At 41.4% G+C, this 71,697-nt stretch overlaps 3 protein-coding genes and 1 long non-coding RNA gene across 8 annotated transcripts; 3 read left to right on the top strand and 1 right to left on the bottom strand.

Annotated features, from left to right (window-relative positions):
- Positions 1–30,426: 30,426 nt before the first annotated feature.
- On the top strand, positions 30,427–32,624 carry LOC139832668 (uncharacterized). The gene is made up of 8 exons (XM_071822479.1): positions 30,427–30,555; positions 30,639–30,683; positions 30,791–30,850; positions 31,077–31,178; positions 31,267–31,318; positions 31,396–31,448; positions 31,567–31,631; positions 31,923–32,624. The coding sequence occupies exons 1-8, from the start codon at positions 30,427–30,429 to the stop codon at positions 31,942–31,944; spliced, it is 528 nt and encodes a 175-aa protein (XP_071678580.1). The 3' UTR covers positions 31,945–32,624.
- Positions 32,625–33,237: 613 nt separating this feature from the next.
- LOC127303509 (uncharacterized) lies at positions 33,238–37,268 on the top strand. 3 transcript variants are annotated; one of them, XR_007853320.2, is made up of 8 exons: positions 33,238–33,406; positions 33,661–33,817; positions 34,276–34,423; positions 34,638–34,812; positions 34,909–35,008; positions 35,095–35,163; positions 36,127–36,230; positions 36,949–37,268. It is a non-coding gene; the product is annotated as an uncharacterized lncRNA (long non-coding RNA). The 3 variants fall into 3 exon arrangements; XR_007853327.2 differs by lacking the exons at positions 33,238–33,406; positions 33,661–33,817 and having other exon boundaries at positions 33,880–34,396; XR_007853328.2 differs by lacking the exons at positions 33,238–33,406; positions 33,661–33,817 and having other exon boundaries at positions 33,880–34,423.
- Positions 37,269–37,637: 369 nt separating this feature from the next.
- On the top strand, positions 37,638–52,868 carry LOC127303492 (protein MICRORCHIDIA 2). 3 transcript variants are annotated; one of them, XM_051334219.2, is made up of 20 exons: positions 37,639–37,829; positions 37,918–38,007; positions 38,697–38,731; positions 38,866–38,944; positions 39,057–39,146; positions 40,879–40,954; positions 41,059–41,137; positions 41,217–41,345; positions 42,792–42,890; positions 43,298–43,402; positions 43,489–43,638; positions 45,819–45,911; positions 46,864–46,915; positions 46,988–47,099; positions 47,777–47,985; positions 49,551–49,615; positions 50,010–50,095; positions 50,797–50,839; positions 50,920–51,026; positions 52,390–52,868. In XM_051334219.2, the coding sequence occupies exons 1-19, from the start codon at positions 37,700–37,702 to the stop codon at positions 51,022–51,024; spliced, it is 1,827 nt and encodes a 608-aa protein (XP_051190179.1). In that variant the 5' UTR covers positions 37,639–37,699; the 3' UTR covers positions 51,025–51,026; positions 52,390–52,868. The 3 variants fall into 3 exon arrangements, with proteins under 3 accessions (XP_071684533.1, XP_051190179.1, XP_051190184.1); XM_071828432.1 differs by lacking the exons at positions 50,797–50,839; positions 50,920–51,026; positions 52,390–52,868 and adding an exon at positions 50,388–50,790 and having other exon boundaries at positions 37,638–37,829; XM_051334224.2 differs by lacking the exons at positions 37,639–37,829; positions 37,918–38,007 and having other exon boundaries at positions 38,724–38,745.
- Positions 52,869–52,952: 84 nt separating this feature from the next.
- LOC127303502 (uncharacterized) lies at positions 52,953–55,456 on the bottom strand. The gene is made up of 8 exons (XM_051334230.2): positions 55,108–55,456; positions 54,904–55,016; positions 54,669–54,718; positions 54,227–54,463; positions 53,937–54,086; positions 53,532–53,627; positions 53,421–53,441; positions 52,953–53,344 (listed from the first exon to the last, which is right to left on the bottom strand). Exons 1-8 carry the CDS (start codon positions 55,365–55,367, stop codon positions 53,177–53,179), a joined length of 1,095 nt encoding a protein of 364 aa, XP_051190190.1. The 5' UTR covers positions 55,368–55,456; the 3' UTR covers positions 52,953–53,176.
- Positions 55,457–71,697: the final 16,241 nt, after the last annotated feature.

Raw genomic sequence — 71,697 nt, 5'->3', positions numbered from 1 at the left:
TATGTGCATTGTCATGGCATCTTTATTTGTCAATTGCCCAACTGTAATTTGTTCACCCAACATGCTATTTCTTATGGGAGAGACACCACTAGTGAACTGTGGACCCCGGTCCATTCTTTACATCGAATACAATCTACTGCAATTCTCGCTCTACTGTTTTCTGCAAACATCATCATCCACACTATACGTCTAATCCTTTGTTACAGCAAGCCGGTGAGATTGACAACCTCACTGTCACGTTGGGGCAAAGTATCTTGGTTGTGTTGTGCAGGTTCCACGTGAAGGAGATATGCCCTAGAGGCAATAATAAAGTGGTTACTATTTATATCTTTATGTTTATGATAAATGTTTATATATCATGCTATAATTGTATTAACCGAAACATTAGTACATGTGTGATATGTGGACAACAAGAAGTCCCTAGTATGCCTCTTAAACTAGCTTGTTGATTAATGGATGATTAGTTTCATAATCATGAACATTGGATGTTATTAATAACAAGGTTATATCATTATATGAATGATGTAATGGACACACCCAATTAAGCGTAGCATAAGATCTCGTCATTAAGTTATTTGCTATAAGCTTTCGATACATAGTTACCTAGTCCTTATGACCATGAGATCATGTAAATCACTTATACCGGAAAGGTACTTTGATTACACCAAACACCACTGCGTAAATGGGTGGCTATAAAGGTGGGATTAAGTATCCGGAAAGTATGAGTTGAGGCATATGGATCAACAGTGGGATTTGTCCATCCCGATGACGGATAGATATACTCTGGGCCCTCTCGGTGGAATGTCGTCTAATGTCTTGCAAGCATATGAATGAGTTCATAAGAGACCACATACCACGGTACGAGTAAAGAGTACTTGTCAGGAGACGAGGTTGAACAAGGTATAGAGTGATACCGAAGATCAAACCTCGGACAAGTAAAATATCGCGTGACAAAGGGAATTGGTATTGTATGTGAATGGTTCATTCGATCACTAAAGTCATCGTTGAATATGTGGGAGCCATTATGGATCTCCAGATCCCGCTATTGGTTATTGGTCGGAGTGAGTACTCAACCATGTCCGCATAGTTCACGAACCGTAGGGTGACACACTTAAAGTTGGATGTTGAAATGGTAGTACTTGAATATGGAATGGAGTTCGAATATTTGTTCGGAGTCCCGGATGAGATCCCGGACATCACGAGGAGTTCCGGAATGGTCCGGAGAATAAGATTCATATATAGGATGTCATTTTATGTGAATTAAAATGTCGCGGAAGGTTCTATGGAAGGTTCTAGAAGGTTCTAGAAAAGTCCGGAAGAAACCACCAAGGAAGGTGGAGTCCACATGGGACTCCACCTCCATGGCCGGCCAACCCTAGTGGGGGAGGAGTCCCAAGTGGACTCCCCCTTAGGGGGCCGCCACCCCCATATGGGAGGTGGAACTCCCACCTCTAGTGGGAGTCCTAGCTTGGCTAGGTTTCCCCTCCATATGGAAGGTTTTTGGTTCGGGTCTTATTCGAAGACTTGGAGACCAACTCTTGGGGTTCCACCTATATAATGAGGGGCCAAGGGAGGGGGCCGGCCACCCCAAGACCACAAGCTGGCCGCCCCCCTTGAAGTGGCCGGCCACCCCCTCCCAAACCCTAGCCGCCCCCATCTCCTCCATATCTCCCGCGTAGCTTTAGCGAAGCTCCGCCGGAGTTCTCCACCGCCACCAACACCACGCCGTCGTGCTATCGGATTCAAGAGGAGCTACTACTTCCGCTGCCCGCTGGAACGGGAGGTGGACGTCGTCTTCATCAACAACCGAACGTGTGACCGAGTACGGAGGTGCTACCCGTTCGTGGCGCCGGAACCGATCGTGATCAAGATCTTCTACGCGCTTTTGCAAGCCGCAAGTGAACGTCTACCGCAGCAACAAGAGCCTCATCTTGTAGGCTTTGGAATCTCTTCAAGGGTGAGACTCGATACCCCCTCGTTGCTACCGTCTTCTAGATTGCATCTTGGCTTGGATTGCGTGTTCGCGGTAGGAAATTTTTTGTTTTCTATGCAACGTTTTCCTACAGTGGTATCAGAGCCGTGTCTATGCATAGATGGTTGCACGAGTAGAACACAATGGTTTTGTGGGCGTTGATGCTCTTGTTATCTTTAGTTTGAGTACTTTGCATCTTTGTGGCATAGTGGGATGAAGCGGCTCGGACTAACTTTACATGACCGCGTTCATGAGACTTGTTCCTCGTTCGACATGCAACTTGTATTGCATAAGAGGCTTTGCGGGTGTCTGTCTCTCCTACTATAGTGAAGATTCAATTTACTCTTCTATTGAAAACATTAGTATCAATGTTGTGGGTCATGTTCGTAGGTAGATTAGATCTCTCTCGAAAACCCTAAACCACGTAAAATATGCAAACCAAATTAGAGACGTCTAACTTGTTTTTGCAGGGTTTGGTGATGTGATATGGCCATAATGTGATGATGAATATGTATGAGATGATCATTATTGTATTGTGGCAACCGGCAGGAGCCTTATGGTTGTCTTTAAATTTCATGTTGAGTAGTATTTCAAAGTAGTTGTAATAGTTGCTACATGGAGGACAATCATGAAGACGGCGCCATTGACCTTGACGCTACGCCGACGATGATGGAGATCATGCCCGAAGATGATGGAGATCATGTCCGTGCTTTGGAGATGAAGATCAAAGGCGCAAAGACAAAAGGGCCATATCATATCACATATGAACTGCATGTGATGTTAATCCTTTTATGCATCTTATTTTGCTTAGATCGCGACGGTAGCATTATAAGATGATCCCTCACTAAAATCTCAAGATAATGAAGTGTTCATCCTTAGTAGCACCGTTGCCAAGACTTGTCGTTTCGAAGCATCTCGTGATGATCAGGTGTGATAGAATCAACAAGTGCATACAACGGGTGCAAGACAGTTTTGCACATGCGGATACTAAGGTGGCCTTGACGAGCCTAGCATGTACAGACATGGTCTCGGAACACGTGATACCGAAAGGTAGAGCATGAATCATATGGTTGATATGATGAACACTTTGAGTGTTCGCCATTGAAATCACACCTTGTCTCGTGATGATCGGACATAGGTGCGGTGGATTTGGTTCGTGTGATCACTAAGACAATGCGAGGGATATTGTTTTGAGTGGGAGTTCACCTAGTTTTTTAATTATGTTGAATTAAAATTTGAACTCAATTTGTCATAAACTTAGTCTAAACTTTTGCAAATATATGTTGTAGAGATGGCGTCCCCAATCAATTTTAACCAGTTCCTAGAGAAAGAAAAACTTAAGAGCAATGGTAGCAACTTCACCGACTGGTTCCGTCATGTGAGGATCTTCCTCTCTGGCGGAAATCTGCAATATGTGCTTGATGCACCGCTAGGTGACCCTCCTGCAGAAACTGAAACCGATGAAGTAAAAGCTGTTTACGAGACTCGGAAAATACGGTACTCTCAAGTTCAATGTGCCATCCTATGCAGTTTGGAATCCGATCTTCAAAAACGTTTTGAGCACCACGATCCTCATGAGTTGATGAAAGAGCTGAAAGCTATTTTTGAGACTCAAGCGGCCGTGGAATGCTATGAAGCATCGAAACAATTCTTCAGCTGCATGATGGAAGAAGGCAGCTCCGTTAGTGAGCACATGCTCGCCATGACCGGGCATGCGAAGAAACTCAGTGACTTGGGAATAGTGATTCCTAACAGACTGGGGATTAATCGTGTCCTTCAATCACTGCCACCAAGTTACAAGAACTTTGTGATGAACTACAATATGCAGAACATGAACAAGGAGTTACCTGAACTCTTTGGCATGCTAAAAGCTGCTGAGATTGAGATCAAGAAAGAGCACCAAGTGTTGATGGTCAACAAGACCACCAGTTTCAAGAAACAGGGCAAGTCTAAGGGAAAATTCAAGAAGGGTGGCAAGAAAGCTGCCACGCCTCCTATGAAACCTAAGAACGGCCCTAAGCCTGATGCTGAGTGATATTACTGCAAGGAGAAGGGACACTGGAAGCGTAATTGCTCCAAGTATCTGGCTGATCTGAAGAGCGGCCTTGTCAAGAAGAAGAAAGAAGGTATATCTGATATACATGTTATAGATGTTTATCTCACTGGTTCTCGTTCTAGTACCTGGGTATTTGATACTGGTTCGGTTGCTCATATCTGTAACTCGAAACAGGAACTAAGGAATAAACGAAGACTACTGAAAGATGAAGTGACGATGCGCGTTGGAAATGGATCCAAAGTCGATGTGATCGCTGTCGGCACACTTCCTTTACATCTACCTTCGGGATTAGTTTTAAGCCTAAATAATTGTTATTTTGTACCCGCATTGAGCATGAACATTATATCTGGATCTTGTTTAATGCAAGACGGTTATTCATTCAAGTCTGAGAATAATGGTTGTTCTATTTTTATGAATAATATCTTTTATGATCGAGCACCACAAAAGAATGGCTTATTTCTGTTAGATCTCGATAGTAGTGATACGCATATACATAACATTGATGCTAAGCGAATTAAATTAAATGATAATTCTACTTATATGTGGCACTGTCGTCTTGGTCATATTGGAGTGAAACGCATGAAGAAACTCCATACTGATGGATTACTTGAATCACTTGACTTTGAGTCACTTGATAGATGCGAAGCATGTCTAATGGGAAAAATGACAAAGACTCCATTTTCTGGTATAATGGAGCGAGCTACTGACTTATTGGAAATCATACATACCGATGTATGTGGACCAATGAGCGTAGCATCGCGCGGTGGTTATCGTTATGTTCTAACCTTCACAGATGATCTGAGTAGATATGGGTATATCTATTTCATGAAACATAAATCCGAAACTTTCGAGAAGTTTAAGGAATTTCAAAGTGAAGTAGAAAATCAACGTAACAAGAAGATTAAATTTCTACGATCTGATCGTGGAGGTGAATATCTGAGTTATGAGTTTGGCATGCATTTAAAGAAATGCGGAATACTTTCACAATTGACACCGCCGGGAACACCTCAACGAAACGGTGTGTCCGAACGTCGTAATCGAACTCTCTTAGATATGGTTCGTTCTATGACGTCTCTTACTGATTTGCCGTTATCATTTTGGAGTTATGCATTAGAGACAGCCGCATTCACTTTAAATACAGCACCATCAAAATCCGTAGAAACGACACCGTATGAATTATGGTTTAATAAGAAACCTAAGCTGTCGTTCCTGAAAGTTTGGGGTTGCGAAGCCTATGTAAAGAAGTTACAACCGGACAAGCTAGAACCCAAAGCGGAGAAATGCATCTTCATAGGATACCCTAAGGAAACTATAGGGTATACTTTCTATCACAAATCCGAAGGCAAAATCTTTGTTGCTAAGAACGGAACCTTTCTTGAGAAAGAATTTCTCACTAAAGAAGTGACTGGAAGAAAAGTAGAACTCGATGAGATTGATGAATCTATACTCGTTGATCGTAGTAGCGCGATCACCGGAAGTTGTACCAGTACCACCTACACCGACAACAGAGGAAGCTAATGATAATGATCATGAAACTTCGAACGAGGAAACTATTGAACCTCGCAGATCGACAAGGGAACGTACCACTCCTGATTGGTATGATCCTTGTCTAAATGTCATGATTGTGGATAACAATGATGAGGACCCTGCGACGTATGAAGAAGCAATGATGAGCCCAGATTCCAACAAATGGCAAGAAGCCATGAAATCCGAAATGGGATCCATGTATGATAACAAAGTATGGACTTTGGTAGACTTACCTGGTAGCCGAAAGGCTGTCGAGAATAAATGGATCTTCAAGAGAAAAATAGATGCAGATGGTAATATTACTGTCTATAAAGCTCGACTTGTCGCAAAGGGTTTCCGACAAATTCAAGGAGTTGACTACGATGAGACTTTCTCACCTGTAGCGAAGCTAAAATCTGTGAGGATTTTGTTAGCAATAGCTGCATTTTTCGATTATGAGATTTGGCAGATGGATGTCAAAACGGCGTTCCTTAATGGAGACATCGAGGCAGAGTTGTATATGGTACAACCCAAAGGTTTTGTCGATCCTAAAAATGCTGACAAAGTATGCAAACTTCAGCGTTCAATCTATGGACTGAAGCAAGCATCAAGAAGTTGGAACCGACGCTTTGATAAGGTGATCAAATACTTCGGGTTTATACAGTGTCATGGAGAGGTCTGTATTTACAAGAAAGTGAGTGGGAGCTCTGTAGCATTCCTGATATTATATGTAGATGACATATTATTGATCGGGAATGATATAGAACTATTAAGCAGTGTTAAAGGTTATTTGAATAATAGTTTTTCAATGAAAGACCTTGGTGAAGCATCGTATATATTAGGCATCAAGATTTATAGAGATAGATCAAGACGCCTAATAGGGCTATCACAGAGTACATATCTGGACAAGATTCTAAAGAAGTTTAGAATGGACAAAAGTAAGAAAGGGTTCTTACCTATGTTACCAGGCAAAGTCTTGAGTAAGACTCAAGGACCGGCTACGGCAGAAGAAAGAGAAAGGATGAGTAATATCCCCTATGCCTCGCGATAGGATCTATCATGTATGCCATGCTATGTACTAGACCGGATATAGCACATGTTGTTAGTTTGACTAGCAGATATCAAAGTGATCCAGAATGGAACATCGGACAGCGGTCAAGAATATCCTGAAGTACTTGAAAAGAACTAAGGATATGTTTCTTTGTTATGGAGGTGACCAAGAGCTCGTTGTAAACGGTTACACCGATGCAAGTTGGAACACCGATCCCGATGACTCTAAGTCACGGTCCTGGGTACGTGTTTATATTGAATGGTGCTGCAGTAGCTGGGCAAGCTCGAAGCGGTGCACGGTGGCGAAGTCTTCAACAGTAATCGAGTACATAGCGGCTTCCGCAGGCTTCATCGAAGCGGTATGGATGAAGAGGTTCATTGTAGAGCTCGGTGTGGTTCCTAGTGCATTGGACCCATTAATCATTTACTGTGATAACATGGGTGCCATCGCCAATGCACAAGAGCCAAGGTCACACAAGAGGCTGAAGCATATCAAGCTGCGTTACCACTCGATTCGCGAGTACATCGAAGATGGAGAAGTAAAGATTTGCAAAGTACACACCGATCCGAATGTAGCAGATCCGTTGACTAAAGCTCTCCCTAGGGCAAAGCATGACCAACACCAGAATGCCATGGGTGTTAGGTATATTATAATGTAATCTAGATTATTGACTCTAGTGCAAGTGGGAGACTGAAGGAGATATGCCCTAGAGGCAATAATAAAGTGGTTATTATTTATATCTTTATGTTTATGATAAATGTTTATATATCATGCTATAATTGTATTAACCGAAACATTAGTACATGTGTGATATGTGGACAACAAGAAGTCCCTAGTATGCCTCTTAAACTAGCTTGTTGATTAATGGATGATTAGTTTCATAATCATGAACATTGGATGTTATTAATAACAAGGTTATATCATTATATGAATGATGTAATGGACACACCCAATTAAGCGTAGCATAAGATCTCGTCATTAAGTTATTTGCTATAAGCTTTCGATACATAGTTACCTAGTCCTTATGACCATGAGATCATGTAAATCACTTATACCGGAAAGGTACTTTGATTACACCAAACACCACTGCGTAAATGGGTGGCTATAAAGGTGAGATTAAGTATCCTAAAGTATGAGTTGAGGCATATGGATCAACGGTGGGATTTGTCCATCCCGATGACGGATAGATATACTCTGGGCCCTCTCGGTGGACTGTCTTCTAATGTCTTGCAAGCATCTGAATGAGTTCATCGGAGACCACATACCACGGCATGAGTAAAGTGTACTTGTCAGGAGACGAGGTTGAACAAGGTATAGAGTGATACCGAAGATCAAACCTCGGACAAGTAAAATATCGCGTGACAAAGGGAATTGGTATTGTATGTGAATGGTTCATTCGATCACTAAAGTCATCGTTGAATATGTGGGAGCCATTATGGATCTCCAGATCCCGCTATTGGTTATTGGTCGGAGTGAGTACTCAACCATGTCCGCATAGTTCACGAACCGTAGGGTGACACACTTAAAGTTGGATGTTGAAATGGTAGTACTTGAATATGGAATGGAGTTCAAATATTTGTTCGGAGTCCCGGATGAGATCCCGGATATCACGAGGAGTTCCGGAATGGTCCGGAGAATAAGATTCATATATAGGATGTCATTTTATGTGAATTAAAATGTCGCGGAAGGTTCTATGGAAGGTTCTAGAAGGTTCTAGAAAATTCCGGAAGAAACCACCAAGGAAGGTGGAGTCCACATGGGACTCCACCTCCATGGCCGGCCAACCCTAGTGGGGGAGGAGTCCCAAGTGGACTCCCCCTTAGGGGGCCGGCCACCCCCCCATATGGGAGGTGGAACTCCCACCTCTAGTGGGAGTCCTAGCTTGGCTAGGTTTCCCCTCCATATGGAAGGTTTTTGGTTCGGGTCTTATTCGAAGACTTGGAGACCAACTCTTGGGGTTCCACCTATATAATGAGGTGCCAAGGGAGGGGCCCGGCCACCCCAAGACCACAAGCTGGCCGCCCCCCTTGAAGTGGCCGGCCACCCCCTCCCAAACCCTAGCCGCCCCCATCTCCTCCATATCTCCCGCGTAGCTTTAGCGAAGCTCCGCCGGAGTTCTCCACCGCCACCGACACCACGCCGTCGTGCTGTCGGATTCAAGAGGAGCTACTACTTCCACTGCCCGCTGGAACGGGAGGTGGATGTCGTCTTCATCAACAACCGAACGTGTGACCGAGTACGGAGGTGCTGCCCGTTCGTGGCGCCGGAACCGATCGTGATCAAGATCTTCTACGCGCTTTTGCAAGCGGCAAGTGAAAGTCTACCGCAGCAACAAGAGCCTCATCTTGTAGGCTTTGGAATCTCTTCAAGGGTGAGACTCGATACCCCCTCGTTGCTACCGTCTTCTAGATTGCATCTTGGCTTGGATTGTGTGTTCGCGGTAGGAAATTTTTTGTTTTCTATGCAACGTTATCCTACACCACGTTGGCACCGGAATCCCTGGTGTTGCGCCGCACTACACTCCGCCGCCATCAACCTTCAACGTGCTTCTTGGCTCCTACTGGTTCGATAAACCTTGGTTTCTTTCTGAGGGAAAACTTGCTGCTGTGCACATCACACCTTCCTCTTGGGGTTCCCAACGGACACGTGCTGTACGCGTATCAAGCACATTTTTCTGGCGCCGTTGCCGGGGAGATCAAGACAGGCTGCAAGGGGAGTCTTTACTTCCAATCTCTTTACTTTGTTTTTGTCTTGCTTTATTTTATTTACTAGTTTGTTTGCTGCATTATATCAAAACACAAAAAAATTAGTTGCTAGCTTTACTTTATTTACTATCTTGTTTGCGTTCTCCATATTAAAAACACAAAAAAAATAGTTACTTGCATTTACTTTATCTAGTTTGCTTTATTTACTATTGCTAAAATGGGTACTCCTGAAAATACTAAGTTGTTTGACTTCACAACCACTAATAATAATGATTTCTTATGCACACCTATTGCTCCACCTGCTACTACAGCAGAATTCAAACCTGCTTTACTGAATCTTGTAATGAGAGAGCAATTTTCTGGTGTTAGTTCTGATGATGCTGCTGCCCATCTTAATAATTTTGTTGAACTTTGTGAAATGCAAAAGTATAAGGATGTAGATGGTGACATTATAAAATTAAAATTGTTTCCTTTCTCATTAAGAGGAAGAGCTAAAGATTGGTTGCTATCTCTGCCTAAGAATAGTATTGATTCATGGACTAAATGTAAGGATGCTTTCATTGGTAGATATTATCCTCCTGCTAAAATTATATCTTTGAGAAGTAGCATAATGAATTTTAAGCAATTGGATAATGAGCATGTTGCTCAAGCATGGGAAAGAATGAAATCTTTGGTTAAAAATTGCCCAACCCATGGACTGACTACTTGGATGATCATCCAAACCTTTTATGCAGGACTGAATTTTTCTTCGCGGAACCTATTGGATTCAGCTGCTAGAGGTACCTTTATGTCCATCACTCTAGGCGCCGCAACAAAGCTTCTTGATAATATGATGATTAATTACTCTGAATGGCACAGAGAAAGAGCTCCACAAGGTAAGAAGGTAAATTCTATTGAAGAAACCTCCTCCTGGAGTTATAAGATTGATGCTATTATGCCTATGCTTGTGAATGGTAGGACTAATGTTGATCCCAATAATGTTCCGTTAGCTTCATTGTTCGCTCAATAAGAACATGTTGATGTGAACTTCATTAAAAATAATAATTTCAACAACAATGCTTATCGGAATAATTCTAGTAACAACTATAGGCTATATCCTTATAATAATGGTAACGGTTATGGTAATTCTTATGGGAATTATTACAAAAATAATAGGAATGTGTCCCCTGGACTTGAAGCCATGCTTAAGGAATTTATTAGTACACAAACCGCTTTTAACAAAATTGTTGAAGAAAAGCTTGATAAAATTGATATACTTGCTTCTAAAGTTGATAGTCTTGCTGCTGATGTTGATCTTTTAAAATTTAAAGTTATGCCTAATGAAGATAAAGATATTAAGTCATTTGCTACAGCAAACGCCATCCAAGTTAGAATTAATGAGAATATAAGATTGATGGCCGAATTGCGTGCTAGGTGGGAAAAAGAAGAAAATGCTAAAGAGAATAATATAGCTAAAGTTTGGACTATTACCACCACTAGCAATGAAAATGCTTCACATGTTGACACACCTCCTACTATCAATAGTAAAATAATTGGTGTTGGCAATGTTTCCACTCCTAATGTAAAGCTTGCAAAACTGCCTGAAACTGCTAAAACTGCTGAAACTGCTTGTGATAAAACTGCTGAAATTTTTTCTAATGTTGGGGACAATGATCCCATTGCTTTAGATTATAATGGTTTAGATTTTGATGATTGCCACATCTCTGAAGTTATAAAGTTCTTACAAAAACTTGCTAAAAGTCCTAATGCTAGTGCTATAAATTTGGCCTTTCCAAACATATTACAAATGCTCTCATAAAAGCTAGAGAAGAGAAATTAAATCGTGAAGCTTCTATTCCTAGGAAGTTAGAGGATGGTTGGGAGCCCATCATTAAGATGAAGGTCAATGATTTTGATTGTAATGCTTTATGTGATCTTGGTGCAAGTATTTCCGTTATGCCTAGGAAAATCTATAATATGCTTAACTTGCCACCATTGAAAAATTGTTATTTGGATGTTAATCTTGCTGATAATTCTACAAAGAAACCTTTGGGGAGGATTGATAATGTTCGCATTACGGTTAACAATAACCTTGTCCCCGTTGACTTTGTTGTGTTGGATATTGAATGCAATGCATCTTTCCCCATTATATTGGGAAGACCTTTTCTTCGAACTGTTGGTGCTATTATTGATATGAAGGAAGGTAATATTAAATATCAATTTCCTCTCAAGAAAGGTATGGAACACTTCCCTAGGAAGAGAATGAAGTTACCTTTTGATTCTATTATTAGAACAAATTATGATGTTGATGCTTCATCTCTTGATAATACTTGATATACACTTTTTGCGCCTAGCTGAAAGGCATTAAAGAAAAGCGCTTATTGGAGACAACCCATGATTTTACTTCAGTACTTTTGTTTTATATTTGAGTCTTGGAAGTTGTTACTGCTGTATCAACCTCTCCTTATCTTTATTTTATTGCATTGTTGTGCCAAGTAAAGTCTTTGATAGTAAGGTTCATACTAGATTTGGATTACTGCGCAGAAACATATTTCTTGCTTTCACGAATTTGAGCAGTATTCTCTGTAGGTACCTCAGAAAAATCTGCCAATTTACGTGAGTGATCCTCAGATATGTACGCAACTTTCATTAAATTTGAGCATTTTCATTTGAGCAAGTCTAGTGCACCTAAAAAATTCGTCTTTACGGACTGTTCTGTTTTGACAGATTCTGCCTTTTATTTCGCATTGCCTGTTTTGCTATGTTTGATGGATTTCTTCATTCCATTAACTTTCAGTAGCTATGTGCAATGTCCAGAAGTGTTAAGAATGATTATGTCACCTCTGAACATGTGAATTTTAATTATGCACTAACCCTCTAATGAGTTGTTTTGAGTTTGGTGTGGAGGAAGTTTTCAAGGATCAAGAGAGGAGGACGATACAATATGATCAAGGAGAGTGAAAGCTCTAAGCTTGGGCATGCCCCGGTGGTTCATCCCTGCATATTTCAAGAAGACTCAAGCATCTAAGCTTGGGGATGCCTGATGTCTACGTTCCCCCTCCTTTCCTGTAGACAGTGTTGGGCCTCCAAGAGCAGAGGTTTGTAGAACAGCAGCAAGTTTTCCCTTAAGTGGATCACCCAAGGTTTATCGAACTCAGGGAGGAAGAGGTCAAAGATATCCCTCTCATGCAACCCTGCAACCACAAAGCAAGAAGTCTCTTGTGTCCCCAACACACCTAATAGGTGCACTAGTTCGGCGAAGAGATAGTGAAATACAGGTGGTATGAATATATATGAGCAAGAGTAACGGTGCCGAGAAAATAGCTTGCTGGTGTGTAGTTGATGGTGGTAGTATTGCAGCAATAGTAACGCAAAGAAAAACAAGAAACAAGCAAAGGATAGCAGTATTTAGGAACAAGGCCTAGGGATTACACTTTCACTAGTGGACACTCTCAACATTGATCACGTAACAGAATAGATAAATGCATACTCTACACTCTTGTTGGATGATGAACACATTGCGTAGGATTACACGAACCCTCAATGCCGGAGTTAACAAGCTCCACAATACTGTTCATGTTTTAGTAACCTTATAGTGTAAGATAGATCAAAAGACTAAACCAAGTACTAACATAGCATGCACACTGTCACCTTCATGCATATGTAGGAGGAATAGATCACATCAATATTATCATAGCAATAGTTAACTTCGCAATCTACAAGAGATCATGATCATAGCATAAACCAAGTACTAACACGGTGCACACACTGTCACCTTTACACACGTGCAGGAGGAATAGAACTACTTTAATAACTTTGCTAGAGTAGCACATAGATAAATTGTGATACAAAACTCATATGAATCTCAATCATGTAAAGCAGCTCATGAGATCATTGTATTGAAGTACATGGAGAGAGATTAACCACATAGCTACCGGTACAGCCCCGAGCCTCGATGGAGAACTACTCCCTCCTCATGGAAGCAGCAGCGGTGATGAAGATGGCGGTGAAGATGGCAGTGGTGTCGATGGAGAAGCCTTCCGGGGGCACTTCCCCGTTCCGGCAGCGGGCCGGACCAGCGACTCCTGTCCCCGCATCTTGGCTTCGCGATGGCGGCGGCTCCTGGAAGGTTTCTCGTGGTTTTCGTCGAACGCATCGTGGTTTTCGATCCAGGGGCTTTATATAGGCGAAGAGGCGGCGCAGAGGGCTTCGGGGGCCCACACCATAGGGCGGCGCGGCCCCCTCCGGCCGCGCCCGGGTGTGGTGTGGGGCCCCAGGCTCCCCTCCGGCGCTCTCGGGTGTTACGGATGGTTCCGGGAAAAATAGGAACCTGGGCGTTGATTTCGTCCGATTCCGAGAATATTTCGTTACTAGGATTTCGAAACCAAAAACAGCAGAAAACAGAACTGCACTTCGGCATCTTGTTAATAGGTTAGTTCCAGAAAATGCACGAATATGACATAAAGTGTGCATAAAACATGTAGATAACATCAATAATGTGGCATGGAACATAAGAAATTATCGATACGTCGGAGACGTATCAGCATCCCCAAGCTTAGTTCTGCTCTCGTCCCGAAGGTGTAAAACGATAACACGTATAATTTCTGGAGTGACATGCCATCATAACCTTGATCAAACTATTTGTAAAGCATATGTAATGAATGCAATGATCAAAACAATGGTAATGACATGAGTAAACAACTGAATCATAAAGCAAAGACTTTTCATGAATAGCACTTCAAGACAAGCATCAATAAGTCTTGCATAAGAGTTAACTCATAAAGCAATAATTCAAAGTAAAGGTATTGAAGCCACATAAAAGAAGATTAAGTTTCAGCGGTTGCTTTCAACTTGTAACATGTATATCTCATGGATAATTGTCAACATAGAGTAATATAACAAGTGCAATATGCAAATATGTAGGAATCAATGCACAGTTCACACAAGTGTTTGCTTCTTGAGGTGGAGAGAAATAGGTGAACTGACTCAACAATGAAAGTAAAAGAATGGTCCTCATAGAGGAAAAGCATCGATTGCTATATTTGTGCTGGAGCTTTGATTTTGAAAACATGAAACAATTTTGTCAACGGTAGTAATAAAGCATATGTATCATGTAAATTATATCTTACAAGTTGCAAGCCTCATGCATAGTATACTAATAGTGCCCGCACCTTGTCCTAATTAGCTTGGACTACCGGATCATCACAATGCACATGTTTTAACCAAGTGTCACAAAGGGGTACCTCTATGCCGCCTGTACAAAGGTCTAAGGAGAAAACTCGCATTGGATTTCTCGCTATTGATTATTCTCAACTTAGACATCCATACCGGGACAACATAGACAACAGATAATGGACTCCTCTTTTATGCATAAGCATGTAACAACAATTAATAATTCTCTCATTTGAGATTGAGGATATATGTCCAAAACTGAAACTTCCACCATGGATCATGGCTTTAGTTAGCGGCCCAATGTTCTTCTCTAACAATATGCATGCTTAACCATAGGGTGGTAGATCTCTCTTACTTCAGACAAGACGGACATGCATAGCAACTCACATGAAATTCAACAATGAATAGTTGATGGCGTCCCCAGTGAACATGGTTATCGCACAACAAGCAACTTAATAAGAGATAAAGTGCATAATTACATATTCAATACCACAATAGTTTTTAAGCTATTTGTCCCATGAGCTATATATTGCAAAGGTGAATGATGGAATTTTAAAGGTAGCACTCAAGCAATTTACTTTGGAATGGCGGAAAATACCATGTAGTAGGTAGGTATGGTGGACACAAATGGCATAGTGTTGTTTGGCTCAAGGATTTGGATGCATGAGAAGTATTCCCTCTCGATACAAGGTTTAGGCTAGCAAGGTTGTTTGAAGCAAACACAAGGATGAACCGGTGCAGCAAAACTCACATAAAAGACATATTGAAAACATTATAAGACTCTACACCGTCTTCCTTGTTGTTCAAACTCAATACTAGAAATTATCTAGACCTTAGAGAAACCAAATATGCAAACCAAATTTTAACATGCTCTATGTATTTCTTCATTAATAGGTGCAAAGCATATGATGCAAGAGCTTAAACATGAGCACAACAATTGCCAAGTATCACATTATCCAAGACATTAATAGCAATTACTACATGTATCATTTTCCAATTCCAACCATATAACAATTTAACGAAGGAGAAACTTCGCCATGAATACTATGAGTAGAAACTAAGGACATACTTGTCCATATGCTACAGAGGAGCGTGTCTCTCTCCCATAAAGTGAATGCTAGGATCCATTTTATTCAAACAAAACAAAAACAAAAACAAACCGACGCTCCAAGCAAAGCACATAAGATGTGATGGAATAAAAATATAGTTTCAGGGGAGGAACCTGATAATGTTGTCGATGAAGAAGGGGATGCCTTGGGCATCCCCAAGCTTAGACGCTTGAGTCTTCTTAATATATGCAGGGGTGAACCACCGGGGCATCCCCAAGCTTAGAGCTTTCACTCTCCTTGATCATAGTATATCATCCTCCTCTCTTGACCCTTGAAAACTTCCTCCACACCAAACTCGAAACAACTCATTAGAGGGTTAGTGCACAATAAAAATTAACATATTCAGAGGTGACACAATCATTCTTAACACTTCTGGACATTGCATAATGCTACTGGACATTAATGGATCAAAGAAATTCATCCAACATAGCAAAAGAGGCAATGCGAAATAAAAGGCAGAATCTGTCAAAACAGAACAGTTCGTATTGACGAATTTTAAAATGGCACCAGACTTGCTCAAATGAAAATGCCCAAATTGAATGAAAGTTGCGTACATATCTGAGGATCATGCACGTAAATTGGCTTAATTTTCTGAGCTACCTACAGGGAGGTAGACCCAGATTCGTGGCAGCAAAGAAATCTGGAACTGCGCAGTAATCCAAATCTAGTACTTACTTTTCTATCAACGGCTTTACTTGGCACAACAAAACACAAAACTAAGATAAGGAGAGGTTGCTACAGTAGTAAACAACTTCCAAGACACAAATATAAAACAAAGTACTGTAGCAAAATAACACATGGGTTATCTCCCAAGAAGTTCTTTTCTTTATAGCCATTAAGATGGGCTCAGCAGTTTTAATGATGCACTCGCAAGAAATAGTATTTGAAGCAAAAAGAGAGCATCAAAAGGCAAGTATGAAACAAATTTAAGCCTAACATGCTTCCTATGCATAGGAATCTTGTAAATAAACAAGTTCAAGAAGCATAATGCAACAAGCATAGAAAGATAAAACAAGTATAGCTTCAAAAATTTCAGCACATAGAGAGGTGTTTTAGTAACATGAAAATTTCTACAACCATATTTTCCTCTCTCATAATAACTTTCAGTAGCAACAGGAGCAAACTCAACAATATAACTATCACATAAAGCATTCTTATCATGAGTCTCATGCATAAAATTATTACTCTCCACATAAGCATAATCAATTTTATTAGTTGTAGTGGGAGCAAATTCAACAAAGTAGCTATCATTATTATTCTCATCAAGTGTTGGAGGCATAGTATAATCACAACAAAATTTACTCTCCATAGTAGGCGGCACCAAAAGACTACTATCATTATAATCATCATAAATAGGAGGCAAAGTATCATCAAAGAAAATTTTCTCCTCAATGCTTGGTGGACTAAAAAGATCATGCTCATCAAAACCAGCTTCCCCAAGCTTAGAATTTTCCATATCATTAGCAACAATGGTGTTCAAAGTATTCATGCTAACATGTTCCATGGGTTTTTTAATTTTCGCATTAAACCATTCATGTCTTGACTCAGGAAATAGTACAAAGAGCTCACAGATGTTTTCCATTATGCCTAACTAGTGTAAACAAGAAACAAAAAGTTACAATTGCAGGATCTAAAGGAAATAGCTTCGAGCACAAACACAATGGCGCAAGAAAAGTACTTTACCTGGAACCGGAGTATGAGTGCCTTTTACCTTTCCTCCCCGGCAACGGCGCCAGAAAAGTGCTTGATGTCTACGTTCCCCCTCCTTTCCTCAGAGACGTTGTTGGGCCTCCAAGAGCAGAGGTTTGTAGAACAGCAGCAAGTTTTCCCTTAAGTGGATCACCCAAGGTTTATCGAACTCGGGGAGGAAGAGGTCAAAGATATCCCTCTCATGCAACCCTGCAACCACAAAGCAAGAAGTCTCTTGTGTCCCCAACACACCTAATAGGTGCACTAGTTCGGCGAAGAGATAGTGAAATACAGGTGGTATGAATATATATGAGCAGTAGTAACGGTGCCAGAAAATAGCTTGCTGGTGTGTAGTTGATGGTGGTAGTATTGCAGCAGTAGTAACGCAAAGAAACAAGAAACAAGCAAAGTGATAGCAGTATTTAGGAACAAGGCCTAGGGATTACACTTTCACTAGTGGACACTCTCAACATTGATCACGTAACAGAATAGATAAATGCATACTCTACACTCTTGTTGGATGATGAACACATTGCGTAGGATTACACGAACCCTCAATGCCGGAGTTAACAAGCTCCACAATACTGTTCATGTTTTAGTAACCTTATAGTGTAAGATAGATCAAAAGACTAAACCAAGTACTAACATAGCATGCACACTGTCACCTTCATGCATATGTAGGAGGAATAGATCACATCAATATTATCATAGCAATAGTTAACTTCGCAATCTACAAGAGATCATGATCATAGCATAAACCAAGTACTAACACGGTGCACACACTGTCACCTTTACACACGTGCAGGAGGAATAGAACTACTTTAATAACTTTGCTAGAGTAGCACATAGATAAATTGTGATACAAAACTCATATGAATCTCAATCATGTAAAGCAGCTCATGAGATCATTGTATTGAAGTACATGGAGAGAGATTAACCACATAGCTACCGGTACAGCCCCGAGCCTCGATGGAGAACTACTCCCTCCTCATGGAAGCAGCAGCGGTGATGAAGATGGCGGTGAAGATGGCAGCGGTGTCGATGGAGAAGCCTTCCGGGGGCACTTCCCCGTTCCGGCAGCGTGCCGGAACAGAGACTCCTGTCCCCCAGATCTTGGCTTCGCGATGGCGGCGGCTCTGGAAGGTTTCTGTGGTTTTCGTCGAACGCATCAGGGTTTTCGATCCAGGGGCTTTATATAGGCGAAGAGGCGGCGCAGAGGGCTTACGGGGGCCCACACCATAGGGCGGCGCGGCCCCCTCCGGCCGCGCCAGGGTGTGGTGTGGGGCCCCAGGGCTCCCCTCTGGCGGCTCTCGGGTGTTCTGGATGGTTCAGGGAAAAATAGGAACCTGGGCGTTGATTTCGTCCGATTCCGAGAATATTTCGTTACTAGGATTTCTGAAACCAAAAACAGCAGAAAACAGGAACTGGCACTTCGGCATCTTGTTAATAGGTTAGTTCCAGAAAATGCACGAATATGACATAAAGTGTGCATAAAACATGTAGATAACATCAATAATGTGGCATGGAACATAAGAAATTATCGATACGTCGGAGACGTATCAATGCCCAAGGCATCCCCTTCTTCATCGACAACATTATCAGGTTCCTCTAGTGAAACTATATTTTTATTCCATCACATCTTATGTGCTTTACTTGGAGCGTCTGTATGTTTTTGTTTTTGTTTTTGTTTGAATAAATTGTATCCTAGCATTCATTGTGTGGGAGAGAGACACGCTCCGCTGTTGCATATGAACATATATGTTCTTGGCTTTACTCATAATGTTCATGGCGAAGGTTGAAACTGCTTCGTTAATTGTTATATGGTTGGAAACGGGAAATGCTACATGTGGTAATTGGTATAATGTCTTGAATAATGTGATACTTGGCAATTGTTGTGCTCATGTTTAAGCTCTTGCATCATATACTTTGCACCTATTAGTGAAGAAATACATAGAGCTTGCTAAAATTTGGTTTGCATGATTGGTCTCTCTAAGGTCTAGATATTTTCTAGTAAGGGTTTGAACAACAAGAAAGACAGTGTAGAGTCTTATAATGCTTGCAATATGTTCTTATGTGAGTTTTGTTGTACCGGTTCATACTTGTGTTTGCTTCAAACAACCTTGCTAGCCTAAGTCTTGTATTGAGAGGGATTACTTCTCGTGCATCCAAATCCTTGAGCCAAAAACTATGCCACTTGTGTCCACCATACCTACCTACTACATGGTATTTCTCCGCCATTCCAAAGTAAATTGCTTGAGTGCTATCTTTAAACACTTCAAAAGTTATTACCTCTTATTTGTGTCAATGTTTTATAGCTCATGAGGAAGTATGTGGTGTTTATCTTTCAATCTTGTTGGGCAACTTTCATCAATGGACTAGTGGCTTCATCCGCTTATCCAATAATTTTGCAAAAAGAGCTGGCAATGGGGTTCCCAGCCCCGAATTAATTAACTTTCATAAATTTACAAATAGACACTCCTCCATGGTATGTGATTTTTGGACGGCACCCGAGGATTCGGTTAGCCATGGCTTGAGAAAGCAAAGGTGGGGAGAAGTGTCATCTAAATAAAAACTAAAATAAAAGGCACTCCTTCATGGTATGAGATTGCTGGCAGGCACCCGAGGATTCGGTTAGCCATGGTTTGTGAAAGCAAGGTTGGAAGGAGTGCCACCCAAAAATAAAAAATTTCATGGGAGCCGCTCTTTGAAAGTCTGTCTGGCAAGGGGGTTAGAGTGCCCACTACCATTCGTTGACAACAACAAACACCTCTCAAAACTTTACTTTTATGCTCTCTTTATGTGTTTAAAATAAAAGCTCTAGCACAAATATAGCAATCAATGATTCCCTCTGTGAAGGGCCATTCTTCTACTTTTATGTTGAGTCAGTTTACCCATTTCCTTCTATCTTAGAAGCAAACACTTGTGTTAACTGTGCATTGATCCTTACATGTTTACCTATTGCACTTATTATATTACTTTATGTTGACAACTATCCATGAGATATACATGTTACAAGTTGAAAGCAACCGCTAAAACTTAATCTTCCTTTGTGTTGCTTCAATGCATTTACTATGAATTTACTGCTTTATGAGTTAACTCTTATGCAAGACTTATTGATGCTTGTCTCGAAAGTACTATTCATGAAAAGTCTTTGCTATATGATTCAATTGTTTACTCATTGTATTTTCCATTGCTTCGAATCGCTGCATTCATCTCATGTGCTTACAATAGTATTGATCAAGATTATGATATCATGTCACTTCAGAAATTATCTTTGTTATCGTTTACCTACTCGGGACGAGTAGGAACTAAGCTTGGGGATGCTGATACATCTCCAACGTATCGATAATTTCTTATGTTCCATGCTTGTTTTATGATGATACACACATGTTTTATACATACTTTATGTCATTTTTATGCATTTTCCGGCACTAACCTATTAACGAGATGCCGAAGAGCCAGTTGCTATTTTCTGCTGTTTTTGGTTTCAGAAATCCTAGTAAGGAAATATTCTCGGAATTCGACGAAATCAACGCCCAGGATCTTATTTTTCCACGAAGCTTCCAGAAGTCCGAAAGGGAAACGAAGTGGGGCGACGAGGCGACGCCACAGTAGGGCGGCGCGGCCCAGGTCCTGGTCACGCGGCCCTAGCGTGTGGGCCCCTCGCGTCGCCCATAAACCTACCTCTCTGCCTATAAGAAGCCTTCGTCGATAATAACTCTAGTACCGAGAGCCACGATACAGAAAACCTTCCAGAGACGCCGCCGCCGCCAATCCCATCTCGGGGGATTCAGGAGATCGCCTCCGGCACCCTGCCGGAGAGGGGAATCATCTCCCGGAGGACTCTTCACCGCCATGGTCGCCTCCAGAGTGATGTGTGAGTAGTTCACCCCTAGACTATGGGTCCATAGCAGTAGCTAGATGGTTGTCTTCTCCTAATTGTGCTATCATTGTCGATCTTGTGAGCTGCCTAACATGATCAAGATCATCTATTTGTAATGCTACATGTTGCGTTTGTTGGGATCCGATGAATATAGAATGCTATGTTATGTTGATTATCAATCTATCATCTATGTGTTGTTTATGATCTTGCATGCTCTCCGTTATTAGTAGAGGCTCTGGCCAAGTCGTTACTTGTAACTCCAAGAGGGAGTATTTATGCTCGATAGTGGGTTCATGCCTCCATTAAATGCAGGACAAAGGATGAAAGTTCTAAGGTTGTGGATGTGCTGTTGCCACTAGGGATAAAACATCAATGCTATGTCTAAGGATATTTGTGTTGATACATTACGCACCATACTTAATGCAATTGTCTGTTGTTTGCAACTTAATACTGGAAGGGGTTCGGATGATAACCTGAAGGTGGAATTTTTAGGCATAGATGCATGCTAGATAGCGCTCTATGTACTTTGTCGTAATGCCCAATTAAATCTCACACTTCTCATCATAACATGTATGTGCATTGTCATGCCATCTTTATTTGTCAATTGCCCAACTGTAATTTGTTCACCCAACATGCTATTTCTTATGGGAGAGACACCACTAGTGAACTGTGGACCCCGGTCCATTCTTTACATCGAATACAATCTACTGCAATTCTCGCTCTACTGTTTTCTGCAAACATCATCATCCACACTATACGTCTAATCCTTTGTTACAGCAAGCCGGTGAGATTGACAACCTCACTGTCACGTTGGGGCAAAGTATCTTGGTTGTGTTGTGCAGGTTCCACATTGGCGTCGGAATCCCTGGTGTTGCGCCGCACTACACTCCGCCGCCATCAACCTTCAACGTGCTTCTTGGCTCCTACTGGTTCGATAAACCTTGGTTTATTTCTGAGGGAAAACTTGCTGCTGTGCGCATCACACCTTCCTCTTGGGGTTCCCAACGGACGTGTGCTGTACGCGTATCACTCGTCGGCACTAGGATTAGGGCTTGGGGTGTGATACGCGTACAGCACGCGTCCGTTGGGAACCCCAAGAGGAAGGTGTGATGCGTATAGCAGCAAGTTTTCCCTCGGTAAGAAACCAAGGTTTATCGAACCAGTAGGAGCCAAGAAGCACATTGAAGGTTGATGACGGCGAAGTGTAGTGCGGCGCAACACCAGGGATTCCGGCGCCAACGTGGAACCTGCACAACACAACCAAAGTACTTTGTCCCAACGTAACAGTGAGGTTGTCAATCTCACCGGCTTGTTGTAACAAAGGATTAGATGTATAGTGTGGATGATGATTGTTTGCAGAGAACAGTAGAACGAGTATTGCAGTAGATTGTATTCGATGTAAAAGAATGGACCGGGGTCCACAGTTCACTAGAGGTGTCTCTCCGATAAGAATAAGCATGTTGGGTGAACAAATTACAGTTGGGCAATTGACAAATAAAGAGGGCATGACCATGCACATACATGTTATGATGAGTATTGTGAGATTTAATTGGGCATTACGACAAAGTACATAGACCGCTATCCAAAGATGCATCTATGCCTAAAAAGTCCACCTTCAAAGTTATCATCCGAACCCTCCGCATTAAGTTGCAAACAACAGACAATTGCATTAAGTATGGTGCGTAATGTAATCAACAAATATATCCTTAGACATATCATTGATGTTTTATCCCTAGTGGCAACATCACATCCACAACCTTAGAGGTTTCTGTCACTCCCCCAGATTTAATGGAGACATGAACCCACTATCGAGCATAAATACTCCCTCTTGGAGTTACAAGCAAAAACTTGGCCAGAGCCTCTACTAGTAACGGAGAGCATGCAAGATCATAAACAACACATAGATAATAGATTGATAATCAACATAGCATAGTATTCCATATTCATCAGATCCCAACAAACACAACATGTAGCATTACAGATAGATGATCTTGATCACGTTAGGCAGCTCACAAGATCCAACAATGATAGCACAATTAGGAGAAGACGACCATCTAGCTACTGCTATGGACCCATAGTCCAGGGGTGAACTACTCACACATCACTCCGGAGGCGACCATGGCGGTGAAGAGTCCTCCGGAAGATGATTCCCCTCTCCGGCAGGGTGCCGGAGGCGATCTCCTGAATCCCCCGAGATGGGATTGGCGGCGGCGGCATCTCTGGAAGGTTTTCCGTATCGTGGCTCTCGGTACTGGAGTTATTATCGACGAAGGCTTAAGTAGGCGGAAGGGTAGGTCAGGGGGCGCCACGAGGGGCCCACACCACAGGCCGGCGCGGCCAGGGCTTGGGCCGCGCCGCCCTGGTGTGTCGTCGCCTCGTCGCCCCACTTTGTTTCCTCTCCGGACTTCTGGAAGCTTCGTGGAAAAATAAGATCCTGGGCGTTGATTTCGTCCAATTCCGAGAATATTTCCTTACTAGGATTTCTGAAACCAAAAACAGCAGAAAACAGCAACTAGCTCTTCGGCATCTTGTTAATAGGTTAGTGCCGGAAAATGCATAAATATGACATAAAGTTTGCATAAAACATGTAGGTATCATCAATAAAGTAGCATGGAACATAAGAAATTATCGATACGTTGGAGACGTATCAGCATCCCCAAGCTTAGTTCCTACTCGTCCCGAGTAGGTAAACGATAACAAAGATAATTTCTGAAGTGACATGCTATCATAATCTTGATCATACTATTGTAAGCACATGTAATGAATGCAGCGATTCGAAGCAATGTAAATGCAATGAGTAAACAATTGAATCATATAGCAAAGACTTTTCATGAATAGTACTTTCAAGACAAGCATCAATAAGTCTTGCATAAGAGTTAACTCATAAAGCAATAAATTCATAGTAGAGGTATTGAAGCAACACAAAGGAAGATTAAGTTTCAGCGGTTGCTTTCAACTTATAACATGTATATCTCATGGATATTGTCAATGTAAAGTAATATAACAAGTGCAATATGCAAGTATGTAGGAATCAATGCACAATTAACACAAGTGTTTGCTTCTTGAGGTGGAGAGAAATAGGTGAACTGACTCAACATAAAAAGTAAAAGAAAGGCCCTTCGCAGAGGGAAGCATTGATTGCTATGTTTGTGCTAGAGCTTTGGTCTTGAAAACAAGAAACAATTTTGTCAACGATAGTAATAAAGCATATGCATTATGTAAATTATATCCTACAAGTTGCAAGCCTCATGCATAGTATACCAATAGTGCCCGCACCTTGTCCTAATTAGCTCGGATTACCTGGATTATCATCGCAATACATATGTTTTAACCAAGTGTCACAAAGGGGTACCTCTATGCCGCCTGTACAAAGGTCTAAGGAGAAAGCTCGCATTGGATTTCTCGCTTTTGATTATTCTCAACTTAGACATCCATACCGGGACAACATAGACAACAAATAATGGACTCCTCTTTAATGCATAAGCATTTAGCAACAATTAATATTCTCGTATGAGATTGAGGATATTTGTCCAAAACTGAAACTTCCACCATGAATCATGGCTTTAGTTAGCGGCCCAATGTTCTTCTCTAACAATATGCATGCTCTAACCATTCAACTCATGGTAAATCGCCCTTACTTCAGATAAGACGGACATGCATAGCAACTCACATGATATTCAACAAAGTGTTGATGGCGTCCCCAGGAACATGGTTATCGCACAACAAGCAACTTAATAAGAGATAAAGTGCATAAGTACATATTCAATACCACAATAGTTTTTAGGCTATTTGTCCCATGAGCTATATATTGCAAAGATAAAGAATGAAAATTTTAAAGGTAGCACTCAAGCAATTTACCTTGGAATGGCGGAGAAATACCATGTAGTAGGTAGATATGGTGGACACAAATGGCATAATGTTTGGCTCAAGGATTTTGGATGCATGAGAAGTATTCCCTCTCGATACAAGGTTTAGGCTAGCAAGGTTATTTGAAACAAACACAAGTATGAACCGGTGCAGAAAAACTCACATAAAAGACATATTGTAAGCATTATAAGACTCTACACCGTCTTCCTTGTTGTTCGACCCATACTAGAAATTATCTAGACCTTAGAGAGACCAATTATGCAAACCAAATTTTAGCAAGCTCTATGTATTTCTTCATTAATAGGTGCAAAGTATATGATGCAAGAGCTTAAACATGAGCACAACAATTGCCAAGTATCACATTATCCAAGACATTTTACCAATTACTACATGTAGCATTTCCCGTTTCCAACCATATAACAATTTAACGAAGCAGTTTCAACCTTCGCCATGAACATTATGAGTAAAGCCTAAGGACATATTTGTCCATATGCAACAGCGGAGCGTGTCTCTCTCCCACACAATGAATGCTAGGATCCACTTTATTCAAATAAAACAAAAACAAAAGCAAACAGACGCTCCAAGCAAAGTGCATAAGATGTGATGAAATAAAAATATAGTTTCACTAGAGGAACCTGATAATGTTGTCGATGAAGAAGGGGATGCCTTGGGCATCCCCAAGCTTAGACGCTTGAGTCTTCTTGAAATATGCAGGGGTGAACCACCGGGGCATCCCCAAGCTTAGAGCTTTCACTCTCCTTGATCATATTGTATCATCCTCCTCTCTTGATCCTTGAAAACTTCCTCCACACCAAACTTAAAACAACTCATTAGAGGGTTAGTGCATAATCAAAATTCACATGTTCAGAGGTGACATAATCATTCTTAACACTTCTGGACATTGCACAAAGCTACTGAAAGTTAATGGAATAGAAAAATCCATCAAGCATAGCAAAACAGGCAATGCGAAATAAAAGGCAGAATCTGTCAAAACAGAACAGTTCGTAAAGATGAATTTCTAAGAGGCACCAGACTTGCTCAAATGAAAATGCTCAAATTGAATGAAAGTTGCGTACATATCTGAGGATCACTCACGTAAATTTTCAGAGGAAGGTGTGATGCGTATAGCAGCAAGTTTTCCCTCAGTAAGAAACCAAGGTTTATCGAACCAGTAGGAGCCAAGAAGCACGTTGAAGGTTGATGGCGGCGAAATGTAGTGCGGCGCAACACCAGGGATTCCGGCGCCAACGTGGAACCTGCACAACACAACCAAAGTACTTTGTCCCAACGCAACAGTGAGGTTGTCAATCTCACCGGCTTGCTGTAACAAAGGATTAGATGTATAGTGTGGATGATGATTGTTTGCAGAGAACAGTAGAACGAGTATTGCAGTAGATTGTATTCGATGTAAAAGAATGGACCGGGGTCCACAGTTCACTAGAGGTGTCTCTCCGATAAGAATAAGCATGTTGGGTGAACAAATTACAGTTGGGCAATTGACAAATAAAGAGGGCATGACCATGCACATACATGTTATGATGAGTATTGTGAGATTTAATTGGGCATTACGACAAAGTACATAGACCGCTATCCAGCATGCATCTATGCCTAAAAAGTCCACCTTCAGGTTATCATCCGAACCCCCTCCAGTATTAAGTTGCAAACAACAGACAATTGCATTAAGTATGGTGCGTAATGTAATCAACAAATATATCCTTAGACATAGCATTGATGTTTTATCCCTAGTGGCAATAGCACATCCACAACCTTAGAGGTTTCTGTCACTCCCCCAGATTTAATGGAGACATGAACCCACTATCGAGCATAAATACTCCCTCTTGGAGTTACAAGCAAAAACTTGGCCAGAGCCTCTACTAGTAACGGAGAGCATGCAAGATCATAAACAACACATAGATAATAGATTGATAATCAACATAGCATAGTATTCCATAGTCATCAGATCCCAACAAACACAACATGTAGCATTACAGATAGATGATCTTGATCATGTTAGGCAGCTCACAAGATCCAACAATGATAGCACAATTAGGAGAAGACGACCATCTAGCTACTGCTATGGACCCATAGTCCAGGGGTGAACTACTCACACATCACTCCGGAGGCGACCATGGAGGTGAAGAGTCCTCCGGGAGATGATTCCCCTCTCCGGCAGGGTGCCGGAGGCGATCTCCTGAATCCCCCGAGATGGGATTGGCGGCGGCGGCGTCTCTGGAAGGTTTTCCGTATCGTGGCTCTCGGTACTGGAGTTATTATCGACGAAGTCTTAAGTAGGCGGAAGGGTAGGTCAGGGGGCGCCACGAGGGGCCCACACCACAGGCCGGCGCGGCCAGGGCTTGGGCCGCGCCGCCCTGGTGTGTCGTCGCCTCGTCGCCCCACTTCGTTTCCTCTCCGGACTTCTGGAAGCTTCGTGGAAAAATAAGATCCTGGGCGTTGATTTCGTCCAATTCCGAGAATATTTCCTTACTAGGATTTCTGAAACCAAAAACAGCAAAAACAAAGAATCGGCTCTTCGGCATCTTGTTAATAGGTTAGTGCCGGAAAATGCATAAATATGACATAAAGTATGCATAAAACATGTAGGTATCATCAATAAAGTAGCATGGAACATAAGAAATTATCGATACGTTGGAGACGTATCAGGGTGCGGGGAGCCGGCCAGAGATGGGGCTTTAGACGGGGCATCCTGTCCGGCGGTGGCGGCAGCAGACTGATCTGGTTCAGTCTCGATGGAGAAGATAGGGAACGATTCGATGGCGATGATGGCGGGCCGCGACCTAGGAGGTTTGCATGCGTGTGTCGACGCGCTCGCGAACGCAACAAGCGCTAGGAGGGATAATAGGGTACTTCAATGGGCCAGATGAATTTGATACCCATTCTTCATATGGCTTGTGGAGGTATTCCATAACCTAGACCACAAGAACACATGGCTCCTCTCGGAAGCTGTTATCCTCGAAGAACTCCACATCATAAGTTTCTACAACCTGATTTGTGGTCTTATTGTATACTCTATAGGTGTGGGATTCCGCGGCATAACCAACAAAATGCCCTCTTGAGCTTTAGAAACGAATTTGGATAGTCGGATACCTTTAATAGGAATGTAGCATTTGCATCCTAAGACCTTAAAGTATGACACATTAGGCTTGTATTAGGAGAGGATCTCATACAATGTCTTCTCTAAGCCTTTGTGGAAGTAGAGGCGGTTGGTGGCGTGGCATGCAGTAGAAATTACTTTGCCCAAAAGTTGTGAGGTGATTTGAATTCCGCCATCATGGTCCTTGCCGCATCAATCAAGGTCCATTTCTTTCTCTTGGCGACACCATTTTGTTGAGAAGTGTAAGGAGTGAAGTATTGATGATTAATACCCTCTTCACTTCAGAATTCATCAAGGTGTAGTTCCTGATCTCGGTGCAGTTGTCGCCCCTTATTGCAAGGATCTTGGCGATCTGCTTGCGTTGAACTTGGTTGGAGAAGTCAATGGCCGTCCTTTGAGTTCACTCTTGTACTTGAAGAAGTAGACCTAAGTGTATCTTCAGTACTCGTCGACGATCGCAAGGCAATATTTTCCCCTCCAAGATTCTCATGAGAAGATGGCCAAAAGAAATCAACATGAAAAAACTCCAAGCACCTTGTGTTTGATATGATGTTCCTGGCCTTGTAGACCTTCCCGTGCATCTTTAGTTCAAACACGATTTTTATACAAGTCCTACAAACACGTATTCTTATCAAAAAGATATATATTTTTTAGTTTGAGGAAATATAGGGTGGATATACACATGCAAGAGCCAAAACTTCAGTCCCCAACCATGGGCCGCTCCGCACCTCTTGAGTTCCTACTCAGAGGATGTCTCTTCCTCACCAAGTGGTTTCGTCCCCGGAGTGGAGATGGTGGTTGATGTTGCAAGGTCAACAATGACGTCGGCGGATAAGGACCCGATCGCGTTCCCAGATGTTCCATGAGGTCTTTTTTGCAAAAAAAATTAAGGATTGTAATGTATTTTTTACTTTTCTTTGAGTCCCGCTTGTATATGTAACCTGCCGAGTTGAATGAAGCCTCGGGTCCTCTCTAGACCCTTCTCCTGTTATAAAAACTAGAAGGATACCCCGCGCGTTGCAGCGGGAATCTTCTAAGAAATTATATTGTCTAAATGAAATGGTATAATATATATGTAATATGAATTTTCTGTAGAAGTATGCATTATTCCAATTGGCCAAAATAGTTGAGATGCTAAATTTAATTCATATTTTTTATATTTAATGGCTATAAATTAGCTATGTGAACATTTTAATTAAAAAATGGTGACACATGCAAGGATACATCAATAATGAATGTTAGTGGGGATGACATGAATATTTAATTAGCTATAGATGATGTGGATGGCTTGCATGTAGAGATAGACTAACATTGGGTTTTGCTTTATTACTTCTATAAATGTTGCAACCTTACCCGGCCAACCAGGCCATCCAAAGGGGCACATCAATCTGGTTCGTCCAATTGGAGAGCTACAGTAATTTCGCGAGCCCACTTTTTCTAGCAACCGTTGGATGCAGTAGTTTCTGTTTTCACCCGTGTCTTCTCTGGATATGTCCATGACACCTGGGACCAGACGCACGCGGGGCCGACGATTCAGCCAGCAACTCCTCCACGCCTGCGTCACTTTTCTTTGTTGGTGACTGAACCCGAACGACCTCGGGTAAAAACCCTAGCTTCTTCACACGCGAGGCGAAAAAAATATCTGCTCCTCCTCCTCTCCTCTCCTTCCCAAGCCGCCGCCACGATCTCCTTCCCCCTGACCCCGAGCTGCTGCCATCGTCGCGCATCTTCCCTTCGCAGGCCTGAGGTTAGGTTGCAGCCGTCAGGACGGTCCTGGGCGCTCAGGAGGAGCCCTCGATCTGAGGTAGGTTGCTACCTCTTCTTATCCCGTGCGCCGCTCCTCCTCTTCTTCCCTCCCCCGTGCCGTTCATGGCCTCTGCCAGGAAAAATCATGTCCTGATTCTATTATCTGAAACTAATTTCTACTTTGCAGCTACGAGCGGCAAGAGAATATGAGGTGAAGTTGAGGACGAGCTCGGATGGGGCAGGACTCAGCGTCGACGCTTTCTTCGCCGCGTCCCTGAGCTGCTCATGGCGAAATTTCCATGGGATACAGTTCCTGTGAAGGTAACGTTCAGCCTTCTCTCCTGCTCTAGCGACAACCCAAGTTATTTTAATGTTTCTTCTGAAATAATATCCTCAATACGTTTGGTTGGGCATGTCGTGGAGGTAGCCTTTAATTACACTACCTACTACTCGCTCAAATGTCCTTTTGCCTCATCCTCATTTGTCCAAGACTGGTATGGAGTTCGTACTGGCCTTACATAGGTGTGGGTCTCTTTTGTTTGCTTTGGTTCGCTTTGGAGTTGTGTACTTTCTGGATGAATGGTACTTGATGAGTTTCTTTTAACCATTGAAGGATATGTGGATTCATTGGGAGATAAGTCTAAACGTAATGTGGTGCAATATAAAGGCCGCTTTTCTGTGACATCTGAGAGCGTCGATCTTGCAAAGGTAAGCGGATTTGGTGGATTAATTAAGGTGACAGCACTGAGCAGAGTTACTTTGTTTTTTATATTAAATCCTTTACTATACAGGTTCAGGAAATTCCATTTAGTACCATCTCACGCAAATCACCACATGTAAGATTGTTATGAACATTAGTATGAGCAGGCTATATTCAGAATATAGTTGCATTCTATAATCTATGGCAGTCGTATATTTGTGATTAAATACCTTTCTTGGTCAGGGTGTACAGCTAAGAAAATCTGCAAGTGTTGGTGATTGGATTGTGAACGCCAAACCAATGGTATAATTCTTCTATCTCAGCTTTATTTGCTCAGTTTTAGTTTCTTAAGGAAACCATGAGAAAATGTTTCCTTTTAGCGGATAAATGAAGCCTATGCACCTTATGGGCATACTGCATTTACCTTTCGAAACGGAAATAGACCTTAGAGATACCCGTATAGCATTTCCTCCCCTTTTGCAGCTTCTGTTATAGCTGATCAGATTTTCTTGATGCATGAATGCTACAGTCTAACAGCCATCAACTAAAGGAACTCTGCAATAGCTCGGTATCATCGTCGATTCTCATTCCACACCTTGAGAACATCCTGCAACAGACTACGCTTCAGCAAGTATGGAGTAAGCTTTAGCATGCTTACGAATGCACATGATGAGTTATATAAGAAGACATTAACCAATGTTTTTATTTCCTTACTACAGGATCTGATCGTTAACCTACTAAGTAGCATGCAACATAATGAGAAAGCTGACGGTATTTTCTTCCCCTTCTGGCTACTGAGTTCTCCTTACTTCTTTGGTTATATCTTTAATTCTAATTTTTTTCTTCAGGTGCACAGTCTGAAATGTCATCGCAAGTCCAAACTATGGAGAGTGAGACAATGGTAAGCAGTAATCTGGTGTATGATTTGTCGTGTTCATAAGGTTACCCTTACCTGGTAATAGCAGTTCTCCAGAAGATTGATTGTTATCACTGAAACTGTCCTTCCTATTGTTTGGCAGTTTCAAACAGCTAATACTGAGAAAGAATGGTCATTACTTGTTAAAATTTCAGAACTCCAATCTAGGTAAGCACACTGCCTTGCGAGTGATGCCACAAATAATTCCACTAACACATCTTTGCAACAGCTCTGGCATAGTATTTACATGTTCATCTGGTACATAATACTGTCATATTTAATCTTGGAGATGTTGATTTTTGGGTTGTCGTCAGATAGTACTGATCTTATTTTTTAGTTAGATGCTCTATTATCTTTATTCTGACCTATACATGCACTGGAGGATATTTTATTAAGTGACACAGTTTACGGTTTTGGTCACTTAGTGAACAAATTTATTAATTACATTTTTTCCCGCAGAATGATTACTTTTGACTTATGAGCTGATTTCAGCCAAGCTAAAACATGTTCAGGTTGGTACCAATATTTCCTTTAGTTTGTCACGGCATTTTAACACTTGTACCGTTGTACACAGTATTAGCTATCATGTATTTGGTTTTGTTTCTGTCCTCATTAGGAAGGCAATGCTCTGACAGTCAAGAGTTCCAGTAAATGTCTTTTTCAAGCAGTACCCTCTCTATTATGAACTGGAAATTACGTACATGGGCTACCAAGCAGGCCATGTGTTGTCTTGTGCAGCTGCAGAATGTGTTCGGATATCACTTGGTCATTGTTCCTTGCTGGAAGCTAATATCAGGCTGAATTTTCCATCGCATGTACAGAGTTTCAGAATCTACTCTTAGCCATGATCGTTTTTCCTGTATCTCCTTTTCTTTTATGTATATAAGCAACGTGCTTGTTTTTTAAATCTCATTTGTTTTAAAGATAAACACATGTTCAGGGAAGGGTTCTTAGGTAATCAAGTGCATTTATTATTATAGTACTAGCCAAAAATCCATCTTGGATTTAGATCGTAGCATTTGCCCTTGTATTTTTTTCAGTGTTGTTACATGCTCTGGTTTTCAAAATTTACAAATATCCAGCGAAAGAAATCGGTCTCGCATCTCGACTTATTGTCTATACACACTTGGTTTCGTGACACATTTCTTTGTGATTTGTGTAGAATATAATTCACAATATTTTTTCTTATGCCAATAAATATACGATAACTCGGACATTTGCGCCTGGGCCGGGCGCAACGAGTCATCTATGATGGAGATTTACATAATATATGTTACCAGAGCACATGCACATATGACTTTACTTCTGGGCCAGTAGCTAAAATTCAGTCGTTTTAAGAGTATTCTATGACATAATGATTTCTATGAACCTCATAACAAATGTATATGCATTTGATCCTAATTGACTGTTTCTACATCAAATTATTTTTTTAGCTTGGAGAGAGTGTATATCTCCTTTCTGTTGTGAGTTAGCTTGGAGAGAGTGTGTGCCTTTCTTTCTCTCCAGCTGTTGTCGCCTTGACTCCCAGTTTCATAATCTAGCATTCGATCTGCATTTCTGAATGTCTCTTGCAGATTGCATAATTGCATCAGCCCAATGAAATCCGTAGAGGAGGGATACATAGTACATATTTAGATATGCAACAATAGGTTTAGCTTCTGTATTAAAATCTATACTAGCAATGTTTGTATTGTTGTGCGACCTGCTCTATATGTGGTGGGATTTTGTAATTGCTTATGCTATGTTCATGTATATAATATAAAATTTGAAATTTCATGGTTGATATTTTCTTGATGCTCTGCTTGAGGTGGCGCTGGCCAAGAGAAGGAGCTAATCATTGTTTCTTCCTCATATGATTAGATTTTTGTGCTTGGTGAAGCAGGTAGGGAGCAGACATGCAGATATGGGAGAAGGTGCTCATGGAACTCGATGCCGATGTCAAGGTCAGAATCTACTGCTCCTCACACACTCTTTTTTGGTATTCCTGTCTGAGATGTTTGTCTCTGCGAAAGATCTGTGTGGTTCGTGGGCGGTTGGGGGTTCGATGGCAGTGTTTAGACAGTATAATGCATCATGTCTGCTTCATTTACCTCTGTCCATATATGGTGTCTTGTTATTACTATATTTTACCTTCTTACTTTGTGAGGAAGCCCTTCCACCCACACCATCTGATTCATATGGATTGTTTTCTTCACAGTTGCAGTAGTGCAAGCCATACCCTGGATTGGGCGTAGGTGTTTTGACGCCATGAGATGGCATTGCTTACTGATGAGGCGAGCAGCCAACATTTTTGTGACATACAACAACACACCTTGGCTTGATTGGAGCTCACCAGCATGCAAATGTGGTATGAGGTGATTTTCCATTTCTCTGAATTTACTTAACGTGGATCTTTATTTCATGTACATATATAGTAATAAAAGCACACTACCGAGGTCTTTGTTGCTTATAATGTTTGACAATGAATAGCAATGAGGTTTAAGTGAGAGTGAATCTCTCCTTGAACAGACTGTAAGTGTTTCATCCTTCCTTATACATGGTACATAAATATGGTGTTAACCTTCTTAGGAAAACAGAGAAGGTCATGATCTTTCGTTCTTTTTCCTCACAAATATGCTTCCTTGAACACAGCTTCCTTCATTGCTTGTGTTTTCTTTCGCATTAAAAGTAACCTGTCACATTTGAGTAATTAATATGGTCAGTAGTAACTTTGTACTCCAGCATTTGCTTCCATCGACTATGAGCTTCTGCGTTATCTTCTAAATTCACCTATCGATGTTTTGTTGGCTGAAACTTCTAAATTCTTTTGCAGGCAAAGCAATAGCTCATTTTATCTATGGCGACCTTGGCACTGAATTAACATGTGCCAAGCCAAATGGCTTCTTGCATTTAGTTACCAGTTTGATGGACCTTTATACACATGGAAAAAATAGGTGCTATTCTACCAACAATATTTCGGTGTATGACCTTTATCCTGTTTTTAGGTATTTCAGTTTGATCATATACCGCAGGGCACTGATTTTGTTGCTTACTTGTTAATGTTGATTTGTAATATTCAACAAGTATGTACTCCTGTTTATTGTACTGCACTCTTTAATTTTCTTCTTGATCAGCTTTAAGATTGGAATTCATTTGCTGGAGGCATCCATTTGACTGAACCATGTTATTATTCAGGTACATCTAGGTTGATACGTTCACTCCTGCAACCGAGAGAGGGCTTCCAGTCACAAAGACTGTTAGCCGCATCCCCCTGCAGGATATTCTTGCTCGTGTGGTTGGCGATGTTCCTATAATGAGCAATCACCATGTAGTCGATTTTACAGACGCTGGCAACAAGGTGAATGAACAGGTGGGTTTTAGTGCCCATCTCAGTAGAGAATTTGCTTACCAAATTATGATGTTGTTTCTAACTTTTCAGTTTTATCGTTGATATTGTTGATTAAAGGAGGCCCCCCTCCCCACACACACACATAATCTCGACTTTCGCCTGTAGTCAACAGTTACAAAGTGCAAATTTTGATTTATTTTGCAGGTTCATCCATAAGGTAATGATTTAAAGGTTCATCTGTCAGATATAATATGAGTCATTTGTTTCATAGATTATAGTACTTACTGTATCTGATTCCTGCAGGTTCATGGAGATCATCTGATGGATATTCTCATAGCTCTGGAAATGGACATCATCGATCACATCCATAAGGTAATTATTTAAAGGCCAAATCTCTCAAGCTTGGTCATTTTTTAGTATGCGCTTTCAAGGCATAGACACATAGTTCTGAGTTTTAGATCGAAACGAGATTGAAAGTGTATTTTTGGTACTTTCGAAGTGTGGTTCATGGGTGATACGTATTTTATGTTCGCCTGATTCTTAGATTGGGTTGGGGTGTCTGTGGGAGTCATTTATTTCCAATGGAATGAAAATCTGATATGATATATATCTTGGTAGTTACACATGCTACCCCCTTGCTTTGGTCCTGGTAATAACTGATGCTTAGCTTAGTTTTATCCTCTTATTACCTATTTATGGTAGGTACGGTGAATAGATCAAAAAATTGCTCGATGGAAGCCTAAGGCATGCTTGATTCGTGCTTATGTGATGGTCTGTTTCACTTCACCTCGCCTTCCATCTACTATTGATATAGCAGATGCATATAACTATGTCAACTTAAATTATCTGCTTGTGTTAATTGAAAAAAGGTCCTAGGCAATTTTATGTTCCCTGCTTGGATTTTCAATGCAAACTTGTTGGTAGTTTGCTGGTTCTGCTGTCTGAAAATTCAAAGCACTCCATAAATGCATTTAAGTTTTTTGTGTAAGAGTTACAAATTCAAAGCACTCCATATTGCGATTGACTGTAAGAGTTACAGAGTTACACATGGCTACTCTAATCAATCTTCAGGGTTACATATATGTTTTAGAGTTTTTTATGTGTTCATGGAATAGATTTCTTGGCTTCTTATGCATTGAAATAACAGTGAACCTCTTGCTCCATGATACTGGCTTTCACGATTTGTATGTATTGTTATGCACCGGAGTGCAGCGGTGGATATATGTTCGTAGACTATTGTGTTCTGATGGTGAACTCTTGCGAGTGAATATTGCGGCCTTGATATATCATCAACTTCTACTTTATGTGAATTGCTTTATAATTATTTTACTCCAGGCCTCTAACCCTCCCACCAGAAAATGACTAGCCCAACCACATCACTTGGGATTGCGTGAACCTTTGAATTGCCCCTACCTCTAATTCTTTGACCCTTCTGACAGGTTTGTATCAACAACGGGTACCAATCTTTTTTTCAACATTTTGATTTTCCTCGCATGTAAAGTGCTATGCATGTTAGTTAGGCATAAATTAGATGGGTTCTACTATTTAGTTCTTATTTTTGCACTAGGTTTCAGTGTTCCCAGTAAGTTTCAGTGCTTGATTTCCATTCATATTTGGTCGTTTCTCTATAAGTACAAATTTGGCAATTTTGTTAGTTTCATATACTCCCTGTAAAAAGCATAAAGTTGTTATGCCACCTGGTATTTCTTTTGTCATTAGCACTTTAGCAGTCATATGACCAGTATCTTCGCCGACAACGACCTGCATTGTGTCAATAAAATGAGACAAATGCAAGGAATTTCCATAGTTGGTTTAGAGGTCTTTCGTATACGTGGTACTTTTATTTTCTTATTATCTTTGTAATTATTACTTGTGACAAGTTGAACACATGCCTATGTAGTATATTCAAATGGACATTTAATTCAGATTCATGAGAAGTGAAATTGCATTTTTATGATGCTAACATTATGAAGTTACCTTACCTTAATCTGGAAATTGTACATTTTTTTCTAATGCTATTGATGGCTGGCTTTCTCGCAGATTGAGATTGCATTATCGTTATTTGTGAAGTACATTTCTTTAAGTGTGTTAGGAATCTTAAATGACAATATTTTGTCTTAGAATTCTATTTTTTAATCTGTTATGTCCTCTCGCAAGTGTTAGGTAATCTTGGGGCGAGAAGCAGATGTCGTGGATCGATGTGGCAGATGGTGTGGATGGCCGCGACAGAGTACTTGGTAGATTAGATGTGGTGGAGGGAATTGAGTGATGTGTGGCAGATCAAGGCGGAGGGTAGGGAGATAGATTAAGACGAAAATCACAATGGGGATGGGTGGTATAGCTGAGAATAGTGGTGAAAATTATTTATGTGGGGCAAACATTTGTAATAGTTTATGGTCCTGTGGTATCGGTTAAGGGGCTCAAAATTTGGAAACCGACTTTTTCTGTCTTGCTAATGTAGATTTTTTTTAAAATTAGTAATTGTTCTTTTACGCTTCTTTTATGATGCTACTCCTTTTGGTACAACAACCATAATTTGGCGGGAGCTTATACAAATTATCAAAAGCTGAAAAAATAGTGTGAAATTTTACTAAATTGTCATACCTTATTGCATCACCTTGATGAATTGGGTATCTTATTAAAACCGTTTTTGAACTAATTCACAATGTTAAAGTAAGCTAAAACGTATGGTTTAAGTTCTGAATTAATTTTACCTTGCGCGATAGCGCAACGGGTCATCTAGTAAGAAGTATAGATAAATAAAACCAAGCATTTACAAAATCCAGACGTAAAATATGGTTTTTTTTTTTCATTTTTCTCTAGCTAGTTTACTGCGCATGGAGGAGTATGTGCTCCATGAGCCAAAACGCCGTGCCCGGAAAACCAAAATCGTCTTCTTACCTCTTCAATGCCGGCGGCGATGAGTGGCGGTACAGTCGGTGCTGGCGGGGGCGGCGGCGGCGGATCCCTCGATTGCCGCAGCTTCTGGAAGGCCGGCGCGCACGCGGGCCCCTCCGCGCCCATCCGCGAGTTTCATGGTTCGTCTCCTTTCCCCGTCCTCTCGTTTCCCCTGTTTTTTTTTGGGAAACCGCGACGTTGCTGATGGTGTTAGTTTCACGCTCGCAGATGGACTGGAGACAGGGGACTTCGACCGCGCCCGCGTACACCCCAAGTTCCTCCACACCAACGCGACCTCCCACAAGTGGGCGTTCGGAGGTTGCCTCCCACACCCGATCCTTACCCATCCCGTTCTCTAATTTGATCTGCTTTTCCTTTGTGGCGGAGGTGAAATTGGTTCGTTGAATTGTGAAACTTAAGTTTGTTATAAAAGGGTAGCAGGTAACTGGAAGAATTATCCCTCAATAACTATGGGTTGTGCTTGTTTTGCTGATTGCAGGCTACATGTAGTAGTTTTTGTTAATCATGTTGCGAGGGGGAGCTCTGTATGATCTTGATACGTGACACTGAACTATGGCCCCCATTTTGTTAGCCGGACATTAATACGTCATCTTCAGTTAGCTGAAACGAAGGATCCCTAAAACCAGATGCAACAATCATTCTCTGCTACTTATGCTCGATTTCTAACAAAGATAAATTGGCTACTTTGACTATTGGCTATGTTATCTAGCCTGAGGGGTGATGCTAGTTTATCTGAATTTCTCGGTTGCACCAATGCTTTAAAACACATGCTATCCATGCTCCTTCGCTATTTAATTTTAGGGAAAAAATATATTTGGACCACTGAGTTCAAATCAAACGCTTGTCGTTGGAGTGTTTGCCGGGTATGAAAGTAGAGCAACTAGATGTTGTGGTACTTTTGATGACATCTCTTCTTTATGTTTAGTGTTCAAGATACTCATGCCGCCATGTAAAATATTTATCTGATAACGTCTCTTGTTTTGCAGCTATATCTGAACTTCTTGACAATGCCGTAGATGAGGTTTGTGGTATAGTGTATGAACTTCATACATTTAGCTTCAATGTTGTTTAAGCCCTAAAATCGTCCTATTTTTTTATTGATACAATGTTGCAAATAGATGTAATTATATTCTGATCTGATGTATGGTGTCCCAGATCTGCAATGGTGCCACGTTTGTAAAAGTGGATAAAAGCATTAATTCGAAAGACAATAGTCCAATGCTAGTTTTCCAAGGTACCCAGATTCAGTATAAAATAAGAAAGTGAGCACAACTTGAAAATTGGTTCGGGGATAGATCCTTCACGCTACTGTATTAATTCCTGCTTTCTTGGAGCTGTTCTAACAGATGATGGAGGAGGAATGGACCCTGAAGGGGTGCGCAAATGCATGAGTCTAGGATTCTCAACCAAGAAATCGAAGACAACCATTGGCCAGTGTATGTTTCATTTTGTTTGTATTCAAAGATTTAAATACTTTCACTAATTTGTACTGGTTTTCAAATAGATGAATACTTACACTGCTTTGAAAATTCTGCATTCTACTCTTTGAAGAGAGGGTATCACTCCCTTCAGCTCTTGAAAATACTATGTTTGAGACACGTATGCAATCAAACTTTAGAAAAAAAACCTTTCAACATCATCATAAATATTTACATTGGATACTTAAAAAAATATGTGTAGATTTTCTTAAGTGCCTTCATTGTATAATAATTTTTTGGGTTGTTTGTATTCATGTATACTATAATAGTGAAAACAATTTAGTCGTCAGAGTTCCACTTTAAGGCCATGTCACTATGCAAAACATCATGCTAACTGGAGAGGAAGTTGAAGCGGTAAGTGGATGGAATGATAATGATCTTGAATGGGTGTGTGAGCGTAATGGGAACATCAGCCATTTTGGTTGGTTCGGGACAGTCATGGTATTAAATTACTTTACACTGTTTGGTTGTGATATGAATACAACGGAAGCTTTGACATGCACTTATGTTAGCCCACAAGACTGCATCAAAGGTATCAAACTGAAAAATAATTTGACAACATTTTTATATATCAAATGCTTAAGACACCGATACAAAATAAAAATTGGAATAAACATCATTTCCAGTAAGACACTAATACTATAAACTATAAAGACAGCATAGTCTTTCAAATTTTGTTGCAGGACAGACTTATGAAGACCCAGCATAGTCTTGCAAAGTGACTTCCTCACCAATCTTATCTATTTACACTATCTGTAAATTAAAAATTGTATAGTAGTCATAACTATTAAACTGCATAATTCACATGATGTCATCCAACCACAAGTTCACGACCAAGCAATTGAAAGAAGGGCTACAGCCTAGTGCACTTATCCATATGAAACAAGGAAGGAGTGGTTCGGTAGCACAATCTAGTTGCGGCAGGGGAGAGGCGGTATTGTCTGTGACCAGCGGCGGGATTCGTTTGTGCAGGATTTGATTACGGTCTACGGTTACCAAACACGTGTAACTGTTTGCAATCACACTGTAAACGTAGAATGGACAGAAAACTCTGAACCAAGCACCTTCTTGGTGTAACTTAATGGGGAGACTGAAATGGGACGTAGATGTGGCATAATCTTAGTTTAATTATTTCCTTTAGAATCCTGTGTTGCTTATGATTTTGTGTCAAACTGTTATACAGAATGGTGTCTTATCTGATGGTATGGGCATTGCTTGATCAGTTTGCCTTTAAACCAATAAATGCATTTTTTTGTTGTTAGCTTACATTGGACTGCGGTTCTGGTGTAAGGAATGCAAAAATATTGTTTATCCAAGTCTAAGTCGTGCTTGGAACATCTTGATGTCTAAAAAATATCCATATTGAATGATGGTTTGATTCCTCAGCGCCTCTTGGTAACTAGATTTCAGAAACCTTTAAATAGTAAGATTTGCTAAGGTTCTTAGGCTCTATTCCTCACAAGAATATATATGGCCTTCCCTTGTATCACCGATTTACAGCTGGTAATACACAACTCAAGCTCTTCATTTCTGGTGTAAAATATTCATGCAATTTCAAATCTGAAACATTCTTGAGAGTTTTATGTCAATTTTTCTAAGAAATCATGTATACAGTTGCTTTATGCTTCTTTGTTGAAAACACTTGTTGTGCCTATTGTTTGCTACATTCTGACCTTCTGTCACTATGCAGACGGAAATGGCTTTAAGACGAGCACAATGAGACTTGGTGCTGATGCGGCTGTTTTTACTCGTGCAGTGCGTGGAAGGTATTTCCATTTCAGTCCTTCCTGAATTTTTGGAAGAGCTCATGGTATTTTGTTGAATCTTCTGTATTTATTGATTATTATCACACAATTTGTTTGTCCTGCAGTAATGTTACCTTGAGTATTGGTTTGCTCTCTTACACTTTCCTGAGGAGAACAATGAAGGATGACATAGTTGTTCCCATGGTATGTCAAGTTGGTCCAATAGTATATCTTTCATGCAGCCTTGCCTGTCTACAGCTGACATTTCCCATCACTGTTACAGCTCGATTTTGAAGTCCGAGATGGCCACATAGTACCTTTGGTTTATGGTTCACAGGGTGATTGGGATAGTAGCCTAAAGATAATACTTGACTGGTCCCCCTTTTCTTCGAAGGAAGAACTGCTAAAGCAGGTGACTTTCATCCCAAACATTATAGTTATTCTCCATTGGTAGTCTGAAACTAAGTAGTGAACTCTACACTAGGGTTGGAGAGCTTTGGTGCTCAGCAGCAGGGTGTATTATATGGTTTAAGTCAAACTTTGTAGCCAACAACGAGATCTGCCTAAGAAATGAAATATATTGCTCATCTCTTTGTCTCTCTTTTCTCCCTACATCTTTCTTTTCCACCCCTAGCCTCTCATTGTTACGTTTGTATCTACCAAATTGTGTGCCTCTGATTGCGTGATCATCTGATTCAGGTTAGGCTCTCACAGTTACTCCCTCCTTTTCTTATACAAGGTCATCTCATATCTTGAGTCTATCTTTAATCATCTCGTATTTCGAGACTATCTGTAGAATCAAAATATGAGGTGGCCTGGTATAAAGAAAAGGAGGAGCAGCGGAAGTAGAGTTGGGGCAGCACGTCGATCAACTGTAGTTGTACTACCTTCTTCTCGTGGATTCCCTTGTACGATTCATCTGACCGTCGTAGGGGCAGAGCTTGCAAGGTATCCAACGTACATGGAGGAATCGTGTGGCGGGTTGCTCGATCCGATAGTTTGAATCGGGCGTGGGGGTTGTGGTGGCTAGTCTGTGATATGCAACCTTCCCTTTGCCCCGAGTCCTGAGATATATATTGTCGAGCTCAAGGCGAGTAGTTGTCATCCTTGTTTGATAGCTTCATCTCTCTTTCCGATCTCGGGATACAGATTCCATAATCTGGTTAACAGTTAACTTTAGTTGCATGGCCATGCAATTCTGAATCTGATCACTCGAGAGAGCTCAGATTTCCAACATTATAAACCAGCTGAACCCACATTTGTGCTAATCAATCTTGACCAGCACTTGGAGTTGTTCCTTTAGCGACATGTGCTGCTTCAGGTGACAACCGACTCAAAATAAGCAGCTGAACTCTTAAGTAACTCAATTGTTGACTGGATGCTTAGAGTGAAGCTATCGGAAAGAATTTTTTCTCTCATTAGACCATAACATTAATTTACCACCAGTGTAACATGCATATTAGATGGTACGTGCAGTAATTCAGTGTCGAGCCAAAAGTAACACTTAGTAATATAGTACGCTAAACAATGCATCTGGTGGTACATATGTTTTCTATGGTACGAACAAGCGAATAATGATATAGTTTGCTGTTATCTTATACATTTTACTTTCTTGTCTTGCTGTTTTCCAAAGTGGTACCCAGAATGATTTTTGTATGGTTGTATCCAGGCAGGCAAGTATGCTTGGCAGTGATGGTTTTTATATGTCAAGTTGAATTTAGTATAACATTTTTTCTGAGGCCATCACATAACCATCTGAACATGTGATTAGCGTTTGACAAGAAACTGTTTTTCTGTATACATATGTATTGATAGTTTTTTCCTAAAAAGATGTACTGATAGTATTTTGTGCATTCAGTTCGAGGATGTAGATAGTCATGGAACCAAGGTGGTGGTATACAATTTATGGATGAATGATGATGGCCTTTTAGAACTTGACTTTGAGGATGATGATGAGGTTATTTGTTCATACAATACTCTTTTCAAGCATTCACCTCTGCGTATTGTTATTTTTCTTGGCCATATTAATCCTATCGTGAAAGAAAAATGGTGTATAATGTACATGAATAATGATTTCCCTTATAATTCCTGTGCAAATTACTCAAGGAAAGAAAAATAGAATTGCTCTAGAGATAAAATACTGCTTTCTACATTCACATGCACTATCCTCACTGCTTTCCCTTATATGCATCTACTGATTTATGTGTGCTTGTTGCAGAACATTTTTCCATCTCTAGGAGATTTATACAAAGCAGAGCTGAACATGAATAAATGTAGTTTTATTTTTTATTTGCTGAACATGGTTATTTTCCCCACATTGGCAGTTGGTTTTACGATACTCTTTTCCTGTTGCCTACTTTTCAGGACATATTGCTTCGGGATCAAGGTCAAACCAGTGGGGGAACAACAAAGATCCAAAAGGAAATTGTTGAGCAACACATATCTCACAGACTCAGATTTTCATTGCGAGTAAGTTTTAGTTTATATGCTGCACTTATTCCCATACAGCTTACATACATGCCTGTTCTAATAGAAATTTATGATTGCCAATGCAGGCATATACGTCCATTCTTTACCTTAGGAAGTTTGAGAACTTCCAAATTATACTAAGAGGAAAACCTGTTGAACAAATAAGCATTGCAAATGAGCTGAAGTTTAAGAAAGTAGTTACTTACAAGCCTCAAGTTGCCCATGATTCTCAAGTGGTCAGTGCACTTGTACAATATCTATTATTTTCATCTGCTATCCCTTTTTAGGATAACCATCACGGTGCCATCTTGCAAAGGATGGTGTTTGCGTTAGTCTTGATGGTAAGCAATTGGATAACTACCTTGCGGAAGATGGCATGCCTTGAAGAAGATTAGAGTATAGAAACGGGAGGCAGACATAGATTGGGATGAGAGAACTAGATGGGTTGAGAAGTAGCAAGTACCGATGGAAGCGACTTATGTGTTGCTTCTTCCAAAAGATCAGAATGCCTATCTTATAGAGTACTACTACGATTTGGGTTCTTCAACTTCTATTCTATCTCTTTGCTAGTTCTCCTTCTGATCCGTTCCCAGACCACCCTTTTTAACTTGATGAACTACCTCTAAGCCTCTAGCATTCCTAATGGACATGGTCTTCCTTGACTGTTTACTTGTGCCACCCCCTTTGGTCTCCCGATAGACAATTTACAGTGTTACCATAATGTACCTAGGGTAAATAGAGAATGAGAGATAGACCTGGGATAATTTAGGTGAGAGGGGAACACTTTATTGCTCAACCGTTTGGAATACAAGGACACCCCTCATATAGAGAACCTATCTATCTTTTAACCCTACATTTACTGGAGCTCTCTCTTTATAACTCTTCCCAATTGCTTCTTCTATTGCTACTACTACGTAGGAATGCAAGCAGCAAGAGAGCTGGCTCTGTCTCGCTTGGTTTGTCTCTTTAGTGCTGGAAGCATAAAGTGAGGCTAGACCTAGCTTGTTCGGAAGCTTGAGCCATCTCATGAGGGCTCGCTAGTTCAAAATAACATTTGTGAACATATCAAAGGGCAATAGCACGAGAACTTCACATATAGGAGTAGTAACAATGGGGCACTCATGCATTCACAAAGGGCCATCAGATTTCCCAACAATTTTAAATCTTCTATTCAAAATCAGAGTAATATTCGACTTTTATGGCACAAACTTTGGAACATTTTGGACCTAAGAAAAATATCCCGGCTTCCAAAATAGAAATTAAAATAGCTAAATAACTCCTCTCTATATAATTTAATTAACTCAAAGGCATTTGAATTAATTTAAATAAGAGGCAAATATTGTTTTGACTTAACATCCTTTTTTTAAATTAAAAATTTGGATGCTACAACTAATATGGTGATAGCTAGTGAAGTAACCAGAAGTGGAATACCACGCTAGGCCCATTGGATCTTTTAAGGGAGAACACAAACAAGAAGACTTAAAGTCCATTGACTTATCTCAGGAAAGGTGTAGCTGGTGAATCATCATTGTGGTCAGCTTCTCGTTTGTCCATTTGCTATCTCAGGAAAGGCGTAGCTGGTGAATCATCATTGTCATCAGCTTCTTGTTTGGTGCTTGGTTAGTAAGGGGTCAGTTCCGTATTTGCGTCTTGTATGCGGCATCAATACTAGATTTTCCCCTTCCCTATTGTGTGGCTTGACTTGGGGCGAACTAGCTCATGGGTTGTGTGTGGGCCTACGGTATGGTCCGCGCTTCAGTGTGAGACACCCACCAATAGCTTAAACACCCAATGTGGGCTCGAGAGCTGTGTTAGGCATGGCTTGTTAACACACCGATTTGTGTCTGAGCCAAGCTTGTCTCTAGCCCAGCCCAAGCGACTTGTGAGGATCTCTCCTCCTTGCAATTATACTGATCCACTTCCATTAAGAGCACTCTTCTACTCTGTGCTAGCTGCTAGTACATGCTAAGTGCGACATCTTAAAGAGTCCACCACTAGAAATCGAATGTGTCTCATGAATCTTCCATACCCAGAAGTCCTTGCCAGTGAACTAGAAACTTCCATTCATCTCCACGTAAGCATGCCTTTTGAACCTTCATAGACACGTGTTACATGGAACCATTGGCAAGTGGCAGAGAAATGCCTTTTTTAACCAACTCTTCTTTGCAATGAAATGAAACGCAATGTCATTGCGTTTTCTCGAAAAAAAAAGTGGCAGAGAAGGTCCACTCATTAAATTAGTTTTTAGCTTAGCTAGATGAGTGTATTGAAGGCTTGAACCTACAAAGGTGGTCAATGCCTTTTTTAGCAATTCTCCAACGTGTTGTTTAAATATCTTACTGTGAAATGTTTCCTTCAGTTTTTTGCAAACAGTATTCTATTTTTCGTTAAATCTGCATATCAATTGGAACCACAGGTCTCAGTGAAGGTAGATATTGGCTTTGCAAAGGAGGCACCTGTTTTGGGCATTTTTGGTATGAATGTCTACCATAAAAATCGGCTAATCATGGTAATCACTGTTTAGTTCTGAAATATTCTTTCAATTTCTATTGTCATCATTGTTTTTTTTATGCGTTCATGTTCCTTAGATCTCATCTCAGCATTTAGAGACTATGTTACCCTGATACAATGGGTCTCACTGCATTTTCCATACAGCGAGTACATATGTGTATGTATATAGATATAGAAGATACTACCTCCTTTTCAGTTTATAAGGCACACACATATTCATAGATCATTAGTTCGACCAATAATAATGGTTTATGTTATACGATTGAATTTCCGATTTGAAAGAAGTTTCTAATGGTATAACTTTTGTCGCATATTCACCTATTGTTGGTCAAAGTGATGATCTAGGGATACACATGTGCCTTATAGTTTTTTTTTCGAGAAAACACAAAAGACTTTTCCGTTATTGGAAAGGCAGAGTTTTCAGTTACAATCCTCCTAAGAGGCATCATACATATAACATTAGAAGATGAGAACATGTAGTGCTTCTAGTTGCTATTTTGAAACCTTAATGGAAATCACCAAACGACAAATATGTGTGCTTCTTGTATGCCGTAGATATTTTTTGGTGACCATGGTTTAGCTGGCAATATAGTCTGTCTAATCCTAACTGGTTTTATTAACCCTTTCGGGACTAAGAATCTAATTTGGATGTATCCTGTTGTTAAACTGTACCATCAGTGCTTCTTTTTCCTGAACCTCACTACTGAAATATTGAGGATGTCTTATATTTAGACCTGTTGTGTAAGGAATATCAACCTGTCAGTAGAAAAAGATATCAATATTTTCTGAATGTTACAATTTCATAACTTATGTTAAATGATGAAGATGATTGTGTTACCATGTTCAGATTCGTGTCTGGCCATCTAGATATAGATTTCTATTTATAAAATTATAGTGCATATAATTTGGGATGGAATTGAGTTTTGTAAAAAAAGATCATTTATTTGCAGCCATTCTGGAAGGTCCTTCAAGAAGCATCTAGTAGAGGGAGGAGTGTTGTAGGTGAGTTTCATATGTAAATACTGTCACTTGGTTACTTCGTTTCTGTTTGGGATGACACATGTCATGATTTAGGTGTACTCGAGGCAAATTTTATTGAGCCGGCACATGACAAGCAGGATTTTGAGAGGACTCCACTATTCATTCGGCTAGAAACAAAACTAAGACAAATTATCGTTGATTATTGGTAAGCACCTTTGAGGGTTTGGTTTAGATGTCCTTTTTTTTGGTTTTTGCACTAGGAAATAGCATTGTGGCTATGAAGTATATGCTACACCATGCGTACTTGCACCCGTTTCATATTGTTAAAAATTCGTGGCTGACTGTGTATGGTGTGACAACGGTGTGAACATCAGTCTGAAGAACGGGGTTGAGAAGTTTGCCTGTACGCTTTATAGGACGTCATTTATTTACAAGCGTAGGTAGTACTATAGCAAATTGTCTTTTCAAGATTAATATTTTTGTCTTTTCGCAGATTAATATTGTGCCCTTAAGCTCAATAAACAGAGCGTACAAGTGCTTGGCACTGTAGTTCTATGTGGCCTGACAAATTCCCAAGAGGTTAGAAGCCAAGTAAAGCCTGGCTTCCGTAGCCCTTGTAGTCTCATTAATTTATTTCAGGAATAATTGGTGACACTGCAATAGTACAAGTTAGTTGGGCTGGGCCTCGTAAAATCGGGCAGACCTGTTACATTGGACGTTTTTCACCATTTTACTCTGTGACATGACCTTGTTACTGTTATTCGGACCAATATTATGCCTATCTGGCCAATTTTAAGAACACTACTGGGCTTGGGACACCCATCATGCACCAAATTGTTCTCATTTCATTTCTTATAATGTAAGACAATGGTGTATTGGCAGGAAAGAAAAATGTCATCTAATAGGTTACCAGCCAATTGATCCAAAATTGAGATCCCAGTATAAGGCTGCTCTTAAAGATCCAAGTGGTCCTGGTGGGAAGATTCAGCATAAAGCTTTCACTGCTCGGAAGACTGGAGAGCATCTCTCAAATTTGCTGCCGGAGACATATGATGATGTAGAAGCTGTTAGACTGACAGCTAATGGCACAGGTAATAGTAGTATTAATTTTATTGCACAAATAACTTCCTTATAATACTGTCATAGCTATTGTATTGTGTGCTGAAGTGTTAACCATTATACTGTCTGCAAGTCCTTGAATTCATATAGCTGAGTCTAAAGTCTAAGATTTTGAAGCAAGAACATTTTGCTTGCTTGAAATGGTGTTGTGTTTCTGCTCAATTGATGTCATCGTCCAACTGAAAAATGGTGTAAAATACTGGACATGGTGATGTCCCACTACCCTTTCTTGGCAATCTTACTATTCTACTTGCTAAAATAAAAACGTGTCACGAGCATAAAATTTTCATGCAAGCAACGGGTGTGGTGGTGTGCCCCTCTATATGCCAGTGGGCATAACAGAGGTTGCCTGATTGGCGTCTGTTTTCTATTTTTTTGGTACTCCTTATGTAACAAAAGGTGAAGCTTTTGGATTTCTGTCTGAAGAATTTTTTCTCCTATTAAAAACATATCAAAGCTAAACTAATATGGAAGCAAAAACTTCTTGGAAAACCCCCGAGAAGAAACCATGGTGGAATGCCAAGCAGTACCAGACTGAACCAGGACTTGGGCAATTAGGTCATATCCAGCATTGCTGGTTTGGTGGAGGGAATAGTATCATCTAGTATAATACACAACGTTCTTTAACAACCTTGCGTTATCTAATTCTTGTTTGCTAAACAAATAAGGCTTGGACTTCGGAACAAAAAAGCACATATATGTAGACATATTAAAAAGGAAAAAGGAAAATTTATGACATAAATACACTCAGTTCTTTTATACCAATTTCCGAACTGGCAATATATTTTGTATGTAGCCCTTTAGAGTCACAAGGTAGGTTGTTTTAGCCCTCCCGGCTCTTTCTTAAAACATAAGCCATTCTACTCAATGAATCTTGGCATATTTTGTCTTTAAAAAAAAAAAAAAAATTCGTCAGAAAGTGATTGAAGGGTAATGATGTAATTTCATCTACAACGTTAATTGTTCTTCTTAAGTCTAAAGCGACACTCATTGTAACTCTGAGGGAGTATTATATTGTAGGGTTACGTTTGGTCTCTTATCTCTATGTTAAGTTCAGTGTAGATATTTTATCCTGAGATTCTACCAGTTGTATTATATTTAATATTTTCTTTCATTCCCTACATTTAACATGGCAATATTTGTTCATTAAATACATCGCTGATTGATTATCAGGAAAACAGTTGGCTCGTCCAGCAGGTCATAAAGTAGGAATATTGTACTGTCTGAAATAAGTTTTTCTCTTATTTATCTGTGCATCGTCTCAGTCAATATTATTTCTATCATTTATTTGTTCGTAAAAAGCTAAATGCTGTTTGTGAAATATAAACCTGATATTTTTTTAATAGCCAGGCTTTCTCTACGAAATATGATTTTAAGGGGTGGAGTTTAATCTCTTACCACTGCTTTCTCTTGAACCATGGTCAAACAGAGCATTAACTTTTCTGCTTTTTTGTTGTTTTCCTATGACAATCCAAATATCTTATTGATTCTACTGATATATATTCAGTTCATGCTCTTATTATTTTAATTTGACCAGGTTCTGCTTTACATTCGTCTGGGCAAGCACAAGAAAACAGTATGGAATCAGCAGGCTTAGATGAGGTTTGCGCCTTAGGCTTTGAATTGAGGCATGTTGTCCTTGTAGTTGTAGGTGTTTTTTTTCCGACATTCTTTTCTTGGATCCTTTCTGTCATAGCTCTTGTGGAAGAGAACATTGTGTTTCTGCTGCCACTTTCTTCAGCAATGAATGTTGGGCTTACAAAATAACCCTTGTAAGAATGTTCGATGAAGTCCTAAATAACCTGCCCTTATCTTGGTTTCCAAAAGGTTAAATATACATGCAGCCATTTTGATACTTTTTCCACACTGGATAGAATTATACTTTTGACTTCTTAAGTTTTGCTATAATTCTTTGTAATCAAGTATAACACCCCTCCGAATGTATTTTAAATGTACTAATTCTCATCTAATCTTTATTATCTCTTGTGGCATTCAGGATCTAGTAGATATCAGCTCTCATGGTGTACTTGATCCCAATTTAAATGAGAAGTTGAGTGAAGAAAATCTGGCTCTGTTCACAAGGTAATGTAATTAACGATGGGTGAGTTTACGTAATTGGGTTAAATTGCAGCAAAATATTGTCATATGCATGTAATAAGCTGTCTAAAAGCCAAGCTCCAGTAAGGCAGTCTCTGGTTGACTTTGACACAAACTCAAGTGGAGGTTGAGAAACCGCAACTCTGACCAAACTTGCGCTCAGCCCATGAAAACTCAGTAGATATGAAGTACTCCCTCCATCCTAAAAGGGATGTCGCAGATTTGTCTAAATTTGGATGGATTTATACACTAAATCGCGTCTAGAACCCAATTTCAGGACGGAGGGAGCCTTGTGTGTACCCAATTTCGAATCAATGTTAGAGGCTGAGAGACACATGGTCCCTCAGTAGCCTTCTCCGCAGGATGGCCAACTTCAGCAGTGTCTTGCTTAACCTATCAACCAACCTACCATCAATACAGAATGAAGGAACTCAAAGGATCAGCATCCTCTTGGGAAGTGTACCAAAGCAATTAGAATCCAATTGCACCCTGATTTCATTTGTGATATTAGACAAATCATTGGACTGTGAGCTTAGGGTTGTATGACTTAATCAGCCTGTTGTGACAGTGTGGCAGCAGTTTGTGCTCTTTGGGAAGAAAGTTACTGCTACCTTGAAACATTGATTCCATATAATGTTTCTTAAGATTTAGTGCAGTCTGGCTGAACTCGAAAATATTCTTTACAGGCGTGAAGATCTTCGTCAACGAGATACACAGTTGAAGCAGACGGTATGCCATACATTTAAAAAGATAAGTTAGCGGTGGAGATCATATTATGCCACCTGATTAGATCTGATTATTCTTTGTAGATAGGTGAGCTGGAGCATGAACTAGAGGAAACAAAAAGGAAGTGCTCTCAGCTTGCTGCTGAGCTGCAGATACGGAAGAGCCAGCAACAACTACCTTACAAGTGAAGGTTAGTTTGGTTATCTCTGACTGGTATAATATTTTTCTTGGTGCATTGGACAATTTCTTTGCTGGCACATAAAACGACCACGCTACACGTGAAAGCTTAAAATGCTATTACATTCATAGCATTCCTTGATGTCATCTTCAGTCTCTGCCCTGCATTCTAGTTGGCAACACTCATGGCTGGTATCCTGGTAAATAGCACTGCAACTCTAAAAGTAACTGTTAATTTAGCTCACTTGCCCATCACGTCTTCCCATACTGCACCTGGTAAAATCCCTTCAAACCAGGTAACTGTGTGCATGCATACTTGAAAGCATGACATCAACAAAGATTCTATCGATTCTGAGTTATCAGAATCATTTATCTCTCAAACTGTGTGCCTAATAGACGTCCATTTTCACCATTGACTTTGTTACTATTAGATCTTTGAAGTTAGATCCCATGTTGATATGTTTTGATGACTTTCTTTCCATCAGTAATTGCTAGGTTATAGTCACTTGCTTATAAGGTATGGATAAGTTATAAACTCTTGGTAGTACTAGTAGGTTATGGTCACTTGGTTACCAGGTTTGCGGTTATTCTCCACCCAAGTAAGAATTGCATGATAGTAGTATAGTACTTATATGTCTGATACCATCTCTTATTTGTTGGTAACACTTCAATACTCACTTTCTGAGCTTGCATGACATTGCAGTGTCTAATAAATTCTAAATTACTATCACTCTGTTCCATAATATAAGCCGTTTTAGCAAACTATGGAATGGAGCTAGTACCTGGTAACCGTACACTATTAGGCTGGTAGACGTTCACTACTAACAATGCAGCTGTCGTATCATAATCTGGTAGCCGGTTGCGATATTTTCTTTCTTCAAAACATAACAAAATGAGATATTGCTTTGAAGCCCTTGCAATTAATGTTGATGATGTCAGCATGAGGTAGCAGATTCCCTACACATGCACACTGTCCCCTTACAGGAGCTGGGGCTATTAGAAGCAGGAGTGCTAATCTGGGCACGTTGCCCAAATTAAATTCTCCGATTATATGATAGCTTCATGATTATTGAATTTTTTGGGCAAAACTTTTGCATTGTTTGAATTTTTGTTAGAGGATCAACACACATATGTTTGTGTAAAATAGCTTATCTAATGAGGTTACATGTTGATCCACTATTTCGGTTCCAATCATGCTTCATTCTTGATATATGTGAGGTTATCGGACAAGCCAGGGCTTTATCTTTTTCTGTAGTGCCAGTTGCAAAGTGTTTTCTCTCTAGTTTACTTCTTTGGAATGGCCTGTGCTTTAGATAGGTCAACAGAAATACTGGACTATTCTGTTTGTAAACATGAACTTTATTTTTCAATTGCAGCAATACAGAGGCCAAGTAGGATGCAGAATATCTGTCACCTGTTAGATCGAAAGAGGCATTGCGAAGCCAAATGGGTTCTTGAGGTTCATTCAGGATACAGAAGGACTGATCCTACTACAGCTATCTCCTGAAGAAATAATAACGTTGAGGTGCTGTTTAATTTGGATGCATAGCCAAGGAAGTTCCTCAAATCAGGATAGATAGACACGGATGCTGCTCTTGGGCTTGTGTTGGGCTGAAATTCCGTCTCCTCATAATTAAGTGGTTGTATAGTGCTTAACCACTTTATTATTTAATTGCTTTGTAATTATTGTTCAGGTTATATATGGATCTCACATAGTCACATATAACCCTCACCAGGGAAATCTTGGAAATATTGGGGTATAGCCATATTTATATTACATGTAAATGTCACACGATTTGCAACACGTTGCATTAATGATTTAATGTGTACTGTGTAGCAGTCTTGTTTTGTTAAATGGTTTAGCTAGGTTTGCTGAGGGGGTAACCAGCTACTTAAGGAGTAATATTTGAGAGGCTAACCAGCTGATTAACAAGTGAAGTTAAGGGGTTAACCAGCTGATTAACAAGCTGGCCCTAGCATTGATCAATCCATATAAGTATGCAACTGCAGTAGTGGTAGGCCCTTCAGTTCATCATACAAGGTCAGTTGTACAAGCCACTAAGCATTTTTGTCTGTTTGAACTAGCCAAGTATTGAATAAAGAGGTCACAAAATTTTGCTTTTCCAAAACATAGTGATCGGGCAGACTCCATTCGAAATCCAGTCAGTAGGGCACAGTAGCAGTGACTGTTCTATGCCTGGGGTCTGTCAGAATGGAATGGACATTGACGAAGCCGGCTTGGCTCAGCGCCTTCTCCAAATCCAGCATGTAGTACTCATCAAGAAATGGTTCAGTGCTCTTCATCAGAGTGAACAAAACGGGTGATAGTTCCTGAAATGGTAATAGCTTATTAGTATCAGTCGATGTGAGAACCAGGTGAGGAACAGTACATTCTGCTCAAGATTACCTGAAGTACTTTTGATTTTGGCTGCCATGAGTACAAAACGAACTGGAGTTAGATAGTTGAACCTTTTCAAAATATTTATGTTATCAGGCACACAATGTAGGGAAATCTTACTGAGTTATCTGTTAAAGCGATGGTCCCTCCTGGGCGAAGTAGTCTGAATGCTTCCTTCGCTAATCCGATTATTGCTCGTGCTGGACACTCGTGGCACTGCAGATATTTGTAGAAGTAGAATTGCAGCATTATTGTGGTTTTCGAATATCCATTTTTCACTACCTTAATAATGCTTTCTTGATAAAAGCTGACTTCCATTTACTGAGTGCTAGTTTCCTGTGTAATTTATTTTTTTCTGAGTGGCTAGCGCACTCATGTAACTGAACTCCATAATCAAAACTGTTGTTTTGCCACCTCAACATTTTCAGTTTCTATCTTCCTCTAAAAGAGCATGGAACTGTCCAATAAAAGAGCTAATTATAGGCATATATGAACTGTCCAATAATTTGGTCTGATAGAAATTACCACATATGCAAGGGAGACAACATCAAATGAATCCGAGGGCAACCCAGTTGCTTCGCCGTTTGCATGAACCCAACGAATAGGATTTTGCCGAGACAGCTGTTCTTCCTTTTGTGCTGCAACGGCGAGGAAGTAGGGTGATAGATCTAGTCCCTTGATCATTTGAAATACAAGTTGTAAATCAGCTATTGCGTTTAGAAAAATCAAGCATCATCCATATGCAGAAAGATAGCTAGGAAGATCAATAATGGAGATCGGACAGAGAATGTTCTTGAGCAGGTTTAAGCACTTACAACAGCTTTAGCCGAAGGGAACCTCTCAGCCAGGTATCTGGTGCTTACTCCAACAGAGCAGCCAATGTCCAAAATGTCATTGATCTGACAGTTCCTCCCCGAGTACTTGAGGTGATGCTCCTCAATCGCATTCATCCAGTTTCCGCGTACTATATTGTTTGCTTCTTGGATCGTAGTAGCCTCCGGTATAGCCCTCTTTGCAATCGACAAGGTTGCAGCCTCGGCCTCAGCTGCAGCCTGCGTCGTTCATGATTAGCACGAGCGAGAAACACGAGCTCAGACCGTTCAAATTGCAGTTGAACAGATAAACTGCATGTCTTCTGGAACATATGTAGAATGGCGACGGAATATCCACCAAAACTCAACCGAAGCTCAACAACTTACAACTCAATGGATTAGAATGATCGTATGTGCAGAGAGAATAGAGGGGACAAACAATTACCAGCCATGATAGGTTCCCCTCGTCGTAGGCGTGGAATGGGCTCAAATAATCTGCTCAAGATAAGGGCGTTAATGCATCTGTTTCTTTGAGATTTCAACATTGTGGTCGGTCAAATCATTGAACCAGAGCATGAAGTTGTAGGAATATAATGGTAATAATCTTCGGGCTGTAAAGGTGATGCGATTGATACAAATCAGCTGATGAAGAAAAATAAGGGTGGCAGTGATGAACTCACAGTCAGGGTAGACGATATTGGGGTCTCTTATTCTCTCGAACACCTCGTACACGTCCGACTCCAGCACCTTCTTCGTCATCTCCCTCCACGGGATGTTGGACTTCTCCGCCGTCCTGGACAATCATCCATGGCTTCGTCACCATATCCACCACCGCCACCACATTGCTGACGGAAAACCCAACAAGTAGTGGCGTGCGCGCCTACCTGATGATGACCTCGCGGGAGGCGAGTTTCATGAGGGAGTAGAGCGGCTTGAAGGCGATGAGAGCGGCGACGAGCCGCGACACCGGGGTCTCCCCGGACCACGCTGGCCGCTCCAGCGCTCCCTCCTGCGGCGCGGCCCCGGTCACGGCCGCGACGACGACCGCACTGCTGAGACGGCGCCGACGGCCGCCCCAGCTGGTTTCTTGTTGATGCCGCCGGAGGCCGGCGGTGGTGCCGGCGCGAGCGAGGATGCCTGCCATTTTGGGGGCCCTTCTCTCGGAAATGTTACACGGTGGTTTTGCCCTCTGGCCGTACCGGGGCTCCCTCGTGTGGCCGGGGTGGTGGCCGCCTTCGACTGGCGCTTGGGATTGTGTTGCTATCTGCAGGGAGACTCTGCAGCCAATAGAGTTCTGACACGTTGGATGCCTCGTGGCATGTCTAGTTTTTCAGTTTTGTTTTCGTACCCGGGGTGAGCTGTGAGCACGGTCATCACCACAATAGTGCAATCCAAGCGAGAAATGCGCCACCTAATAAGGCCCCCGACATTATCATAGCTATCCAAATCCTGGAGATTCGTGCAAAATAATCTTATAGTCGGGATCTTCCCTTCTACCCAACCATTTTATGAACCAACCCTTAGATTTTCAGGCTATTTCACGTTTCATCTTTGTTTCTCTTTGTCATCGAGAAACTTACAATTACCTTTTCCTATCAACTAAAATAATTCTTCAGTGATTTTTCAACAATTTTTCATGCTATTTTTCTTTTTAAAAAAATCAAAAAAATTCATACTAGTTTGACACAAATATCTCAAAGTTTTTTCACATAATATAAAGAATATTCATACAAGTTCTGTATAGGTTTCTTCCAAGAATCATAATAAAACTTGTTCCATACAAATATCGGTTCATAAAAAAAGCATCACATCATTCACACTTGATTCATAAAGTTCCTCCCAAATCCGTAACAAACTCAAGCATGTTTCAGCACTATTCGTCCAAAAGTCATACAATATTGGGGCGTGCTGAGCGTCCCCGGGGGATCAAATCCTCCGATCCCCCGGGTCGCCAGCCACACGATGGGTGATCGAAACCGTCCACAGACGGTCAACGCCAGAGCAGCAATAAAGAAGAAAAAAACACACCCCACGACTTGGCAGCGCCAGTCTCCTGTAACCCCCGCACATGGCGCCGCCATGCAGCTCCTCTATTCCGCCGCCCCAGCTCCTGCCGTGAGCCACAACCGTCGCCGGAGAGCTTGTCGCGGGCGTCGCCGGAGAACCTCGTCGCGAGCGCCGCCGGAGAAGTGATGCAGCATCTTCCCCCTCGCGCCGCGCATGCCCTGCGCCTGCCATGGCGGTCGTCGGAGAAACCCGACGCGACGTCGCCGGTGAAGTAGCTTCGCTGTCCACCGAAACAGCAACGCCGCTAGCCCCTGTAGCACCACCGCACCCCTGAGGTAGCCCCTTGCAGCAAAGCCATCTGCCCTCTGTAGCAAGGTCCGCCGCCCCTTGTAGCAGCGCCGCCGCGCCATGGTAGCAACGCCGGGCACCCTTTGTAGCAATGCCGTCGTCTACTGGAAGGAACGCCGCCGCGCCATGGTAGCATCCAGGCCTCATTTTGTAGCAACGCCGGTTGCCCCATGTAGCAAGTATGGCCGCCCATGGTAGCAAGGTCGGCCGTCGCACGCAGCAACCACCGCCGACAACCACTCGCAGCAGCTCCGACCACCAAAGCAGCAACGCCGCCCCGCCACCTACAGCCTCACCAGCAGCAGCGCTGCCCCCATAGCACCACGTGCGTCGTTCGCGACGATGACAAGCGCAGGACGAGGAGGCGGTGAGCTAGCGCTCGAGCTTGCGGGGCACGGAGAAATACGTGGAGGCGTCGGCATAGAGCTCGATTTTGGGGCTCTTGGTGCAGCAGGCGAGCACCATGGGGGGCGGTGGGCCAAGAGATCCATGGCGGATCTGTGAGATGAGAGAAACAAAGGGGAAAAGTGGGGTGAAGGAGAACCAGTCAGAGAAGAAAGGGGAGAAGATAGCTCACGTGGTGGGTCCCCCTATGCAGATGTGTCCCACGTACGAGAGGACACGCAGAGTGCTACCTAGGCGGAGGATCAGGGACGCGATCCCCCGGGGGAACAGAAGCATTTTCCTACAATATTTCATATGAACTTTTTCACAATATGTCCAACAATATTCATACAATTAGCCGATCTAAAATAATATTCATAAAATATTGAAGTTAGATACAAGATTCATACACTCTCCGACCGGGAAAGAGGATTTACATACTTCATAGAACAAACAAATGAACAAGATCTATGATAAAATCCAATCAAAAAGAACCGAACAAGATTGGTGGACCTACCTGACGGCCGCAAGGCTATCGAGAACGAATGTATTTTCAAAAAGAAAACAGACGCTGGTGGTAACATAACCATCTAGGAAGCTCGACTTGTCGCGAAATGGTTCCGACAAATTTAAGGAGTTGACTATGATGAGACTTTCTCACATGTAGCGTGATACGGGATGGTCCGATCTTCTCAGTAAGCAACGGTAGTGATGATGATCACGGGGTGATTGCAGCGGAGATAACTTGGATGAAATGGATGATAACTTGTATGACGCAACGAGATCTCTCGATTGGTCCCTGTCGCCAATGCAACAGCTCTCAACCCTGCAAGATATTCGCAACTCCACACACTTGCGCACATAGCCGCCGATCACGAAACGGTAAGTTGCAACCGCCTAATTCCCAATGGAATATTAGATCACACAAGACTTTTTAGATCTACACAATATCAAGCAATATGGTATAGGGAATTCAATAGTTTGCAGAGCAAACAACTAAGAACTAGGGTTTATCTTAAACGTGGTCTAAAGCAGGTAGGGGGGCGTCCTGGACACTTATATAGGCGTCCGGGACGACCTCTAGTCAAAAAAGTACGAAAATAACCGACCCAGAATAGATCTGGTCGAGACAGACTCGGACACGGCCGGTCTGGACCGGGCCAGGGACCGGATGGCGATCGGGTGGCGGGACGTGTGGCTCAGTACCCCGTCCGGTTGGCGTCAGCGTAGCGCCCGGTTGGCGCCGGGCCGGATCCGGCGTGCCGCCCGGTCGGACCGGGCCAGGGACCGGGCGCGCCGGCCGGTCTGATCGGATGCTAGGCCGGCCTGGACTTCTTCTTCTTCTCCTCTCGCGCATGCCTCCAGCTCCTCCCTCCCGCGTCCATGAGATATCTTCATGTCCAGCTCCATGTCCAGCTTCATGTCCTTCTTCACGTCCAGCTTCTCCTCTCCTCCTCGTGCGATGCTTGTCTCCTCTTCATACCTGATGATACATAAGTAGCAAGACTTAGGCAGTATAAAGTTCTCATCAATCAAAGTATCGTTTAGGAACAAGTTCACCTGTTGTTTAAGTAGCTTCACACGAGCTCTTGTAATAGGTCCAATCCTAACTTCATTGGACTTGAGCTTCACAGCAGGTTCATCTTCATTTGGTAATGACGAAGGTGGTAGTGTCGTAGGGATGTCCTCATCATATCCCCCCTTCAAAAGGCGTCGACCCCGACGCTCCAAGGTCTTCTCCGTCATATGGTGTCAAATCAGCAACATTGAAAGAATTACTGACACCAAACTCATCAACTGGAAGATCTATCGAGTATGCATTATCATTGATCTTGGCAAGCACTTTGTAAGGACCAGCACCACGAGGCTTCAATTTAGACTTCCGCAGCTTCGGGAACCTTTCCTTGCGAAAATGTACCCAGACCATATCACCAGGCTTGAACAACATCTCCTTACGCTTCTTGTTCATCCTTGCAGCATTGCTCTTGCCTTTCTTCTCTATCAACTCTTTAGTCTTCATATGGATCTTTCGTCACAAAATCTGCCCTCTTGGATGCCTCCAGATTAACTCTCTCATGTATGGGTAAAGGCAACAAGTCAAGTGGAGTAATGGGTTTGAAACCAGACACCACCTCAAAAGGACATAGCTCCGTGGTAGAATGTACCGCCCTGTTGTAAGCAAACTCCACATGCGGCAAACACTCTTCCCACTCCTTCAAATTATTCTTGATCATGGATCTCAACAATTGTGACAATGTTCTATTCACCACTTCAGTTTGACCATCAGTTTGGGGATGACAAGTAGTACTGAACAGTAGCTTCGTCCCCAGCTTTCTCCACAACGTCTTCCAGAAGTAGCTCATAAACTTCACGTCACGATCAGAAACAATAGTCTTCGGGACTCCATGTAGACGTACAACCTCCCTGAAAAATAGGTTAGCAATATGCGACGCATCGTCGCTTTTGTGGCAGTCAATAAAGTGTGACATTTTAGAAAATCTGTCCACTACCACAAATATAGAATCATGGCCTCTTTTAGTACGCGGAAAACCCAACACAAAATCCATACTTATATCCTCCCATGGTGTAGTAGGTGCCGGTAAAGGAGTATACAAACCGTGAGGCTTCAGCTTGGACTTGGACTTGTTGCAAGTAATGCATCTCTTCACATACATGTCCACATCCCGCCTCATCTTTGGCCAATAAAAGTGGTCAGCTAGCATGAGTAGCGTCTTCTCACGCCCAAAGTGACCATCAAACCTCCAGCATGTGATTCCTGCAATAAAAGCAAACACACAGACGATTCTGGAACACATAGTTTGTTAACTCTAAACAAGAACCCATCATGTATGTGATATTTTTTCCATGCTTTACCAAGAGCACATAAGCGATATGGTTCAGCAAAATCATGATCAGTGGCATACAAATCACATAGTACTTCAAATCTAGGAATTTTAACATCAAGTTGAGTTAACAGCATATTCTTCCTAGATAGAGCATCAGCAACAATATTATCTTTTCCCTTCTTATGCTTAATAATGTATGGAAAAGACTCAATGAACTCAACCCACTTGGCAAGATGCTTATGCAAAGTAGACTGAGCTTTCAGGTATTTTAAAGCTTCATGATCAGAATGTATGATAAATTCTTCTGGCCACAAGTAATGTTGCCAAACCTCAAGAACTCTAATTAAAGCATACAATTCTTTATCATATATAGGATAGTTCAACTTAGCACCAGATAGTTTCTCTGAAAAATATGCAATGGGACGACCCTCTTGCATCAACACACCACCAATTCCAATACCACTAGCATCACATTCAATCTCAAATTTCTTATTGAAATCAGGAAGTGCAAGCAACGGTGCAGAAGTTACCAATCTCTTCAGTTCATCAAAAGCATGATCTTGGGCTGCGCCCCACTCAAATATTACACCCTTTTTAGTTAAGTCATTCAAAGGTGCAGCAATAGTACTAAAGTTGGGCACAAATCTTCTATAAAACTCAGCTAGACCATGAAAACTTCTAACTTGACTCACTCAATTTTAGACCAATGTTGAGAAAATCGCTTATCGGGTTCAACTCGGTCGGCTGACGATTAGCGATTAATAGACAAATCGGACGATTAATCGGGCGATAAATGAGTTAATCGGACGATAAATGAATTTATCGGCTAATCGGTGACCACTGAATAGGGATTAATCGGGCGATTAATCGTTGAATCGGACGCTTTTTTGAACAGTGTTTTAGACACATCTACTTCTACTCCATGCTGAGAGACAACATAACCCAGAAATATGACCTTGTCTTCGCAAAAAGTGCACTTCTCAAGATTACCATAGAGTTTATTATCACGCAACACTTGCAAAACATGTCGAATATGTATAGTATGACCAGATTCATTGCGGCTGTAGATTAATATGTCATCAAAGTACACAACCACAAATTTGCCAATAAATTCACGCAATACATGGTTCATTAGTCTCATGAAAGTACTAGGTGTATTAGTCAAACCAAAAGGCATCACTAACCACTCATATAAACCAAATTTTGTTTTAAAGGTTGTTTTCCATTCATCCCCTTCTTTCATCCTAATTTGATGATAACCACTACGCAAATCAATTTTAGAGAACACAGCAGCACCACTCAATTCATCTAGCATATCCTCTAAACGGGGAATAGGGTGACGATATCGAATAGTGATGTTGTTTATAGCTCTACAATCTACACACATAGGCCATGTACCATCTTTCTTAGGAACTAAAATAACAGGAACAACACAAGGACTAAGGCTTATGTGGATATAACCTTTCTCGAGTAGCGCTTGTACTTGCTTCTGTATCTCCTTCGTCTCTTCGGGGTTCGTTCTATATGGTGCCCGATTGGGTAGCGAAGCTCCGGGAATAAAGTCGATTTGATGCTCAATACCTCGCAATGGTGGTAGTCCTGCGGGTACCTCATCCGAAAACACGTCGCCAAATTCCTGCAAAACATTAGAAACACCAAGAGGAAGAGGGCTCGTGTCATTAGAAACCAAAACCGTACCCCTGTACAAGAGCACAAGAGGCATGGCTGTAGGATCCTCACTAAATTCTCTCATGTCTTCTTTGGTGGCTAATGAGACTAAGGAATTCACTCTCTCACTTTTCGTTATATCACTCACAACATTACAATTCTCTCGCCTATCTAAAGAAGCATCCTCCAAGTTAACTTCAACTTTCCGACGAGACTCATTGACAATTTTCTGTGGTGTCATAGGTTGTAAGTTGATTTTCTTGCCCTTGAACTCCAAGTGATATGTATTGGCACGGCCATTGTGTTGCACAGAACGATCATATAGCCAAGGCCGACCCAATAGTAGGTGACACACCGTCATAGGAACCACATCAAAGTCAATGCAATCCTTATACGGTCCAATAGCAAACTCAACACACACCATGTGGTTTACCTTCATCTCACCATTGTCTCTCAACCACTGAATATAGTATGGATGCGGGTGCGGTAGATACTTCAACTTAAGCTTGGTACACAACTCCTTGTTTGCTAAATTGCGGCAACTCCCGCCATCAATAATGACCTTGCAAGCCTTGTCAGGACCAACTAAAGCCTTTGTTTGGAACAAATTGCAGCGCTGAGTAGATGCACTAGGCAACACATTAAGAGCACGCTGCGACACAACAATGGTGCCAGCATCAGACGGATATGCATCTTCACCATCAGTGTCATAGTCATCATCTTATGGAGCATTATGATCAACATCATCTCCAGTCTCATACTCATTGTCCTCATTGATAATCATGACTTTGCGGTTAGGACAATCTCTCCTGAAGTGACCTTTGCCACCACATGTATGACAAGCCATATCACGGTTGCGCGCAGTAGACATGTTAGAGCCACTCGTACTTGCAGCAGATTCGGACTTCTTTGTATTAGACACATTGTAGACCGGCTTGCTAGGCGGAGTAGAGTAAGGGGGCGGAGCGCGTCGAAGGCACCGGCGCCGTAGATGGGGGCGCGCGGGGTGTGAAGTGCCCAACTCCCGTAGCACGACCTTTCACCTTTGCTTCTTCAGCCAACTGTGATTCAGCTTCCCTTGCATGATGTAACAATTGATTCATATTGGTGTAACTATAGTGACGAACAATGCCATTGATATCATACTTCAATCCGTTGAGAAAACGCTGCATTGTCATCTCTAGAGACTCACGGACACGGCCACGCTGCATAAGCAACTCCATCTCCATGTAGTACTCGTCAACAGTCTTCACACCTTGCCTCAATAAGGTCAACTTATCATATATTGTACACAAATAATTAGTGGGCACAAAACGAGAATTCATCGCTTCCTTCATAGCACGCCATGTAACAATAGCCTGCTGACCATCCTCCTGGCGATTACGAACTAGTGCATCCCACCAACGCAATGCATAGCCATCAAATTCGGAAGAAGCAAGCTTTATCTTCCTATCTTCAGTATAATGCGAATGTAAACTCCATAACTTCTCAATCTTGAGCTCCCAAGTGAGGTATTCTTCAACATCAGCTCCTCCTTCAAACTTGGGTATGGAAAACTTAGGATTACCCAAACCATCTTCCTCATCATGTCCACGACCATGGCGGTCAAGCGGAGCCCAACCACGAGGACGATCACCACAACCAGGTACTTCATCAGCGTCTTCATGTTGTTGTTGCTATCGATTTGTAAGGTTCTCAACAGACATTGTCAAAGTTCGAAGACTGCGCTGGATATCCGTTACTTGATCACCAATTGCGGTGACGGTCTCATTCGTAGCATCCAGCTTTTGGTTGATCTCTTGGACCTCTCTCCTAAGCACATCATCCCGAGTGCAGAATTCACGTCGCATCTCATTACGAAGAGCCTCAAACTCCCTCCATGTAATCAAATCCGCGGAGTTCTTGTTCTCCTGGTTAACAATTTTTTCATCACTAGCAGACATGATTAGTAGGTTAGTGCACTAAATCAAAAATATATGGTGGTACTCTCACAACTCACTCAAAACTGATAAGAAAAGGAAATCTTACCCCTCCAAAGTGAATTAGTGTTGCTTACCACTTGTAGTGACAACTAGTGCATGGATGTTGCGAAGCGAATATCAAGGGTATAAGAACAAATCACACGGCAAATCAGGATATATGTGGGGCTGTAGGTGGGCTACCTATTTGCACCAATAACAAGCTCTAGCGCTGACCGTAGACAACCAATGATACTCACACAAGGCGATAAATGTGGCAATGCAACTATATGGAGGAAAGGTTGCAATGCACTAGAGAGACGCTAGCAAAGCTCAACGAAACAGGCACAAGATTGCTCAACTACAGGTGCAGAAAAGTAAACTAGGCCTTTACTTGATCTTACGAGCACTTGACACTTTGTCTTTTTGGATTTTTCTTTTGTAACGCAGCTATGTAGCTCTTTTTGCTTCTTTTCAATTTTCTGTTTTGTTTTTGATTTTATGACACTACTCCTTGATAACACGGCCAACAAGATATGCAAAGCACCGAAACCCTAATGAGCAGCCTGTCGAGCAGTAAAACTAGTCTCTTCTAGGGAAGTTCCTAGTCACTTATATCAAAAGGCTGTGTCTATGGTTGGGAACAAGCACACTGTACGCTATGTGGACTCGGAGTAACAAAAACTGAAACTAGATGATAATAGAGACTCAAACCCTAACAATACTAGATGTAAGAAAAAGATACGCAAAAACAACAACAAAAAGCAACTAAAACTTGAAATTAGTGCAATCTAAGGCTATGGCAAACCCTAACCCTAATAAAAAAATTGGGCTTTTTCTGGATAGGAAACACTCACAACTCAACTATGGGGTGGATTGTGGATGGCTTACCGAGGGAACACGAGAATCTGATACCAAGATGACACGGGGTGGCCCGATCTTCTCAGTAAGCAACGGTAGTGATGATGATCACGGGGTGATTGCAGCGGAGATAACTTGGATGAAGTGGATGATAACTTGTATGACGCAACGAGATCTCTCGATTGGTCCCTGTCGCCAATGCAACAGCTCTCAACCCTGCAAGATATTCGCAACTCCACACACTTGCGCACGTAGCCGCCGACCACGAAGCGGTAAGTTGCAACCGTCTAATTCCCAATGGAACAACAGATCACACAAGACTTTTCAGATCTACACAATATCAAGCAATATGGTGTAGGGAATTCAATAGTTTTGCAGAGCAAACAACTAAGAACTAGGGTTTATCTTAAATGTGGTCTAAATCAGCTAGGGGGCGTCCTAGGCACTTATATAGGCGTCCGGGACGACCTTTGGTCAAAAAAGTACGAAAATAACCGACCCAGAATAGATCTGGTCGAGACAGACTCGGGCACGGCCGGTCTGGGGGCCGGTCGACCGGGCCTGGGACCGGCCGGTCCGGTCTGGACCGGGCCTGGGACCGGATGGCGACCGGGTGGCGGGGCGTGTGGCTCAGTACCCCGCCCGGTTGGCGTCAGCGTAGCGCCCGGTTGGCGCCGGACGGATCCGGCGTGCCGCCCGGTCGGACCGGGCCAGGGACCGGGCGCGCCGGCGTGGCGGCCGGTCTGACCGGATGCTGGGCCGGCCTGGACTTCTTCTTCTCCTCTCGCGCATGCCTCCAGCTCCTCCCTCGCGCGTCCATGAGATATCTTCATGTCCAGCTCCATGTCCAGCTTCACGTCCTTCTTCACGTCCAGCTGCTCCTCTCCTCCTCGTGCGATGCTTGTCTCCTCTTCATACCTGATGATACATAAGTAGCAAGACTTAGGCAGTATAAAGTTCTCATCAATCAAAGTATCGTTTAGGAACAAGTTCACCTGTTGTTTAAGTAGCTTCGCACGAGCTCTTGTAATAGGTCCAATCCTAACTTCATTGGACTTGAGTTTCACAGTAGGTTCATCTTCATTTGGTAATGACGGAGGTGGTAGTGTGGTAGGGATGTCCTCATCATAGGGAAGCTAAATTCTGTGAGGATTTTGTTAGCAATCGCAACATTTTTCGATTATGAAATTTGGCAGATGGATGTCAAAATGGAGTTTCTTAATGGTGACAATGATGAAGAGTTGTATATGCTACAACCCAAGGGTTTTGTCGATCATAAAGATACTAATAATGTATGCAAACTTCAGCGCTCCATTTATGGATTGAAACAAGCATTCCGGAGTTGGAATCAATGTTTTGATAAGGTTATCAAAAACTTTGGATTTATACAAACTTATGAAGAAGCTTGTATTTAAAAGAAAGTGAGTGGGAGCTCCGTAGCATTCCTGGTACCATATGTGGTTGACATATTGTTGATCAGGAATGATATAGAACTTCTTGAAAGTGTCAAATGCTATTTAAATAATAGTTTTTCAATGAAGGATCTTGGCAAAGCAGCATACGTAGGCATCAAGATTTATAGAGATAGATCAAGACGTTTAATAGGGCTTTCATAGAGACCTGGAGAAAGTTCTAAATAGGTTTAGAATGGATGAAAGCAAGAAAGAGTTCTTGCCCATGTTGCCAGGTAAGACCTTGAGTAAAACTCAAAGTCCGGCTACGACAGAAGAAAGATAAAGGATGAGCGAAATCCCCTATGCCTCGGCCATAGGATCTATCATGTATGCCATGCTATATACAAGACCGGATATCGCACATGCTGTTAGTTTGACCAACATATATCAAAGTGATCATGGAGTGGAACACTGGACAACGGTCAAGAATATCCTGAAGTACTTGAAGAGGAGTAAGGATATGTTTCTTTATTATGGAGGTGACAAAGAGCTCGTTGCAACCAGTTACACCGATACTAGTTGGAACACCGATCTGGATGACTCAAATTCACAATCTGCATACGCATTTATTTTGAATGGTGCAGCAGTGAGCTGGAGGAGTGCCAAACAAAACGTTATGGCAAAATCTTCAACTGAATCAGAATACATAGCTGCTTCAGAGCCTTCACAAGAAGCGATTTGGATGAAGGAGTTCATTAGTGAGCTTGGTGTGGTTCCTAGTGCATTGGACCCGTTGGCAATCTATTGTGACAACATGGGTGCCATAGTCAATGCGCAGGAGCCAAGGTCACACAAGAAGATGAAGCATATCAAGCTAATTTTTCATTCTATTTGTGAGTATGTCCAAGAAGGGGACATACAAATTTGCAAAGTACACACGGATCTGAATGTGGAAGATCCGTTGACTAAACCTCTCCCTAGAGAAAAACATGACCAACACGAGAATGTCATGGGTGTTAGGTATATTACCATGTAAACTAGATTATTGTCTCTAGTGCAAGTGGGTGACCGTTGGAGATATGCCCAAGAGGTAATAGTAAAGTGGTTATTATTATATCTTTGTGTTTATGATAAATGTTTGCATCCCATGCTATAATTGTTTTAACGGGAAACATTAATACATGTGTGTTTTGTAAACAAAACTGAATCCCTAGGCCTCTTATTCAACTAGCTTGTTAATTAATAGATGATCATGGTTTCCTGATTATGAACATTGGATGTTATTAGTAACAAGATCATATCATTAGGAGTGATGTGATGGACATACACCCATATTAAGCATAGCATAAGATCAAGTCATTAAGTTTGTTTTGCTATAAGCTCTCAAATACATAGTAACATAATCCTTCGACCATGAAGTAATGTTAATCATTAGCACCAGTGGAATTCTTTGATGACATCAAACACCAGTTCGTAACTGGGTGGTTATCAAGGTGGCATTGGGTATTCTGAAAATATGAGTTGAATGTAACATCCCAAATTTCAATAAAAGAAAGTTAGAAGAATTTCAGAAAAGCAAAATTTCAAACCAACAAAAACTTTTTAAATTGCATATAGTGCCATGCATAGGACTTGTGCATTTGAGTGATATGCCATGATGATTGTTATTATGTGTATGTGCTATACTCTAAAACCCTAATGTGATCATGTGAAGATCACCAACCAAATAAATCAAAAAGAGAAAGAAATCAAATAAAAGAAAAACCCTAAAACCCTCACATATGGCTTATGCCATTTTTATAAATTTTGACCCTAGACTAGTTTGGTCTTCACCATTAGTTGAATAATGTTACTAAACACTTATTACAACTTTTGGAATCAAAGAAACACAAATCAAATGATTTTCAAACTTAAATTTGGATCACATATGATAATGGTCAAATCTGCCATTTATAGTCTAATCCCTACTTTGAGCCCTTGCAATTCAAATTTTCCAAAATAAACTTTGTCAACTCTTTGCACCTCATTCAAGAGCACCTCAAGGTGAACACTTTTTTGTAAAGATCACCATGCCAAATTCTTTTTAGATCAACTGCTATGCTCATCCAAAGTTGACACTTCTTATTAAGTGGAACAATCTCACACTTAGTGATTTTTGCAATTCTTTGAATTGAACAATTCCACCACCACCTCTCACTCTCTCTGGTCAAATACAACTTAACTAAACACACACAATTCAATTCTTGCAACCATTTGAACTCACTCAAAAATTAGACAAATTTGCAAATTGCAAATATGGAACTATTTGGCACTATTTCAAATAGTGATCTACCCAACTCTAATCTACCCTAAACTACCCTACCTGGTTCCCCTGCCCCCTCTCACACTAAATGCCCCATAGTAACCCTAAGGAGAGAGGATGGCAAGCTAGGGCATTGATATGTCTCCGACGTATCGATAATTTCTTATGTTCCATGCCACATTATTGATGATATCTACATATTTTATGCATACTTTATGTCATATTTATGCATTTTCCGGCACTAACCTATTAATGAGATGCCGAAGAGCCGCTTCTTTTTCTGCTGTTTTTGGTTTCAGAAATCCTAGTAAGGAAATATTCTCGGAATTGGACGAAATCAACGCCCAGGGGCCTATTTTGCCACGAAGCTTCCAGAAGTCCGAGGGAGAGACGAAGTGGGGCCACGGGGCGCCGCCACACTAGGGCGGCGTGGCCCAGGGGGGGGGGGGGCCGCGCGGCCCTAGCGTGTGGGGCCCCCGTGACGCCTCCTGACCTACCCTTCCGCCTACAAATAGTCTTCGTCGCGAAACCCCCAGTACCGAGAGCCACGATACGGAAAACCTTCCAGAGACGCCGCCGCCGCCAATCCTATCTCGGGGGATTCAGGAGATCACCTCCGGCACCCTGCCGGAGAGGGGAATCATCTCCTGGAGGACTCTTCCCCGCCATGGTCGCCTCCGGAGTGATGAGTGAGTAGTTCACCCCTGGACTATGGGTCCATAGCAGCAGCTAGATGGTTGTCTTCTCCTCATTATGCTTCATTGTCGGGTCTTGTGAGCTGCCTAACATGATCAAGATCATCTATCTGTAATGCTATATGTTGTGTTTGTTGGGATCCGATGGATAGAGAATACTATGTTATGTTGATTATCAATCTATTACCTATGTGTTGTTTATAATCTTGCATGCTCTCCGTTATTAGTAGAGGCTCTGGCCAGGTTTTTACTCTTAACTCCAAGAGGGAGTATTTATGCTCGATAGTGGGTTCATGCCTCCATTAAATCTGGGATAGTGACAGAAAGTTCTAAGGTTGTGGATGTGCTGTTGCCACTAGGGATAAAACATCGATGCTATGTCCGAGGATGTAGTTGTTGATTACATTACGCACCATACTTAATGCAATTGTCTGTTGTTTGCAACTTAATACTGGAAGGGGTTCGGATGATAACCTGAAGGTGGACTTTTTAGGCATAGATGCATGCTGGATAGCGGTCTATGTACTTTGTCGTAATGCCCAATTAAATCTCACAATACTCATCATATCATGTATGTGCATTGTCATGCCCTCTCTATTTGTCAATTGCCCAACTGTAATTTGTTCACCCAACATGCTATTTATCTTATGGGAGAGACACCTCTAGTGAACTGTGGACCCCGGTCCATTCTTTACATCGAATACAATCTACTGCAATACTTGTTCTACTGTTCTCTGCAAACAATCATCATCCACACTATACATCTAATCCTTTGTTACAGCAAGCCGGTGAGATTGACAACCTCACTGTTTCGTTGGGGCAAAGTACTTTGGTTGTGTTGTGCAGGTTCCACGTTGGCGCTGGAATCCCTGGTGTTGCGCCGCACTACATCTCGCTGCCATCAACCTTCAACGTGCTTCTTGGCTCCTACTGGTTCGATAAACCTTGGTTTCTTACTGAGGGAAAACTTGCCGCTGTACGCATCACACCTTCCTCTTGGGGTTCCCAACGGTCGCGTGCTGTACGCGTATCAAGACTGTTTTCTGGCGCCGTTGCCAGGGAGATCAAAACACGCTGCAAGGGGAGTCTCCACATCCAATCTCTTTACTTTGTTTTTGTCTTGCTTTATTTTATTTAGTACTTTGTTTGCTGCATTATATCAAAATACAAAAAAATAGTTGCTAGATTTACTTTATTTACCGTCTTGTTTGCAATCCCCATATTAAAAACACAAAAAAATTAGTTACTTGTTTTACTTTACTTAATATCATGCATGTTTTTATTTCACTAGTTAAGCATAATGGAAAGTAACAGTGAGCTTTTGAAGCTATTTCCCGAGTTAAGACATGGATTGTTTGATGCGAAAATTAAAAAACCCGTTGAACCTTATTTGCATGCTAGTAGCAATATTATTAGTATGAACACTATTATTTCTAAAGCTATGGAAGAATCTAAGCTTGGGGAAGCTGGTTTTGATGAGCTTGATATTTTTAGTCCCCCAAGCATTGAGGAGAAAATTTTCTTTGATGATACTTTGCCTCCTATTTATGATGATTATAATGATAGTGGTCTTTTGGTGCCACCTACTATGGAGAGTAAATTTTATTATGATTATACTATGCCTCCTACACTTGATGAGAATAATAATGATAGCTACTTTGTTGAATTTGCTCCCACTACAACTAATAAAATTGATTATGCTTATGTGGAGAGTAATAATTTTATGCATGAGACTCATGATAAGAATGTTCCATTTGATAGTTATATTGTTGAGTTTGCTCATGATGCTACTGGACATTATTATGAGAGAGGAAAATATTGTTGTAGAAATTTTCATGTTACTAAAACACCTCTCTTTTTACTGAAAATCTTGAAGCTACACTTGTTTTATCTCTCTATGCTTGTTGCATTATGCTTCTTGAATTTGTTTATTTACAAGATTCCTTTTCATAGGAAGCATGTTAGGCTTAAATTTGTTTTGAATTTGCTTCTTGATGCTCTCTTTTTATTCAACTCCCATCTTTATGAGCGCATCATTTAAACTGCTGAGTCCATCTTAATGGCTATAAAGAAAGCACTTCTTGGGAGATAACCCATGTGTTTATTTTACTACAGCAACTTTGTTTTATATTTGAGTCTTGGAAGTAGTTACTACTGTAGCAACCTCTCTTTATCTTAGTTTTGTGCATTGTTTTGCCAAGTAAAGTCGTTGATAGTAAGGTTCATACTAGATTTGGATTACTGCGCAGAAACAGATTTCTTGCTGTCACGAATCTGGGCCTAATTCTCTGTAGGTAACTCAGAAAATTATGCCAATTTACGTGAGTGATCCTCAGATATGTACGCAACTTTCATTCAATTTGAGCATTTTCATTTGAGCAAGTCTGGTGCCTCAATAAAATTCATCTTTACGGACTGTTCTGTTTTGACAGATTCTGCCTTTTATTTCGCATTGCTTCTTTTGCTATGTGGGATGGATTTCTTTGTTCCATTGACTTCCAGTAGCTTTGTGCAATGTACAGAAGTGTTAAGAATGATTGTGTCACCTCTGAACATGTGAGTTTTTGATTATGCACTAACCCTCTAATGAGTTTGTTTTGAGTTTGGTGTGGAGGAAGTTTTCAAGGATCAAGAGAGGGAGATGATACGATATGATCAAGGAGAGTGAAAGCTCTAAGCTTGGGGATGCCCCGGTGGTTCACCCCTGCATATATCAAGAAGACTCAAGCGTCTAAGCTTGGGGATGCCCAAGGCATCCCCTTCTTCATCGACAACATTATCAGGTTCCTCTAGTGAAACTATATTTTTATTCCATCACATCTTATGCACTTTGCTTGGAGCGTCGGTTTGTTTTTGTTTTTGTTTTGTTTGAATAAAATGGATCCTAGCATTCATTGTGTGGGAGAGAGACACGCTCCGCTGTTGCATATGGACAAATATGTCCTTAGGCTTTACTCATAGTATTCATGGCGAAAGTTTCTTCTTCGTTAAATTGTTATGTGGTTGGAATC

The sequence above is a fragment of the Lolium perenne genome, chromosome 1, assembly GCF_019359855.2.
Source record: "Lolium perenne isolate Kyuss_39 chromosome 1, Kyuss_2.0, whole genome shotgun sequence".
In the NCBI taxonomy this organism is placed as follows: Eukaryota; Viridiplantae; Streptophyta; class Magnoliopsida; order Poales; family Poaceae; genus Lolium; species Lolium perenne.
The sequence above is the reverse complement of the archived record's forward strand: the minus strand, read 5'-3'. Positions and strand labels throughout refer to the sequence as shown.

Excerpts from the sequence above, each read along its gene's own strand:
- LOC139832668 (XM_071822479.1), top strand. The coding sequence starts at position 30,427 with ATGGTACTTGATGAGTTTCTTTTAACCATTGAAGGATATGTGGATTCA. Across the intron at positions 30,684-30,790 it reads TCTCACGCAAATCACCACAT|GGTGTACAGCTAAGAAAATC; the intron begins GTAAGATTGTTA and ends TTTCTTGGTCAG. Across the intron at positions 31,449-31,566 it reads CTATGGAGAGTGAGACAATG|TTTCAAACAGCTAATACTGA; the intron begins GTAAGCAGTAAT and ends ATTGTTTGGCAG.
- LOC127303492 (XM_051334219.2), top strand. The coding sequence starts at position 37,700 with ATGCCGGCGGCGATGAGTGGCGGTACAGTCGGTGCTGGCGGGGGCGGC. Across the intron at positions 40,955-41,058 it reads ACTCGTGCAGTGCGTGGAAG|TAATGTTACCTTGAGTATTG; the intron begins GTATTTCCATTT and ends TTTGTCCTGCAG. Across the intron at positions 50,096-50,796 it reads AATCTGGCTCTGTTCACAAG|GCGTGAAGATCTTCGTCAAC; the intron begins GTAATGTAATTA and ends TATTCTTTACAG.
- LOC127303502 (XM_051334230.2), bottom strand. The coding sequence starts at position 55,367 with ATGGCAGGCATCCTCGCTCGCGCCGGCACCACCGCCGGCCTCCGGCGG. Across the intron at positions 54,719-54,903 it reads CAATATCGTCTACCCTGACT|ATTATTTGAGCCCATTCCAC; the intron begins GTGAGTTCATCA and ends TATCTTGAGCAG. Across the intron at positions 53,628-53,936 it reads TTGTCTCCCTTGCATATGTG|TGCCACGAGTGTCCAGCACG; the intron begins GTAATTTCTATC and ends AAATATCTGCAG.